The sequence below is a fragment of the Hyla sarda genome, chromosome 1 (genome assembly GCF_029499605.1).
Source record: "Hyla sarda isolate aHylSar1 chromosome 1, aHylSar1.hap1, whole genome shotgun sequence".
NCBI lineage: Eukaryota > Metazoa > Chordata > Amphibia > Anura > Hylidae > Hyla > Hyla sarda.
Genome location: NC_079189.1, coordinates 319,885,533 through 319,957,621, shown reverse-complemented (window position 1 = coordinate 319,957,621; position 72,089 = coordinate 319,885,533). Strand labels below are relative to the sequence as shown.

Below are 72,089 nucleotides of genomic sequence, written 5' to 3'. Positions count from 1 at the left end.
TTTGGTTCACTTTCTTGCTCTTGGGAGACTTGAACTTTTCCACTCTGGTCCACGCAGGCAGCTTCGGTGGTTCCGGCAGGTGTGTAACTAGTTGGACCGGTAGCCAGGAAGGGATTTCAATAGGATCAATGTCCAAAACAGTCCACACTTTAGATGGGTCTTCAGGAGAGCGCACTGCTAGCCGTTTGCCATTCCTGGTTAGTGAGAGACCAAACGGGTATAGCCAAGTGTACAGAATATTCATGGCTCGGAGCTTCTGTAGTAGTGGATTAAGCTTTCTGCGCTTCGCAAGCGTGGATGGTGCTATGTCTTGGTAGAGCTTGATTGCGGTGCCCTCATAGGTTACCATTTCCGTCTCGCGGTTCGCTTTTAGAACAGCTGCGGTATCGAGGAAGCTCAGAAGTCCACATATGATGTCTCTCGGAGGCTCGGAGGGAGGAGGTCGCGGGTGTAGAGCTCTGTGTACCCGCTCTATGACAATGGAGGCCACGCGTTCCTCTCCCAGCAGGGATGAGAAGATCTGCCGCGCCACAGAGGGAAGTGCTTCGTTGGCAAAGGACTCAGGTAAGCCCTCGATTCTTATGTTTTTGCTCCTGCTTCTATTTTCTTGGTCTTCCAGTTGCAGAAAGGCCGTGTTCAGGTGGTGTTCATGCTGGCGCAGTTGGTGCGAGGCTGAGTCACAAAAGGAGACCGTCTCCGTGACGGCGCTTTCTAGCTGCTCCACACGGCCTCCTATGTGGCGAACATCCCCCTTGATTTCTTGTAATTCTTGGAGAACTGGGGCAAAAGCGGCTTGTATAGATTTGGCCACCGCCTGGTGTACAATTTTTCTGATAAAGTTGGGGGAGATGGGTGCCCTGGACTCCTCACCTCCGGAGTCTCGTTGGCTTCCCGCCACGCTGTCCATGTCCGAGTCCTCCTCCCTTTCTCTGTCGCTGTGTAGAGCGGGCGCCATCTTAGATGCTCGCGCCGGGCTTTGGCTGGTCTGTCTTTTCAAGAATGTAGCCATATCTGGCTGGCTTTTCATGCCTTTCATGGGGCCAGGGGTGTCCCCCAGGTGTGCCTTATCCGTCTTGCCTATTTTCTGTAAGATATAGAGCTGTTTGCCACTGGTGAGTTCTTATGCCGTGGAGAGCTGCACTTCTATGCTGCCATCCAGCTCATCGGTCAGGCTCCGCCCCCCCGAATTGTTTGTCTAATTCTTGTAATAAAGTTAAAATTTTTGATCCATATAAACGCATTTGTTTCTTTTACATCCAAAGGATAATAGCATAATCAGTGTAGCATTGCTGTGAATGGGAGTTATATCAACTTGTGTAAACTTAGCCAGCTTCATTTTTCGGCTTCTGTGCACCTCCGGCAGCCACAAGCAGGCAAAAAGGGGCAGGAGAGCCCTTCATATTAAAGGGATACTCCACTGAAAACATCCTATTACCAGCCGTCACGTCCTGTCCATTAATGTCGGCTATGTACTAGCCGTCACGCCCCCCGTGTCCTTGATGCCAGGCAAGAGAATACATAAAAGTGTTCCACTACAGTTGTCCTTTAAGAGAGTTTGGCAGCTCCATGAAAGTTTTTTTTAAACATTGATGACATGAAGGTTTCTGTAAGTCATCAGTATGGGACCCCTAATGATCACAATAACAAAAGGGCCAAATGGTGGCTGTCACCATACATGGCGAGATGTTGGTGAATGCTCTTGGGTTGTTTCAGTAGCTTGTTGTACATTAAGACACTGGATACCTGAGAGAGGCTATGTGCACTATCAGTTTCTTCGGCCATCTTCTGGGACATAAAATTACCAAAAAGCATTGGTTTTATATATCAAACAAGTTGAAAATAATAATTTAATAGTGTGTCTTGGCTCACATTTAGTTTATTTTGTGCCTGTAATTGGTACAGACCATAAAAGCCCATAAAAGCCATATTTGTCACATGGCATTTTTTTTCTTCACATTTTAGTGGCCCTTTTTTAGCCTAATAGGCAGTTATTTGAAATTGCAGCATGCTCTGGATATGGCGTTCTTTTCAAGAAACTCTAGTGTTTTTTCCTCCCATAAACTTTTAGAGGTGGAAAAAACACCATGTGTGCATGTATTGGTTTTCCCCCCAATTCTTCATTAGAAATTCAGGAGTCACATGACTTGTAATCAAAAAAATGCAGGTAATAAAATGCCAGATTTATAAAAATGCTTATACTAACACACTCATCCCTTCCAGATCAGAGGCAGTTTAGGCAATTGGAAGGGATCGCGATGAGTACACCCATGGCCTTGACTTTTACTAAATTTAAACCTCGCAAAATTTGGGGCACATAAAGTTTATACAGTAGAAAATCCATTTCACTGGTACATTAAATTGTACTTTAGGTAGATAGATGATGTATTCATTGTTTGTTATAACTGAGCAGGCTTTCTACGCGTTCGTAAAGTACCTTAATGATAATTCGCTCAACAGGAAGTTTACCAGTATAACAAATAAAGGATACCGCAAAAGTATAGGTGTCAACTCATTACTTAGCTATAGGAGTTACCACCCTGACTATGTGAAACGTTTGTATGCCTGCAACGTATCAATGACAGTCTGTTGTCTTTTTAATTGCAGATAGACAAACTTAAGGCTATGTTATGTGATTGTAATATGCACATGCTTAAGAAGGAAACTGCTACTATTAGAACACAGGTGTTAGGACTTAATGAACGGAGTGATATTAATGTTATTAATGTTTTATAATTAATCAGTCCTTAAACTGTTTGTACATATGGTCCACTTTTTGTGTAAGTACGTTTTAGCATTTTTTTGTATAACTTTTAGTCCTGCAAATATGTTCATACATTTTGTATAATTGTGAAGTGTTTATGCATAGCACTAACATGTGTGAACAGAGGTTGAGTAGCTGTGTTTAACCCCAATTTTCTACAAAGGGTTACTTTCTTAGGGGTTGGAACAAGAAGGTTTGTTGTATTTAAGGGTGGAGACAGGGGGATGACATAGGGACCAGTTGAAGCAGCAGAGGCTGCAAAATGGACACAGTCTTGTTATCTTTCTGTCCTTATTATTGGAATAAAGAATCCAGATTTTTTTTTACCTGCAGAATGTTAGTGCTGTGGTACTTTCTATCTTACTCTAGGATATGCATGGAGGCTTGCTATTTGTTACTACTGAGCACCTAAATAACTGCACATTTACCAGCATAAGTTTGATGGACTTTCTCACATGGTGTATTCAGTGAGCAGTGCCCACTGCATATATTTGGTGAGTGGCTAATACACATTGGCCCTCATTTACTAAGAGTGTTGGGCTTTTACTAGTGTGAAATGTTGTTTCCGACTTGCAGGATTTCACTCTTCTATGGGGATTCACAGATTTACGTTGGAAAAATTTTTGAGTCAAACAGAGCAAATTTTATTAAAACAAAAAGGGAGAATCAGACAATGCAGTTTATCTGGGACGCAGCCCAGAATTCAGAAAGAAGGCATACAAATGTAAAAAAATAACCATAATAGGCATACAGCTGAAATCACTACAGATGGGCAATGGTAGGGCAAACCACCAACAAAAGAAAATAGCATTGCATCTTCAGTACAGTGAAAGGAAATCCCTAATGTCGGGGCAATGGGGAGAGGACAACCCATGGGGTCCAAACCCTCTCAAAGTGGTCTACAACATCATCTCTCATAGCATTTAATTTTTCAGATAGCATAAGATTGACTCTAGCAATAACCCTGTCCAAAGAGAGGGAAGATTGCTTCCAACTGGCAGCAATATGTATGCGAGCAGCTAGCAAAACAATAAAAACTGCACTACATCAAAAAAAAATTAAATCGCAAACATTTTCTGACCAGCTATTTCTAGGTGGAAATTCCCAGTCATTTATTCAAAGGATTTTATGCAAATTCAATAGTAAATAGTTGTGAAACCATGCCCCTTTGTAACACATCTCGCCCCTTTTTCATCTTTTCACAATGCAAAGTCAGGTTTGTCGGATTTTCCTGGTGCAGACATGTTTCGGACACCATGAGCCATAATAACCCAGTTTTAGCTTAGGTAATGAGGGCCATTATCTTTGAAAATAAAAGTTAATAGCCTAAGGGATTTCTTATGGGCAACTTACATGACAATATAGTTTATATGGCAAAAAGCAGTTTTTGGGCTGTAACTATTCATGGTGCTCAAAAAGCCTCTAAAAGGTTAAGGAATACCTCTCATGATCTTTTTTTTAATCCTTCCAGTCCACTGCCCCCATCATGATAAACCACTCCCTGCCTTTATTTTAATAATTTGTTAGCTTTCTAATTTTCAGGGTGGGAACAAGTCCAAGTTTAACCCCCCAAGAACAGGGAGCAGCGTAGACCTGTTCCAAAGAGCAGTTAAACAGGAGGTAAAAGCCTTAATTTACCCCAAAGCTAAACCCAATATCACCATTCAAGAAAAGAATGCCCTCCAATGGTTGTCTGCTCAGAGAGACATTTTAGTCTCAAAAGCAAACAAAGGGGGAGTTGTGGTTGTATGGTCCAAGTTGGACCACGACCGGGAGGTACAGAATCAGCTTGGTAATATAATGGTTTATGAACCGCTTAGAGAAAACCCTATGTATAAAGTTCAGGAAAAGGTACTGGTACTACTCAGGAAATTCACTGACAGAGGTGTCATTTCTGAGGCAACTGCCACTAAATTGTACAACACAGCCCCTTAAAAACCGTATTGGTACATTTTGCCTGAGATTCTTAAGTCGGTGAGCCAGCTCCCTGGACGACCTATTGTCTCGGGGATTGGCTCACCGACTGAATCCTTGTCCAGCTATTTGGATTTGCTTCTTTCTCCCCTGCTTTTACACATGCCAACTTACCAGAAAGACACCGGCGACCTCATCAAAATTCTGAACGATTTTGCATGGCAGGAGACCTTCTCCCTGGCGTCAATTGACATTGAAAGCCTCTATACCCATGATGCGTGTATAGGGGCAATTAAGGAGGGGCTCATGGAATTCGATAAAGGTCCTGACTTCTCAGATTTTGTGACTGAAGCACTTGGGGTCATTCTGGAGAATATTGTGTTCCAACACGAGGGCAGGTGGTACAGGCAACGCCAGGGTACGGCGATGGGTACGCCCATTTCCTGTACCTTTGCGGACCTGTACTTTTCCATGTTCGAGAGGAAACACATATTCTCCACCAAAAATCCATATATTGGATACATCAAGCTCATTCTACGATTCATGGATGATGTATTCATAGTATGGGATGGGGATGAGAAACGGTTTTCTGAATTTGCACAATATCTTAATTGCAATAAGATGAACATGACCTTCACTACATGCTATGGAGGCAACTCTTTGGAATTCCTTGACACGAAGATAGTGATCGTTGATAATCAATTGGTCACTCAGGGTTTCAGGAAAGAGATTTCCAGGAATGCCAGTTCCCACCTTGTGCATGTGAAGAAGAACATTCCATATAGCCAGTTCCTGAGACTCAAACGCATAAATAGTAATCCCGAAATATACACTCAACAGGAGGAAGATCTTAAAACTAGGTTGAGAGACAGGGGGTATCCTATGGATACCATAGAAGAAGCATATACAAAAGCCGAAACTAAATCACGGAACAAATTACTGTATCAGAAAGTAAAAAATACCAATGAGAAAGAGAAATTTTGTTTCTCTTTTGACAATACCCCCCTCAACTCAGTAATTAAACGAGCGATCTCCAAGCACTGGTATATGTTAGAAGAGGACGAACATTTAGCTCAATATGTTAAAGAAGGTCCTTCGATTACTCACCGCCGCAATAGAACAATAGGTAACTTCATTAAAAGTAAGGGTAATACGAACCAAAAAAGAGAAAAGAACTGGTTAGAAAAATTGCAACCAAAAGGTAACTTCAAATGTCATAACTGCAGTATATGTGATCAAAATTTGGCAGTCTCATACATTAACATAGGAGGAAAAGACATCATGGTGAAAGAGTTAATAACTTGCCAAACTAAATACGTTGTGTATTTAATGATTTGTCCATGTGGAATGTTTTATGTGGGGAAGACAGAAAGAAAGTTACATATCCGTAATCAAGGAACATTTTAGATCTTTAAAAACAAAGGTAGGAGCGACTAGATTTATAGTACACATGGAACAGTTCCATGCGAACAACGCGAAATGCGTGAAGTTCGCAGGGATTGAGTGCACAAAATCCCACCCGAGAGGTGGAGACAGAAAAAAAGATCTGCTCTGTTGGGAAGCCAGATGGATCAGCAGACTTGATGCTGTTGGTCCTATGGGCTTCAACGACAGAAACGAACGAAGTGTTTTTCTCTAAGCAACCAGGTGATGTTGATTTTAACAGGATATGTATGTTTTTGTATATTTGGGTTTCCATGGTAACACACCTGTATTTAAGTCACGTACAGTGGGATGAGATCACCGAGTGCGCCTGAAGAAACGTCCATCGGCGTGAAACGGCACCGTTGTGCTTCGGTGAACGTCCCTGCCCACATTCTGCTCTGCACTGTTTGCACGGGGATTGTATCCAGAACCGTTTTCAGCATGTACACCACTGTACCTTGAAATAAAGAAGTTCTGCAGACAGGGTGAGTGCACTGGCTTCGTTTTCTCTTCGTACTTGTTATATATTTGGACTTTGCCATAGCCACTGCTGCACCCCCATTACACCCCGTACCTCCATCTACTGTGTCCTACACACCTTTCATTCAGATTACACCAGCAGTGCCCAAGTTTCCCGCTACCTTTCTCATTTTTGGAGCTTTCTACCTTACTATTGCTCTGTATTTTCTGCTCAGACTCGGTCAGATTCACAGACTGGGAATGGGTGCTCCCCAGCAGGCTGTGACATCATCTGAAGCCATACAGGGGAGAACTTCCTCCCTCACTCTGCTACACACAACCCAGAGCAGTTCAGTGTATGAGACGAGCTCTGAATGGATAAGGCTGCACACAACTCACCCCCCCCCCCCCTCAGCATTTCCGGTTTTTGGACTTCTGCCTGACCAGCAGGAGTCCAAAGTCTGTGAAAAAGATGGGAGAAAATGTGCTCTGGACAAGTAGGGAGACACCTAGTGGCAGCTTTTTTTAAACACAAATAAAACATAGAAAACTTCTTTTTTTTTTAACAAAATACATTATAAAGATTTTTCATTTACCATAAAGGAATGCAATAGCAAAAAATTGTTTTTATGAGAGTGCCCATTTAAACAAAAAATGGCTGAAAAAAATGTCAACAGAAAAAAAAAAAAGATAAAAAGTTCCAAATGGCAGAAAAAAAAAATCTAAAAGTTTCAGACATTTTTGCCTTAAAGAAAAGTGAAATTTTTTTCTGCTTCAAAATATGGACAAAAAGCCAGCTGTTGCATTATTGTTATGTGAAGTTTAAGTGCCTGTATGTCACTGTAGAATGATCAGTTTGTCAGCTGATGAATAACAAAAGAAAGTCCCTGTAACAGCCAAAATGGGCATATATTGTACCACAACACATATAGGGGTGTCTGTCAAAAGGGTCAAGGGTGGATGTTCCACATTTGGAGTTGGGGTGAACTGCATTTGGCCCTCAATGTTTTTTAGGCCCGGTATATGCCCAACAGAGGAGTGTCAATGGGTTGCTTGTTATCCATTTATTGACAAGCAAGGCATGAAGTCACAAATTGCAGATGTCAAGATGAACTAGGAAGTAGTTGCCACCTTAGTATGGTGGGCCCGGATACTCTAGCCACAGAAGTGAGCAGCATAAGACGGTGTGGTTGGCCACACGGTTAGCCTAGGGAGTGATCAATTCTGGGAAGGCTGCTGGAACTGTGAGAAATGCCAGCCGATAATAGAGTAGGGAATGGCAAGATGAGTCGAGCAGATGACAGCGGGAGGGATAAGCAAGGGCGTCGTCCCACCCAAAGCAGATAGTAGTTTTTGAGAAGTAAAAAAAAAAAGAGTTGGGGAGGGTGATAGGCAAGGTGTGGAAGAGATCGAGAAAGCGTGGAAGTAGAAAAATTTTAAATGCAGCCACTCTGCCTACCCATGAAAGCTCTGTTTGTGTTAATCTGTCGGCTTCTTGTGAAATCATACTTATAAGTGGTAGGTAGTTTGTAGCATATAGGGTCTTGTGTGGGTATGACAGATTAATACCTTAATATTGAATATGGGAAGTGCACCAATCAAACAGGTATGAAAGCTGTAGAGAGTCAGTCATAGAAGAGGGTAGATCAATAGGCATCGCTCAGGTCTCGATTTCTTTTAAATGATAGTAGGAAACTGTTCCAAAAAAGGATATGGTATCTATGGCCGCTGGCAGAGAAAGCTCAGGAGCCGTTAGTGACAAAATTACATCGTCGGCATATAGCGAGATAACATGATGCTTGCCACCTATGGTTATTCCTTTTATAGCAGGGTTCATTCTGAGTGCCAGTGCCGGCGGTTCCATGGCCATAACATAAATTAATGGTGAGAGAGGGCAACCCCAGCGAGAGCAGTTTGTAATAGGGAAAGGGTCAGATAGCGATCCATTTGCCAGAACTCTAGCCGACGGACAAGAGTAGAGAGAAGAGAGAGCTGAGAAGATCGGTCCATCAAACCTCATGTGCTTGAGGACGGAGAAGGTGTAAGACCATCGAAGACGGTCGAACGCCTTCTCGGCATCCAGCGCTAAAATTAGAGCCAGGGCTCATGAACGTTCTAGATGGGCAAGTATGTTAAGTAATCGTCTTGTGTTGTCGGAGGCCTGATGGCCTGCCATAAAACCAGCCTGATCAGTGTTTATAATAGAGGGCAAAATTATTAAGATCAGAGTTGCCAGAATTTTGGCATATATTTTTATGTCTTGATTTAATAACTAAATCGGACGGAAGTTTTGAGGACGGTCCGGCGTTTTACCCGGTTTTGGTAAGGCTGTGATAGTGGCTTGTAGATTCTCACCTGGGAGCGATCCAGATGTCATAGCTGACTGACAGAAGGCAGCTAAATGCGGGGATAGAATAGTTTGGAATTTTTTATAGTAGGAATTTATGAAGCCATTGGGGCGGGAGCTTTATCAGGAGGCAAGGCTTTGATAACCTCCCTGACCTCGTCTGAACTGATTTGAGCTTGGACATTTATGTGAGGGTTAAGGAGGGGAGGTTAAGTTTGGAGAGAAATTCCACTGTAAGAGATGCCATATTCACATTGAGAAAGAGGTTGCCACCTCGAAACGCGTTTGTGCTCTTGGCTATTAAAATTACCTCCAAATACCATCTGCTTGGACTAAGTCCTTCTTGAGTGGATCGCGCCAGGTACCCGGATTTTTTTCTACCCACCTACCCATGCTGTAAGAGATGGTAAATCCGTCAGGGAGGGAACAGAAGTATGGAGATTGTAAAGGTTTGTATAAAACGTTTGGAAGCCGTTGGCTATGTTTGAGGGAGTATATAGTTTAGTATTTGTGAGGGGATGTAATAAATATGGGATGCAGGCCTTCAGTCGTCATTGTTTAAGTCTATTTGCAAGGAGTCTACTTGCCTTATTATTCTGCAAATAATAGGTAGTTCGTAGTTGTCTGTAAGATTTTTCATAGGCGCTTAGCAGTAGGCAGTGGAGGTCACGTCTGTGTACAACAACTTGCTCTGCTAAAGCTGGGGAGGGGTTGGTCTGGTTCGCCGAGACATAATTATGCCAATACCTCATTGACTATCTATTCTTTTTGCTTTTTAAGAAGAGAGACATATTTTATACAGTACCCCCGGATAACTGCCTTGTGACAGTTCCATAGTGTTAAGGGATCCACGACAGAGCCACAATTGTTTGCAAAATAATCAGTGATGTCACGATGCAGGTACTCTGCATATTGGCGATGTGACCATAAGAAGGGGTTTCTACGCCATGTGTAGGCTGGGTGAGAAGAAACTCCATCTGTAAGTTGTAATGTGATAGCTGCATGATCAGACCATTTAATGGCCTCTATAGTGGTGTGGTGAGTGGCAGTGAGCAGTGACCGGTCTAGTAGAAATAAGTCAATTCGTGGAGTATGTGTTATGTACTCCTGACAGGAATGTATATTCCATCTAGTTTGTGTGATGAATGCGCCATGCATCATATAGGTCATATTCGTGTAGTAGGGGAGACAGCGTAAAAGAGGAGGAGTGAGTAGAAGAGGAAGAGTCTAGGCCAGGGTCGGGGACAGAGTTGAAATCTCCACATATTATCAATGATCCCGATGGAGATTTCTGCAGTGTTTTCAACAGGCATTTTAAGAATCTAGCTTGGCCTGAATTAGGTGCATACAGAGATAGTACAGTTAAGCAGGGGGGGAGGGGCATTGATGGTGCAACGTAGAATCACATACCTTCCATTCGGGTCTGAGACAGAATCCTGAAGAGTAAAGGTGACAGTATTTTTTATTGCGACCTCTCGGGATTTTGAGCTGTAATGAGAATGGAATAAATGAGAGAAGGCAGGGTGTTTCATTTGGAATGCATCAGTGGATAACAAATGTGTTTCTTGCATGCATAGGACATCACATTTTAATGATTGAGCCTCCTTCCAAAGATGAGATCTCTTGTGCGATGCATTCAACCCATTCGCATTTAAGCTAGCCAATGTGACTACTATATTGACAGTGGAAGATTTTGCAACATATTAGTAGTGTGGGATATAGATGGAATAGACACAGCGCACCTCCCAGCTACCGTGCGCCTGTCAGCGGTTCGTGGTCAGTGCTCAGCGGACATAAGGTCATGTTATCGCCACATGGAAAAAAACAAACTACAGTAACCAAAACAAAAATATACAAAACAGGAAGAAAGAATGGCCCAGGGGTGCCATTCCACAAGGAGTGGGGGTTAGAATCCACTCTGAAGCCGGGCTCACAGACTTCATGCCCGAGCCCGCAATTCAGCCAGTGAAATACAATACCGCTCCCTCAAGCAGTAGACCAGTATGGAGGGACTGGAGCTGGACGTGGACTTCTAGTACGGTCAGTAGATGCTGAAAGGGTGATATTCCAATTCCGGAGTAGTCTTTCTCCCTCAGTCAGGTTTTTGATTACAAAGGATTGCGGCATCCTTCTTAACAAGGAGATGAGTGGGGAATCCCCATCTGTATAATATGTTCGCAGAGCGCAGGGCAGTGGTGATCAGTAGTAAGGCTCGGCGGGCCTGCAGCGTCGCTGCAGATAGATCCGCATAGATAGAAATTTTGTGGTAAGGAGTCGGCAGGCCCCCATTGTGCCTAGACAGTTCCATCAGATGTTCTTTTTCATGGAAAAAGTGCACTCGGGCTAAAATGTCCCTTGGGATTGAGTCCTCCAGGTGTTTTGGGCGAGGGACTCTGTGCACCCTATCTACGGTCAGCTCCTGCTGAGAATAGTCAGGCATAATGGTATGAAGCAGTTCCTTGACATAGTTGGGGATTTCTGCAGGTGCCACTGTTTCTGGACCCCCGCGTATTTTAACATTATTGCGTTGGCTTCTGTCTTTCGGATCAGCTATTTTAGCTTTGAGAGCCGCTATATCATCCTCTGCAGTATAGTGTAAATCAATGAGGTCGTTGTGAGAGGATGCAAACTCTCCAAATTTTCCCTCTATATGATCCACTCTATCCCCCAGGTCTCGGATGGTAGTTTGCAATGGACGCACCATGAGGTGCATTTCTTGTATAAAGGTAGTGCGGAGGAGAAGTAACATGTCTCTCATGGCTGTGTCTGTGAGAGATTGGTTGCTAAATGGCATGTCTGCTAGTGGGTCATTCTCAGGACCGCAGAGATAATTGTGCTCTGTAGGCTGACAGACCTTGTCAGTTGCATCAGGAGCTGTAAGCAGGAGACTGTGTGGTTTTAAGATGGAGGATTGAGGACCCCCCTGCAGATCAGAGCAAGTCCCTGGGGAAGAGCTAGGGCCGTGCAGTGCTGACCGGGGTGTGCAGGAGCTAGCCGGCAGAGAGGTTGGCTTTTCCACTGTCTCCTCTGCTTGCGGAATGGGATCCGACAGGCATCTGCGGTGCAGTGGGCTCTGCGTTGTTTCTTTGCAGCCTGGTGAAGAGAGTGGTGTCTGTGCGGTGGGGGAGTCCGAAGCAGCCACTGCTGCTCGGCCACCTTGCTTCCAGACAGCGTGCGGGGTAATTGTGAATTTAGCCAGCGGCCCGGGATTTTTCGGCTTCTTTCTTGTGACCAGCATGGTCAGATAGCGATGGGTGTCCAGATGTCGGGTGAGGGAGTAGTGAAAAGCTGGGTATTCAGTCACTGTTTCAGGCTAGAGCACGGAGCTCAGTCAGTGTGCGTCTATGTGCCTTGGCAGCCAGGCCACAACCCCCACTATATCTTTCTTGTACACTGGTGCCCAGTCCTGTACAGAGTATTCCATGTGTGGTCTGACTAGTGATTTGTACAGCGGTAGAATTATTTCCTTGTCATGGACATCTATGCCCCTATTGAGGTACCCCATGATTTTATTTGCCTTGGCAGCAACTACCCAACACTGGTCACTACAGCTAAATTTACTGTTAACTAAGAATCCTAAGTCCTTTTCCATGTCAATCATCCCAAGTGTTCTCCCATTTAACACATAATCCCAGTCCGAATTTTTCCTCCCCATGTGCATTACCTTACATTTATCAGTGTTGAACCTCATCTACCACTTCCAAGCCCAAACCTCCAACCTATCCAGATCCATTTGTAACAGTGCACAATCAGGTTAGTTTGACAGGACCGATCTCTCATAAAGCCATGCTGATATGGGGTCATACATTTTTATCAAGATACTCCAAAATAGCTTCTCTTAGAAAACCCTCAAACAATTTACATACAACGGAGGTTAAAGTAACAGGTCTATAATTACTGGGGTCACCTTTTGAAATATTGGCACCACATTTGCTATGCGCCAGTCCTGAGGAACCTTCCCTGTCACTATAGAGTCCTTTAATATTAAAAATAGGGGTCTGTCTATTACATTACTTAATTCCTTTAGAACACGGGGGTGAATGCCATCTGGATCTGGTGATTTGTCTATTTAGATTTTTTGTAGGCGGCACTGTACTTCTTCCTGAGACAGTTTAGACAGGTGACCTGTACTGGGGAGTTTACCTTTTTTCGCTGTATTTCACCTGGCATTTCATTTTCTCGGTGAATACAGTGGAGAAGAATTTGCTTAATATATTAGCTTTTTTTCCCCTCATCCCAGTCTATTATTTCTTCCCCATCATTTTTTTTAAAGGGCCAACACTTAAATTTTTGACCTTTTTTGCTATTTATATAGTTAAAGAACATTTTGGGGTTAGTTTTACTCTCTTTGGCAAGGAGTCTGTCTCTATTTTTGCGGCTTTTATCTGTTTTTTTTACATAATTTACATTTTTCTCTATCGATTTTTAATGCTTCTTCACTGCCATCCTGTTTTAGTAGTTTAAATGCTTTTTTTTTTGTCATTTATTGCCCCCTTAATATTTTTATTCATCCACATTGGTTTTCTTTTATTCTTGACCCTTTTATTCACATAAAAAAGGTATATAGCTTACAGTGAGAATTTAAAATATTCTTAAAAGTCTCCCATATAGTGTCAGTATTCATATTTTTGAGGACATTATCCCATTTTATATTGTTAAGGGCTTCTCTAAAGTTGATCAAACTTTGCCTTCCTAAAGTTCATTGTTTTTCTGGCCCCTCGCGAGGTTCCCTTATTGCAGAACAAGTTATAATGTATTGCATCATGATCACTATTCCCTAGGTACCTGCACATTAGTGACTCTGTCAGGTCTGTTGGTTAATATTAAGTCTAGTAGGACACCCCTCTGGTCAGGCCCTGCACCATTTGGGACAGCTAATTGTCTTTAGCTATAGTCAGAAACCTGTTTACTTTATGAGATTCACAGGACTCAGTCTCCCAGTTTATATCAGGATAGTTAAAGTCCCCCATTATTATCACATCATTTTGATTTGCTGCCTTGTTTATTAGCCTCAGTAATTGATCTTCTGCCTCTTCCATTATATTTGGTGGCTTATAGCAAACCCTATCAGAATTTTTTTTTTTATCTCCATATATTTCTACTCATAATGACTCCACATTATCGTTTCCCTCCCATATATCCTCCCGCAGTGCAGCCTTCAGACTGGATTTTACATGAAGACAAACACCTCCCACTTTCCGTTTTGTCCGATCCTTCCTGAATAGACTATAACCCTGTAGGTTCACCATCCAGTCACCGCTATTGTCCAACCAAGTCTCTGTTATACCAATTATGTCATAATTCTCCTCCAGTTCGTCAGTTTTATTGGTCAGACTTCTGGCATTAGTCAACATGCAATTCAATGGTGTGTTTTTTTTTCCCTATGAAGTCTATCCCTATTAACTATTCTAACCCCTCCCTCCGCTCCACCCCCAGGTACATTAATACAGTGGGGATCAAAAGTTTGGGCACCCCAGGTAAAAAAAAAAAAAAGTATATTAATGTGCATAAAGAAGCCAAGGAAAGATGGCAAAATCTCCAAAAGGCATTAACTTACAGATTAGACATTCTTATATGTCAACAAAAGTTAGATTTTATTTCCATCATTTACACTTTCAAAATAACAGAAAACAAAAAAATGGCATCTGCAAAAGTTTGGGCACCCTGCAGAATTTATAGCATGCGCTGCTCCCTTTGCAAAGCTGAGACCTGCCAGTGTCATGGATTGTTCTCAATCATCATCTGGGAAGACCAGGTGATGTCAATCTCAAAGGTTTTAAATGCCTAGAGTCATTTGACCTTGCCCCAACAATCAGCACCATGGGTTCTTCTAAGCAGTTGTCTAGAAATCTGAAACTGAAAATAGTTGACGCTCACAAAGCTGGAGAAGGCTATAAGAAGATAGCAAAACGTTTTCAGATGTCAATATCCTCTGTTCGGAATGTAATTAAGAAATGGCAGTCATCAGGAACAGTGGAAGTTAAAGCAAGATCTGGAAAACCAAGAAAAATATCAGACATCTCGCAGGATTGTGAGAAAAACAATTCAAAACCCACGTTTGACTACACAATCCCTCCAGAAAGATCTGGCAGACACTGGAGTTGTGGTACACTATTCCACTATAAAGAGATACTTGTACAAATATGGTCTTCATGGAAGAGTCATCAGAAGAAAACCTCTTCTACGTTCTCACCACAAAAATCAGCATTTCAACTTTGCAAATGAACATATAGACAAGCCTGATGCATTTTGGAAACAAGTTCTGTGGACCGATGAGGTTAAAATTGAACTTTTTGGCCGGAATGAGCAAAGGTACGTTTGGAGAAGGGGAACAGAATTTAATGAAAAGAACCTCTGTCCAACTGTTAAGCATGGGGGTAGATCATTCATGCTTTGGGGTTGTATTGCAGCCAGTGGCACAGGTAACATCGCACGAGTAGAAGGAAAAATGGATTCAATAACATTTCTGCAAATTTTGAATGCTAACTTGATGCCATCTGTGAAAAAGCTGAAGTTAAAGAGAGGATGGCTTCTACGAATGGATAATGATCCTAAACACATCTCAAAATCCACGGGGGATTACATTAAGAGGCATAAACTGAAGTTTTGCCATGGCCTTCACAATATCCTGACCTCAACATAATTGAAAATCTATGGATAGACCTTAAAAGAGCAGTGTGTGACAGACAGCCCAGAACTGGAAGACTTATGTAAGGAAGAATGGGCAAAGATACCTCAAATAAGAATTGAAAGACTCGTGGCTGGCTACAAAAAGCGTTTACAAGCTGTGATACTTGCCAAAAGGGGGCAGTACAAGATATTAACTCTGCAGGATGCCCAAACTTTTGCAGACACCATTTTTTTGTTTTCTGTTGAAAGTGTAAATGATGGAAATAAAATCTAACTTTTGTTGACATATTATAAGAATGTCTAATCTGTAATTCGATGCCTTTTGGAGATTTTTCCATCTTTCCTTGGCTTCTTTAAGCACATTAATACAAATTTTTACCTGGGGTGCCCAAACTTTTGATCCCCACTGTCCCCCCCTCTATGTTGTAGGTTCCCTCTGCCCAGTCCCTGGTTTAAACATTCCTCTACCCTTCTAGCCATCTTCTCCCCAAGCACAGCTGCACCCTCCCTATTGAGGTGCAGCCGTCCCTACAGTAGAGCCGGTATCAGACAGCAAAGTCAGCCCAGTTCTCCATGAACCCAAACCCCTCCTTCCTACAGCAGCTTCTGAGCCACTTGCTTACCTCCCTGATATCCCGCTGCCTCTCTGGTGTGGCTCGTGATACAAGTAATATTTCAGAAATTAAATTGGAGGTCCTTGCCTTAAGCTTGTGGCCTAAGTTCCTGAAAACATTTTTAAGGACACTTCACCTACCTCTTACTTTGTCATTGGTGCCGATATGTACCATGACCGCTGGGTCTTCTCCAGCCCCACCCAGCAACCTGTCAACCCGATCCGCGATGTGCTGAACTTGAGCACCAGGTAGACAACACACTGTTCGGCGATCCCGGTCTTTGTGACAGATCGCCCTGTCTGTCCCCCTAATAATAGAGTCCCCCCACTACCAGTACCTGTCTGGCCTGCCCTGCTGGAGCAGAAACCCTCCTGGCCTTCAGAGGCAGTATCTTGCTGTAATACTGCTAGCTCTGAAATGGCATCCCCCTAATCTGCCAACTGGGCTAACTTGTTGGGGTGTGCCAGTTCAGGACTAGCCTCCCTGACACTTTTCCATCTACCCTGTAACCCAGATAGCTGCCGGACTGTCCTGCACCTCCGTCCCACTATCCTCCCCCACCTCTACCCCAGAGAGTACTTGCTCAGTGAGCAGGAGACTCCTCTCCAAGTTGTCAATGTATTTCAATGTTGCCACTTACTCCTCTAGATCCAAGACTGCATTTTCCAATATGGAGGCCATCTAGTTATGGTGATTTCACAGATTTATTTATTTGTTTATTTATATAGCGCCTACAGATTCTGCAGCGCTTAACAGATTAACAGACAAAAACAGACAGTAAATATTACAATTAAATTCTCAGTAAACCTTGTGAGTTTAAAGTCCCTACAGTGTAAGGAAAGTAACACTCACAGCGATCTCAAACTCCTGCTTTCAAACTCCCTGTTTTACAACTCTCGTTCAGCTGCCTCTCTTTGAAAGCAACACTCAGACAAAGCAAGCTCAGAACTGAGTCCCAGACTAAGATTTAAGCACCTGTCACCAATCTACCCCCCCCCCCCCCCCCAGAGTATAGGGAAATTAAAAAAAATAAAAGTGAAAATTCTATCAGTGATCCCTCTATGTGCAAATGTAAGTACTCACACAGGTCACTCCAACTCCACAGATTTACTCTGCACGGTGGATATCTCCTGTGAACATCATAAAAAATGCTGCATGTATCAACAAAAATGCACTACTTATATAAAGTACAATGACTCACAAAATAACTGTCTCAGAATTGCTCCGCCCAGAAAAAGCATTCTAAAGTTATTACCATTTAAAGAAACACATGTCAAATAAAAAAATAAATGATAAAAATAAAAAAAGACCATGGTCATTAAGGTAAAAAATCCTTAAGGGGTGTGAGAAGGTGAAAGGTATTGTGGTGGATGGGCGTTATGTGTCACCAAGGCTCCTGGCTTTGGTGAAGTAAGAGCCGGTATTTATTCAGTGTCTGTGCTGCGATGCAGTCTGACACTGTGGCCGTAGTATGGCTGGAAGGCCAATCCGGGATGGCTCTTACTGGGAATGACCAAGTGCAGGCAACCTGTTTCACTAGCTGGAAGGGGGGGGGGGGGGTTGCTAGTTGCAGCTCACACTGCCAGAGAGAGCAGTATGTGGAGTTCTTCCCTGTGTTTGCTCAAAGGTTGGAAGCTGGTGAACAGTCTGCCTGGAGGCCTGGAAAAGACTTGCTTGATGCCGCATGGCATGGACTCAGGTGTGAACAAACACCTAAGGAATACAGGTGGACTTTTGTTACATATTCCTTGGTTCTGCATTTAAAGACTGTTTGCTTTGTGCCAAGTGTGAATAAAACACTGTACTTTGATTTGAAAAGTACTGTTTCCTTGCCTCTATACTGCAACCCCACCTATTTGCAAGAGCGAGTCATCAGTCATCAGTCAGTCATTACAACTAGTCCTGCAAAAAAACATGCTCTCTTAGTTATGGCTATTAGAAGATGAGAAAAACTAACTACGGAAAAGAAATATCGGGTCCTTCAACCACTGATACGTATACCCTTGGAGATAAATTATAATATATCAATCAACTTAAATCTACCAATGAGGCCACAGATGTATACACAAGTAAGCTAAAATGTTCATTTTTTATTAGAGATTATAATAGAAAGACATTGCCTCACAGTAAAGTGCTCAGAAAAATTGCATCATATATATATTACAGAATGAAAGACAAATGAACCAGGGTGGGGTATAGGATACAGGTGATTAACCTGATCTAACCGACCCTGCCTAGTCTAACCCCTTGCCCTGACTGGAATAAGTGTGGACAGGGACAAGGGATATAAATGATGTACAGAACCAAGAATACCAAACATAGAAAAATAGACAATAAAATGACACAATATGTCTAAACTCTTACTCCTTATAACCTACGCGTTTCACCCTAACTTGTAATTTGGGGTTCATCAGGGCTCGGAGGAGCAGTCAACATACCTTTGTATATATTAATTAATAAACAAAACACCACATATATAATTGTAAAAATACAAAAGATAGTGAGGCACATATAATAGATAAATCACAAGTAATAGCTGCACGATGATGCTGAGTCAAGAATAGATACTGCAGATAAATTAGATGAATTCATCCACATAGGCCACAAATGTAGAAATGAGAATCCTTGATTTTGCTTTCAATAGATGTATCAGTACATCCCTTGCCCAAATAGAAACTTCTCATATAGTTGTATGTACTCAAAATCGCTGAGTGAAGTACTATTAGGATACACAACCCTCAATTACCGGTACTACTGGAGCCCTGGTTCAAATAGTCCACGGGTACCAAATGGGGTTACTAGCTGATATAGGTCAGACGTATCACAAAACACTATAGACTCCTATTGATAATCACGCAAAAGGTGACAGATAAATGGCAGTTCCGCTTCCCTAATATGGAAAATCCCGGGAGATGATACACTCCCAATCTCTGGTGTCCATACAATGGACACCAGAGATTGGGAGTGTATCATCTCCCGGGATTTTCCATATTAGGGAAGCGGAACTGCCATTTATCTGTCACCTTTTGCGTGATTATCAATAGGAGTCTATAGTGTTTTGTGATACGTCTGACCTATATCAGCTAGTAACCCCATTTGGTACCCGTGGACTATTTGAACCAGGGCTCCAGTAGTACCGGTAATTGAGGGTTGTGTATCCTAATAGTACTTCACTCAGCGATTTTGAGTACATACAACTATATGAGAAGTTTCTATTTGGGCAAGGGATGTACTGATACATCTATTGAAAGCAAAATCAAGGATTCTCATTTCTACATTTGTGGCCTATGTGGATGAATTCATCTAATTTATCTGCAGTATCTATTCTTGACTCAGCATCATCGTGCAGCTATTACTTGTGATTTATCTATTATATGTGCCTCACTATCTTTTGTATTTTTACAATTATATATGTGGTGTTTTGTTTATTAATTAATATATACAAAGGTATGTTGACTGCTCCTCCGAGCCCTGATGAACCCCAAATTACAAGTTAGGGTGAAACGCGTAGGTTATAAGGAGTAAGAGTTTAGACATATTGTGTCATTTTATTGTCTATTTTTCTATGTTTGGTATTCTTGGTTCTGTACATCATTTATATCCCTTGTCCCTGTCCACACTTATTCCAGTCAGGGCAAGGGGTTAGACTAGGCAGGGTCGGTTAGATCAGGTTAATCACCTGTATCCTATACCCCACCCTGGTTCATTTGTCTTTCATTCTGTAATATATATATGATGCAATTTTTCTGAGCACTTTACTGTGAGGCAATGTCTTTCTATTATAATCTCTAATAAAAAATGAACATTTTAGCTTACTTGTGTATACATCTGTGGCCTCATTGGTAGATTTAAGTTGATTGATATTAGAAGATGAGGAAGGAGGGAAAAAAAATGCAAAAACTAGAATTTTCTGTGTCTTCAGGGGTTTTTGCACTTTATTTTTGAGGGATTCTACAACTTACAGCTGTCTCTCTCTCTTTCTAGCTGAATGTCAAGCATAATATGTAAACTATCAAGAATCAAAAATGTGACCATCAACACAAATCAATCAAATAATGCCTCTTCACTCTCTCTTTACTAAATGCTTTCCAGCAACAATCTGTCAGAACTTATAATGGCATAAAAGATAAAAAGTTAAAAAGTATAAATAACTTATAATAACTTATACTTTTATACTTTATTTTATTGTAAATTTGCATGTTTAAAAACTATAAGCTGCAGTCCGAGGATTCATGGGAAATGTAGGCAGGATAAGCAAGGGATTTTAGTGATCTGTTTACAGTAGATTCGACATAAAGCACAACTAAAGAAAAAAAAAAAAGTCACCTCTTTTATGCACAAGGCATTCACAAGAACATCTGCTTCATTCTAAAATAATAGCCTATGCTGCACTATAAAAAAAAAAAATGTTTTCCCCATAGTACCTCTTTAATCTTTTGAGTAAAAAAAATTCTTACTTTTTTTTTTTTTATATATACACAAATGTAACAACACCATCATTGCAATTTTGCAATTCACAAAATTTAATTACCTTCCAGTGCGGTCTGCAGTCCATGGTCCAGAGTCTGGTTACTTTAGGCCAGCATACTATGGTTCCTAGGTGTACTGTAAGGCCTTGTTTACACTCCTGTCTGGCTCCATTAGGTGGAGCTCAGTCGGCAGTTCCGTCAAGTTTAGTGGAGAAAAAAAATTGTGCCTGCACAATTTTTTCTCCGCTAAACTCCTGTAAAATTACCGGATCGCCGTCTGATCCCCTGCAATTGAATGGGATCCATCGGGACTCGGAAGTAGCTGTTTGCATCCGACCAATTTTAGGGTCCATTCTGCTCAAGAAAAAAAAAAAACTGATCGGACCCTTAATGGGTCGGATGCACACAGCAATGTGAACCTAGCCTAAACAAGTGCTGATCTGACAGATCAGCACTTGTTTACAGAGCCTATTACACAGCTCAGTGATCATGCAGAGAGTCAGTCGTTGACCGCACATCCCCTATTACATGGAATAAGTGGGGCCAAAAGCCAATGATTTTTTTTTTTTTGACAGGGCAAAACAAAACAATTAGCCAGCAGATTAGACTTTGCTTACTGGCCCTTTTATACAGTTGTTACATCGTTCATAAAAGAGATTAAACAAAGCTTATTGCAGGTTTGTGTCGTAATTTACACACTAAGCTATTTCTAGCAGACTCCCCATATGCATGCATACTCAGTAAGATGAAGTATGCAAGTGATTTCAATGGGGAATAAGATAAGCCGCTCCAAGATGCCTCCCTTGAGAACACAGAATCTAGGATGTTGAAATTCATAGGCCAGATCTTTTATTCCCTCCAATAAATGTTAATGTACTGAGGCAGAACATCTTATTTTTACGTATATTCTATGGATGAGGCCGAATAAAAAAAATAAAAAAAGACACATTTAACTTCATCGCTCTTGCACTGCTGCCTAGATCATGATTCCTGCTGTGCGGCCCTTCCAGGGATATGACATCACATGCCCGCTCAGATAATCAGTTGCCCGTTTTTATTTTATTTTTAACAGACCCCCTCTCCTATAGCATTATATAATTATCCAATATTTTTATTTAAGTCAAATTAATATGGTCACCTTTAGGCTGCCCAGCAGGTTGTATTTTAAGTAATTCTGAAAATTCATCTCCAAACCAGGAGGTGATGTGAATTGTATCAAGATTAAAGTAAAATCGCATGGTCCTATGCACAGAGAGGCAGAGATGGGCTCTGTTCTCTGTCAAGGTACATTCAGCCTGCCTGCCTACATAACAATAGGAGGCAACCATTACAGGACAACATATTGCTGCTCCCTAATATAAATAGAAAGACAGTTGTTATAACCAATAAAAGTACAAATATCCCCTGCATATTTTTTAATAGACCCCCTTGAGCATAATTAAAATAATATAAAAATATCCCAAATTTTCATATTGGTACAATACAAATACCCCCTCCATATTTTTATTACTAGACCCCTCCTTGAGCATATATATAAAAATATCTTTGCTAGGACAACCCATTTAAAGGGGTACTCCACTGGCTAGAGTGGAACTAATTGTTCTGATCGCTGTTTTCACACTGCGGGGGTCAGCCCCGCCCCCTTTTGATGTCACAGCCACGCCCCCTCAATGCAAGTCTATGGGAGAGAGCTTGACAGCAGTCACGCTCCCTCCAATAGACTTGACGTCATGAGAGGGCGTGGCCGAACATTCAGTTCCACGCTGGCCAGTGGAGTACCCCTTTAAGTCTAATTTGTATGGCCACCTTTAGGCTGCCCTGCAACAGGTTGTATTTTAAGTACTTCTGCAAATCCATCTCCAAACCAGGAGGTGATGTGAATTGTATCAATGCTAAAGTAAAAGAGGCGATCCAGACACTGGTTTCTTCTGTAGATTGATCGAGGGTCAGCAGAGAGAACATTAGTTATTGCCAATTGTGCCTCTTCAAAAGACTGAAGAAAACGGAATGATGGTTCTCCTAAAAGAAAAAAGAAAAGAAAAAAATTAATGTAAATTAATGTACTAAGACGTGTCTGTATACGTTCAAAACAGAAAGACAGATGAACTTTGTATAATTTATAAACAACTCTGAATTCTCTATTTTTGTGTATGTATGTGTGTATGTTCCACAAAAACTTCCAAACGGCTAAAGATATTAACATGAAACTTGGCACACATGTTACTTCTATGTCAACAACAAACATAGGATAGGTAATTTAACCCTTACTCACCCCCATTTGCCAGGGGCGGGGCTTATGTTTAAAGTCCCATGCAAGTCAATGGGAAATATATGTTACTGCATAACTTAGTACTTGGTCACATGTTACTTATATGTCCAATTAAAATATAGGATAGTTAATTTAACCCTTAACTACCCCGATTTGTGAGGGTCAGGGTTTTTTTTAAAGTCCCAAGCAAATCAATGAGAAATGTATGTTCCCATATAATTTACGTACGGCTGGAGCTATTTCATTACCTGGTACACATATTACGTGTCAGGATAGGAGGACGGGATGGGAGGTCGGGATAGGAGGTAGAGATAGGTCGGGATAGGAGGACGAGATAGGAGGACGAGATATGAGGTCGAGATAGGAGGTCGGGTAGGAGGTCGGGATAGGAGGACAAGATAGGAGGACGGGATAGGAGGTCTGGATAGGAGGTCGAGATAGGAGGTCAAGATAGGAGGTCGAGATATGAGGACGGGAAACGAGGTCGGGACAGGAGGTCGGGACAGGAGGTCGGGACAGGAGGTCGGGACAGGAGGTCGGGACAGGAGGTCGGGACAGGAGGTCGGGACAGGAGGTCGGGACAGGAGGTCGGGACAGGAGGTCGGGACAGGAGGTCGGGACAGGAGGTCGGGACAGGAGGTCGGGACAGGAGGTCGGGACAGGAGGTCGAGATAGGAGGTCAAGATATGACGACAGGAAAGGAGGACGGGATAGGAGGTCGAGATATGATGATGGGATAGGAGGTCGGGATAGGAGGTCGGGATAGGAGGTCGGGATAGGAGGACGGGATAGGAAGACGGGATAGGTGGACGGGATAGGAGGACGGGAGTAGGGGAGAGTAGAGCCACAACAGAGGAGACCAACAAACGGAGGAGGGCAAAAGAATCCGGTGATCCAAAGTAGACGGCGACTTGTCCCACCTGGCCAAGATGGCAAGCTGGAGAGGGCGATAGCAAAACTGGGCGAAAAGGACCGACTCCATCCGGACTAGTACCTCCATGTAGAAGCGAATCGGAACAAGAGAGAGGCGCTGTAGGCGACGGACACCCTCCTGCAGGGAGCGCCGCTTGTCCAACGGAAGATGAACACGGGTGGCTACAGTGTTGAAAAAGAGACCCAGAAAGACAAGAAACTGGGATGGAGACAGGTTGGACTTTTCCTGGTTGATCACCCAACCGAAGGCAGACAGAATCTGTACCCTGAGATGAAGGCTCTCCAAGTTTTGGGACCAGGACAGTGCTTTGATCAAAAGATCGTCCAGGTAATGGAGGACCAAGATCCCCCATGCCCGAAGGATGGCAATCACTGCCGCCATGACTTTGGTGAAAACCCTGGGAGCCGATGCTAGGCCAAAAAGGAACTGAAAGTGACCCGCAGGGACAGCGTTTCGGAGGAAACGCTGATGGGCGGGGAAAATGGAGATGTGCAGAAAATGGAGATAGGCATCTCGGATATCCACTGAAGAAAAGGAACTCCCCCGGATCCATGGACGCCACCACGAAGTGGTGGAACTCCATGTGAAAATGACGTAGCCGCAAATGGCCGTTGAGTAGCTCGAGGTCCAGAATGGGGACGACAAAGAGATTTACGTAGGACCCCAAAAAACGCTCGACTGGAGGAACTGGCACAATCACTCCCTGAGCAAGGAGGGTACTTAAAGAGACCTGAGAGGCCACCACCAAAGAAGGGGAACGAGGAGGGTGGGATCGGAAGAAACGATCCTGGGGATGGGAAGCGAACTCTATCCGGTAACCATCAGATAGGACGTCCCGGACCCAGGAGTCCTGAACCTGCACTAGCCAAATTTCCCGGAAAAGAGACATATGCCCTCCCACCCGAGAAGAGGACATGGGTGGGGGCGTCCCTTCAGGAGGAGGGAGGCTTACGGTTACCAGACTTGGCCGCGAAACCACCAGAACGGTTGTCTGACTTCCAGGAAGGATGTGCCTTGCAGGAAGGGGCTTTCAGAGATTGGCAGTGCGCCTGGTTGGGAGGGCGACCTGATGCAAAGGACCAAAAGGAAGCCACCTTTCGACGGGGATCAGAGCGGCGAGGTTTGTTCTGCAGAAGCAGAGAACTTTTACCCACAGTAGCTTCCTAAATAATTTCAACTAGGTGTTTCCCTAAGAGCCAAGAACCGGAGAAAGGCAACTCAGAGATTTCTTTGAAGCAGCACCTGCATCCCACGCCTTTAGCCACATGGAGCAACGAATCGCAACCAAATTACCCGAGGCAAAAGCTGTGCAGCGGGCTGACTAGCAGTGTGCTGCACCGAACAGATAACACAGAGCAACAGCCAGCACAGGAGGAGAGGTAAGCCCTCCGACTACCTCTCTCTGTGTTCTGCCCATGTAAGGTGCAGTGGGATAGTCTTTTGAGAGACTCTCTTGCTTGAGTTGCTGTCTGCAGAGATGACTGAAGGAGGTAGGGTGAGGGGGGGTGACGGGTGGCAGAAGGAGTCACAGTAGCTGGAGAAGTCATCTTATTCATTTCAGATGGACTTTGTTCTCTGTCAAAGTACATTCAGCCTGCCAGTCTACATAACAATATGATGCAACAATTACAGGACAACATATTGCTGCTCCCTAATATAGACAGACAGCTGTTATATCCAATCAAGGTACAAATATCCCCTCCATAAGTTAATCTTCTACAGATCAACCCACAACAGTATGTCTCCACAGATTCTCTCTCCATAACAGCGTGTCATCCACAGATACCTCTTAACTGTGTGTCATATGCATATAACTCTAAACAGTGTGTCATCTGCAGCTATCCCCCATAAGTGTGTCATCTGCAAAACACCCCCATAACAGTGTGTCATCCCTAGATACCTCCATATCAGTGTCATCCACAGATCTTCCTAAAATATGTGTCATTCACAGATCCCTTTATAAGAGTTTATCATCCAAAAATACCCCCATAACAGTGGGTAACCAACAGATCCCCACATATGTCTGTCATTCATAGATCCCCCCCCCCATAAATGTGTATCATCCACATTTTCGCAATAACAGTGTGTGATTCATAGATCCCTCTATAATAGTGCCCCATCCTGACACTTATATTGTCCTTTACATTGTTGCAATGGTATTTGCTTACATTTTAACATACTGTTTGGTGTGAATGTTTCTCATCTTTTTTTGCAACTCAAATATGTAATAATGAGGCATCTAATGCCGGTGTAATTGTCAGTGTATCCTCCAAAAAAAAAATGTATATCAAATTAAAAAGAACATAACATACGTGTGCCGCAAGCTGAATGCACTTACTTACATAATTCATCCTATCTGAAGTCCTGTTCTGTGTTATAAAAATAATAAATTTGGAGGTGTGCCCCAAGCTAAAAAGGGTTGAGAAATACTGCTATAGACAGTGCATTTTCTTTTAATATTAGGACCTGTTAGGACGACTATAGTCACGAAGGACTGGGACTCAGAACCTGAGTTCACGGAAGCCCCCTCGGTCCGGCCAGAAGCTCTGTTATCCATGCAGTGACAGATCTTCCTAGTGCAGGGAGGATGACACCATCACCAAGTCAATGTACTACTCCTTCTTCCCTGCAACGAGGTTCCAGCTCATAGGTTAACCACTTCAGGTGCTGTCCCCTCTCTCCCTTTCCCCCGTTAACCCTAACCCTGCATTTTTTGTTTTTATCCGATTAAGCGACCAACTAATGCCTCTTCACAGCTAAAGCTGTAAGCTGGTTTATACTTTTTGTACCAGTGGCGCAAGTTACTGCAGTGTTGTCCCACTCAAACTAACCGTTGTTCAATCTGACTAACCGCATAGTGCTGTAGCCAGATTGAACACATATAATAGTCAATGTCCAACACTAGCTTCCAAGAGTCATACTTTTTTTTTTTCTTTCCAAAAAGTTGTATGAGGGCTTGATTTTTGGTAAGGTAAGTTGTACTTAATATATTGTTGGGTGGAATATGAAATTGAACACTTTTTTTGGGATTGTATTTTAAGTTTTGTTTTTACATTATTTACTGTACGGTAAAAATGATGTTAAATGGACACTGTCAGATACAAAAACTTTTATATGTTGTGCATCTTAGCAAATCATTAACCTTTCTAATACACTTCACAAGAAAAATGTATTTCATTTTTATAGAAATCATGGCTTATACAATCATAGCGTTGTCCAAGATTAAATGTGCACTGTCATGAAGTAAAAAAATTGATATGTTGTAGTACTTAAGTACTACAACATATCTCTAATATACTTTAATTAAAAAAAGTGATTTTAAACAAGTTTAAAATCACTTTTAAATTCGGCCACTAGGGGTCGCCCTCCTAGTGGCCGAATGCATTCAGCAGTGACGTCACTACTGGATTTCGACTCATTTCAGCCTGGCAATGAGTCAAAATCCAGGCACTGCTGTGCTCGCTCCCGCCTGTCAATCAAACAGGCGAGAGCAAGCACACTGATAACTGGGGCTACGCGCATTGGCCAGCAACACTGGCCTCGCGCGCGGCCCCGCCCGCCCCCGTTACCCTGTCCGCAGGCAGCGCTCGCACTCATTGCTGCGCTGATCCTCCGGATGGGTAAGTTATTTAGAATAGCTACCATTATTGTAATCGGTCCCGGGTCTCGGCGGTATTATCGTGCACGGCAGGCCGGCGATGCTCCTCTACTCCTCCTCCCTGGATAGCACATGCACAGGTAAACAGGGAGGAGGAGACCCCGGAGCTGCCTGCCGTGCTATTGGCAGATCATCTATGCGCGCTCCCGACAGGAGCGCTGCATAGACGATCTGAGGGCGGAAGCAAGCGCCCAGCAAGGCATCAGTGACGTTGCGCTTGCTGGGACGCGCTGCTTCCTGCCCTGCTTTATAGAGCAGATTTAGAAGCACTAAATCTGCTCTATTAAAGCGATTTATTTTTTTTTAAAGCCAGGTAGGGGGTTAGGGCTAGATTACTAATAGGTAGGGACAGATTATATTATATATTACTTGGTGGGAGCTACACTTTAAGCACAGGTGAGGGTGGGCTAGCACTCCTCTGTGCTCTCTCCTGTCTGACAGGACTCCTCTGTGCTCTCTCCTGTCTGACAGGACTCCTCTGTGCTCTCTCCTGTCTGACAGGACTCCTCTGTGCTCTCTCCTGTCTGACAGGACTCCTCTGTGCTCTCTCCTGTCTGACAGGACTCCTCTGTGCTCTCTCCTGTCTGACAGGACTCCTCTGTGCTCTCTCCTGTCTGACAGGACTCCTCTGTGCTCTCTCCTGTCTGACAGGACTCCCCTGTGCTCTCTCCTGTCTGACAGGACTCCCCTGTGCTCTCTCCTGTCTGACAGGACTCCCCTGTGCTCTCTCCTGTCTGACAGGACTCCCCCTGTGCTCTCTCCTGTCTGACAGGACTCCCCTGTGCTCTCTCAGGTCTGATAGGACTCCCCTGTGCTCTCTCAGGTCTGATAGTACTCCTCTGTGCTCTCTCCTGTCTGACAGGACTCCTCTGTGCTCTCTCCTGTCTGATAGGACTCCCCTGTGCTATCTCCTGTCTGATAGGACTCCCCTGTGCTCTCTCCTGTCTGATAGGACTCCCCTGTGCTCTCTCAGGTCTAATAGTTCTCCTCTGTGCTCTCTCAGGTCTGATAGTGCTCCTCTGTCCTCTCTCCTGTCTTACAGCATTCTTCTGTGCTCTCTACTGTCCTATCAGGCAGTGCTAGCCCACCCTCACTTACTGGACTTTGCCCATGCCTGTGCTTCAATTTTGACAAAGTCATGATTTTATAAGCCATGATTTCTATAAAAAGGAAATAACATTTTCTTATGAAGTATATTAGAAAGGTGAAGGTTTTGCCAAGATGTACAACATATAAAACGTTTATGAATCTGACAGTACCAATTTAACTTTATTTTGTGGGGCAGTGTTATAACAGTGACCTAACAGATAGTAAAACACAACAAAAACTACTTTCACAGAATTAAATAGGGTTATAGGGATTATACAAAAATAGCAAAAAATAGCAATTTTTTCCCCCCAAAAGCAGCACTACCTTTGCCCTCAGGTTGTGTGTGGTACTACAACATAGCTCCATTCACCTCAAAGGAAAAAAGCTGCAATACCACAAACAACCTGAGTCGTACAAACACCTCCTGGAAGACAGGATCAAGCAGGGCGCATGGACCTCAGGTGAGACAGGAAAGGCTTATTACCCAGAATGCAACGCGTTTTGCGGTAAACCGCTTCATCAGGCCTGATGAATCGGTTTACCACGAAATGAGTTGCATTCTAGGTAATAGACATTTCCTGTCTCACCTGAGGTCCATGCGCCCTGCTTGATCCTGTGTTTTCCTGGAGGTGTTTGTACATTTGCTGTTTTTCTCAGGAGCGGCTGCTGGATCCATGATCTTTTGATCTTATAGACGCTTTTCCATTGTTGTACTTGGCTCAGTACAAGCATCGAGGGTGAGCACCTTTCCAGTGTGTTCATCTTCCATATGCATCTACGTTATCACACTATGGAGCACTTTCCTCTGTTTTAGTTTACAAACAACCTGAGGACAGGTGTGTTTTTTTTTTTTTTTTTTTTTTTTTTTTTAACAGTGTGTGGATATGGCCTAACAGTGCACTAAAAGCTGTGCCTCATACCTGATTCACATGGTGATTTGAACTGCCGCAATTCTCTTTCTGAGTGAGGTGTAAATCTTACTGTTAAACTGGGCACAGGTGAGTCGGATACCCATTTAGGAACAAAACTGTCAGTGATACTGGGTTTGTCTTGAACAGCACTTAAGTTTGCAGATCCATCACAAGGTAAGGCTTTACTTTGTTTCTGTGTTATAATGTCCTCTACAAGTTCATTGGATAAAAACTCTGGCAGAGAGCAAGTGTCTTCCATAAGAGATGGTTCATCTGAAGTCTCCAAGGCTACTTTTTGTTTCACGTTGTCTAGAATTTTGCAGTTTATGTCAGATATTTCACATTTATCTGTGTCCAAGGAAGGCCCACTATCATCCTGGGCAGATCTTTCTTGGTGTTGTTCAGAAAGATCTGTCTTTACCACAGCATTGGAAGCATCACCACCTTCACCTTCTTGTACAAACTCTTTTAAAGAAACTGTAGGTCGTGGTGAATCATACTCAGCAATGTACGGCTTTATGTCAATAACTGGTGTTCCTTGTATCATATCAATCCCAGACAAATGCACAGTGTCACCTGAGGAAAAGAATGTATGTATACTTAAAAAGATAAGTAAAATAATATTCCTCATGCAATATTAGCTCATCATTTACCTGTATAGCCATTTTGAATTTCAAGTAATAAAAAAAAAATAAAAAATAAAAAACCACTTTAAAAAAACTTGAATACAGGAGAAAAAGGAATCTGGAGCACTCACCCAATTCTTGATAATCGGTACTTTATTGATGAAAATCTACAGAGATAAAACCTGTTTAAAAGTACACGCTGGGGAGTGGAGGTAGTAGCGTGCACCGGGTGACTGAGTCTTGTCATCAGGCCCATCAGTGACGTCAGTCCGCAGGTATTCAGGCTTTAAATACATGAGCAGGTATGTACTAACAAATAATGACAGGTACAAAAAAAAAACATAGAAACAACATGAAGGCACACATTAAAAACACACCACCTGGTGTGAGACCGAAGAACTGCAAGTATTTTACAAATATTTATAGAAAGACATTCAATTCGTTCCGTTCATTCAATCCTAAGGGACCTGTCGCATCGGTGCGCATAATCCACCATGCTTCTTTTTGCATTCGTTTCAGGTGCCGATCACCTCCATCTTTCAATGGTGGCACCCGTGTGACGTCACGCCTCCGCCCCTCAATGCAAGCCTACGGGAGGGGGCGTGATAGCTGTCACGCCCCCTCCCGCAGGTTTGCATTGAGGGGCGGAGCGTGCCGTCACACGGGGGCGGAGGCGTGACGTCACACGCCGCCGGCTCGGTGGTCGCCTGTAATCAGTCCCGGAGCGAACACGCTCCGGGGACTGATTACAAACTGGGTGCCGCGTGCATGATCCCGGGGGTCCCCAGCGGCGGGACTCCCACGATCAGGCATCTTATCCCCTATCCTTTGGATAGGGGAAAAGATGTGTAAGCACCGGAGAACCCCTTTAAATTGGGCACTAAATTATTTCAATGAATGAATTAAATTACCTGTAAAACTGATTTCGTTGTCTACTATTTGATTTTCCAGTGTGGGCTTTTTTGCATAGGCAAAACTAAGAAGACTTTTCGAACGAATCAGAGAACACATCAGGTCTATTAAAAATATGACAGGAGCGACTAGATTCATTAAACATATAGTGGATGTTCATAATAGTGATATCAGAAGTATTAAGTTTGCTGACATAGAAAAGGTGCCACCATTGAAAGATGGAGGTGATCGGCACCTGAAACTAATGCAAAAAGAAGCATGGTGGATTATTTGCACCGATGCGACAGGTCCCCTAGGATTGAATGAACGGAACGAATTGAATGTCTTTCTATAATTATTTGTAAAATACTTGCAGTTCTTTGGTCTCACACTAGGTGGTGTGTTTTTTAATATATGTGCCTTTATGTTGTTTCTATGTTTTTTTGTACCTGTCATTGTTATTTGTTAGTACATACCTGATCATGTATTTAAAGCCTGAATACCTGCGGACTGATGTCACCGATGGGCCTGACGACACGCCTCTGTGCGTGAAACAGACTCAGTCGCCCGGTGCACGCTACTACCTCCACTCCCCAGTGTGTACTTTTAAACAGGTTTTATCTCTGTGGATTTTCATCAATAAAGTACAAATTATCAAGAATTGGGTGAGTGCTCCAGATTCCTTTTTCTCCTGTATTCACATTTTGTGCCAGAACTTATATTTTCTATCTGTGAAGCACAACACATTCTCACATACCGCTTTGCTTGGTTATCCACCTGCAATTGATTGATAGCCTACTACACTACCAGTGCAAGGTAGCTTTTTCTTTATGGACATTTCTTTAAACAACGTAATTTACTGGCTAAACACTTGTTTTAAGCCACAATTATAACTCTGTAGTTATGGGTAAAGGATAATATCCCTCTACACATCTGCTACAATAAAAGTTGTAAACGACTAATGCTTTGCAGCAAGGCACCAAATTCAAACAACATTTCCCCCCCCCCCCCCCCTTGGTACTATTGTGTCAGAGAAGACACAGGTAATTCCCTTATGTAGGAGTCCCCTAGCCAAAAGGCTGAGCATCAATAGACAAATGCATAACGGTACAAGCTGCATTTATGCAAAGTTCATACATACAGTGGGGCAAAAAAGTATTTAGTCAGCCACCAATTGTGCAAGTTCTCCCTCTTAAAAAGATGAGAGAAGTCTGTAATTTGTATCATAGATAACTCTCAACTATGAGAGACATAATGAGAAAACAAATCCATAAAATCACATTGTCTGCTTTTTAAAGAATTTATTTGCTAATTATGGTGGAAAATAAGCATTTGGTCACCTACAAACAAGCAAGATTTCTGGCTCTCACAGACCTGTAATTTCTTCTTTAAGAGTCTCATCTGTCCTCCACTTGTTACCTGTATTAATGGCACCTGTTTAAACTTGTTATCAGTATAAAAGACACCTGTCAACAACCTCAAACAGTCACACTCCAAACTCCACTATGGCCCAGACCAAAGAGCTGTCGAAGGACACCAGAAACAAAATTGTAGCCCTGCACCAGGCTGGGAAGACTGAATCTGCAATAGGCAAGTAGCTTGGTGTGAACAAATCAACTGTGGGAGCAATTAGAAAATGGAAGACATACAAGATCACTGATAATCTCTCACGATCTGGGGCTACACGCAAGATCTCACCCTGTGGTGTTAAATGATCACAAGAACAGTGAGCAAAAATCCCAGAACCACATGAGGGGACCTAGTGAATGACCTGCAGAGGGCTGGGACCAAAGTAACAAAAGCTACAATCAGTAACACACTACACCGCCAGGTACTCAAATAATGCAGTGCCAGACATGTCCCTCGGCTTAAGCCAGTACATGTCTGGGCCCGTCTGAAGTTTGCTAGAGAGTATTTGGATGATCCAGAAGAGGATTGGGAGAATGTCATATGGTCAGATGAAACAAAAGTAGAACTTTTTGGTAAAAACTCAACTTGTCGTGTTTGGAGGAGAAAGAATGCAGAGTTGCATCCAAAGAACACCATACCTACTGTGAAGCCTGGGGGTGGAAACATGCTTTGGGGCTGTTTTTCAGCAAAGGGACCAGGACGACTGATCCGTGTAAAGGAAAGAATGAATGGGGCCATGTATCGTGAGATCCAGCATGACAATGATCCCAAACACACCACCTGGGCAACAAAGGAGTGGCTTCGTAAGAAGCATTTCAAGGTCCTGGAGTTGCCTAGCCAGTCTCCAGATCTCAACCCCATAGAAAACCTTTGGAGGGAGTTGAAAGTCCATGTTCTCCAGCTACAGCCCCAAAACATCACTGCTCTAGAGGAGATCTGCATGGAGGAATGGGCCAAAATACCAGCAACAGTGTGTGAAAACCTTGTGAAGACTTACAGAAAATGTTTGACCTCTGTCATTGCCAACAAAGGGTATATAACAAAGTATTGAGATAAACTTTTGTTATTGACCAAATACAAAGACAATGTGATTTTATGGATTTTTTTTTCTCATTATGTCTCTCATAGTTGAGGTATACCTATGATGAAAATTACAGACCTCTCATCTTTTTAAGTGGGAGAACTTGCACAATTGGTGGCTGACTAAATACTTTTGTGCCCCACTGTAGTATACAATGCAGGATATGGAGCTAGCCTGTCCGCAAGAGATAGGACATCCTGCAGATTTGAATATCAGCAGAACACTTAGAATCTAATACACATTCTTTATGCTGTTTGTGAATAGGGATTGTTCATTAGATTCTCAATTCAATAAAAAAAAAAATTAGATAAACAAATTAGATGCCGGTACACACCAGCATTCTATCTAAATACATTCATTATTCATGCAGATAAATCTCAAAACTTGTCTCCATACACAATGCAGGTTTATTCAAATTATAAAAGCATACTAAAATTTTAATCGTATACATAAGAGCTTTTCTAGGACTTTAATATTGATATTCTTAGCGGTTCTGACTCCAGAACCCCCACAGATCAGATAACTTAAGGGGTCACACTGCTTCCTATTCCAGGCACAGGTCTGTATAAATTTATTTTAAGGACCAAGATCATTTTGGCCTTAAAGGGGTACTCCGGTGAAAACCTTTTTTTTTTTTTTTAAAAACAACTGGTGCCAGAAAGTTAAAAAGATTTGTAAATTACTTCTGTAAAAAAATCTTAATCCTTCCTGTACTTATTAGCTGCTGAATACTACAGCGGAAATTCTTTTCTTTTTGAAACACAGAGCTGTCTGCTGACATCATGAGCACAGTGCTCTCTGCTGACATCTCTGTCCATTTTAGGAACTGTCCAGAACAGCATATGTTTGCTATGGGTATTTCCTTTTACTCTAGCAGTTCCTAAAATGGACAGAGATGTCAGCAGAGAGTATTCAGCAGCTACTAAGTACAGGATGGATTAAGATTTTTTAATAGAAGTAATTTACAAATCTGTTTAACTTTCTGGCACCAGTTGTTTAAAAAAAAAAAATAAATAAAAAAAAATTCACCTAAGTACCCCTTTAACGACGCAGGAAGTAAATGTACGTCCTGGTGATGTGGTACTTAACGCACCAGAATGTACACTTACGTCCTGAGCATAACCCGGGGGGGGGGCTCTTGTCGTGTAAAAATAAAAGTAAAAAAATTAAGTTTAAAAAAAAATGTGAAAAACCCCCTCCCCCACTAAAAACGTAAATTGGCCCATTTTCCCTATTTTACCCCCAAAAAGTGTAAAAAAAAATTATTTTATAAACATATTTGGTATCGCTGCGTGCGTAAATATCCGAACTGTTAAAATAAAATGTAAATGATCCCGTACGGTGAACGGCGTGAACGTAAAAAAAAAAAAAAAAAAAAAAAAAGTCCAAAATAGCTGCTTTTTTATAACATTTTATTCCAAAAAAAATAAAAAATGTAATAAAAGTTTTGTATAAGCAAATATGGTATTAAAAAAAAGTACAGATCACGGCGCAAAAAATTTGCCCTCATACCACCGCTTATATGGAAAAATGAAAAAGTTATAGGTCTTCAAAATAGGGGGATTTTAAACGTACTAATTTGGCTAAAAAGTTTGCGATTTTTTTTAAGCGCAACAGTAATAGAAAAGTGTATAATCATGGGTATCATTTTAATCATATTGACCCAGAGAATAAAAAACACATGTCATTTTTACCATAAATTGTACGGCGTGAAAATAAAACCTTCCAAAATTTGCAAAATTGCGGTTTTCTTTTTAATTTCCCCACACAAATAGTATTTTTTTGGTTGCGCCATACATTTTATGGTAAAGTGAGTGATGGCATTACAACGGACAACTGGTCGTGCAAAAAACTAGCCCTCATACTAGTCTGTTGATGAAAATATAAAAGAGTTATGATTTTTTGAAGGGGAGGAGGAAAAAACAAAAATGTAAAAATAAAATTGTCTTAGTCCTTAAGGTCCAAATAGGCTGAGTCCTTAAGGGGTTAAGGACCAGAGCATTTTTTGCACATCTGACCACTGTCACTTTAAGCATTAATAATTCTGGGATGTTTTTACTTATGAATTTGATTCAGAGAATGTTTTTTCGTGACATATTCTACTTTATGTTAGTGGTAAATTTCCATCATTTCTTGGTGAAAAATTCAAAAATTTCATGAAAAATTTGAAAATTTTGCATTTTTCTAACTTTGAAGCTCTCTGCTTGTAAGGAAAATAGACACCCCAAATAAGTTATACATTGATTCACATATACAATATGTCTACTTTATGTTTGCATCATAAAGTTGACATGTTTTTACTTATGGAAGACATCAGAGGGCTTCAAAGTTCAGCAGCAATTTTCCAATTTTTCATAAAATTTTCAAAATATGAATTTTTCAGGGACCAAATCAGTTTTGAAGCGGATTTGAGGGGGTCTTCATATTAGAAATACCCCATAAATTACTCCATAATAAAACTGCACCCCTCAAAGTATACAAAATGATATTCAGAATGTTTGTTAACCCTTTAGGTGTTTCACAGGAACAGCAGCTAAGTGAAGGAGAAAATTCTAAATCTCATTTTTTTAAACTAACACGTTCTTATAGACCCAGTTTTTGAATTTTTGCAAGGGGTAAAAGGAGAAATGCTGCCCAAAATGTGTAACACAATTTCTCTCGAGTAAGGAAATACCTCATATGTGAACATTTAGTTCTCTGTGGGTGCACTAGAGGGCTCAGAAGCAAAAATGGGATTTTGGAGAGTGAATTTTCCTGAAATGGTTTTTAAAGGGGAATGTTGCATTTAGGAAGCCCCTATGGTTCCATAACAGGAAAAAACAAAACAAAAAACAAAAAACACATGGCATACTATTTTGGAAACTACACCCCTCAAGGCACGTAACAAGGGGTACAGTGAGCCTTAACACACCAACAGGTATTTGACAACTTTTCTTTAAATTCAGATGTGTAAATGAAATTTTTTCTGTTTCACTAAAATGCATTTTTCCCCCCAAATTTTCCATTTTTTTTTTTTTTTTTTTTTTTTTTTTTTTACAAGAGGTAATAGGAGAAAATGCCCCCCAAAATTTGTAAACCCATTTCTTCTGAGTATGGAAAAACCCCATGTGTGAATATAATGTGCTCTGCGAGCAAACTACTATGCTCAGAAGAGAAGGATCTTTTGGAGAGAGAATTTGTGTGGAATGGAAGTCGGGGCCATGTGTGTTCACAAATCCCCCATGTTACCAGAACAGTGGACACACACACACACACACACACACACACACGTGACCCCATTTTGGAAAAAGTTTTCATTTTCACGGACCACTGTTCCGAAAATCTGTCAGACACCTGTGGGGTGTAAATGCTCACTGCACCTCTTATTACATTCTGTGAGGGGTGTAGCCCTGTAGTGTGCCTGCAGAGCACTTTACATCCACACATGGGGTATTTATATACTCAGACGAAATGGTGTTACAAATTTTGGGGGGGCTATTTTCCTATTACCCCTTGTGAAAATGAAAAATTTGGGATAACACCAGCATTTTAGTGAAAAAAGAAAAAAAAAATATTTTCAAAGAAAATTCTTCTAACACCTGTGGGTAGTTAAGGCTGACTATACCCCTTGTTACGTTCCTTAAAGGGTTTAGTTTCCAAAATGGGGTCACATGTGCGTGTTTTTTTTTTTTTTTTGTGTGTGTGTGTGTGTTTACGTCAGAACCGCTGTAATGATCAGCCATCCCTGTGCAAATCACCTCAAATGTACATGGCGCTCTCACTCCTGAGCCATGTTGTGCTTTGTGTGTTTTGTTTTTATGCCAGCCCGAACCCAACACTAAAATGTTTGGGGCAGAACAAACCCTTTTACTATTACCTTCTACTTTATCCAATTTGGCCAGTGTAAGGCCAATTGCATTGGGACGATGAGGACTTCTTGTAGAGAATACTCCAGTCTTTGCTCCATTCAGCCTTGGTGGCTGGACTTTTGCCTTGCATTTTAAATGTCCATTTTTATGAAAAATAAACAAAATCCTAAGAATAAAAAATAAAAAAAATACACATGTTTTACATAGATAAACAGATGACTGATAGAAAGTAGACAGATAAAACAGCATTTTGTCTACTGATTTAACAAATAATAATTAAGGAAGGAAAATATATTGTTTTATCAATAACAAACCGTATCGTTGACAGAACAATAATAAAATACAGAGGTGTGGAAAGTTAAAATAAAACTACTTGTCCAAGGGACTAAAACTGGAGGACAATCTAGACAATGTCCCTCCTGACAATCCACTTGTCCGGGCTAAGGGTGGGTTCACACGTTTGTAGTGCACGGGTGCCGGATTGGGAGGAGCGAAAACCTGCCACTCCCATATCCTGGCCATACACGGTTTTCTGACCGGACCAAAAACCCTGGTATACCATGGTCTTAGGTCCGGTTAGAGAACCGTATATAGGGGAAAAATGAGCCGAGCGGAGTCAGCGTTTCAATCCGGTCGGCTCATTGAAATGAATGGGGTTCCGGCCGGATCACAGGAGTGGACGGTTTTTGCTCCTCCCAACTGGATCCGGCACCCGTACACTACAAATGTAGTGTCAACCCACCCTAATTTCGGTTTTTGTACTCTTGTTTTTTCTTCCTCACCCTATAATAGTCATAACTCTTATTTTTCCATCTACAGACCAATATATGAGCTTGTTTTTTTGTGGGATCCATTGTACTTTGTAATGACACCTGTTATTTTTCATCAATAATATTGGTGAGGTGAAATAAAAAAATTAGCAAATTTGGTGGTTTTCTTTTTTACGCTATTTACCTTGTGGTCAAACTAACATATTATTTTGATACTTTGGGTTGCCATTATTACAGCATTACCAAATTTGTATAGTTTCCGTCACATTTTACTAATTAAACAAAAAAAAAATGTAAACTTCATTTTTCGTATACCAGGCCGTATGATGGCTTATTTTTTGCATTGTAATCTGTTTGTATCAGTATCATTATGGTATTGATTGCCTTTTACTTTATTTCTGGGATATGATGTTCTAAAAAAATAAAAATAAAATGCAATTCTTGGGTTTTCTTTTTTTATACATTTACCGTACGGGATATATATAAAAATATATTTTAAATATTTCGGACACAGTGATACCAAATATGTTTATTTTTATTATGTTTACATGCTTGTTTGTTTTTTTATTAATGTGTGTCTTTTAAAAAATTTTAGCACATTTTTATTAGATTTTTTCAACACCTTATTAGTCTCCCTAAGGGAACTTCTAGGAGAAGTTATTAGATTCCTCATACAGTTCAATGCAGTTCTATTGAACTCTATCGATCTATGTTCCCCGCGCTCGATTGATAAAGCCTGGTCCAGCCAGCCTCTATCAATGAAAGAGCCATGGTCCCTAGAGGAGCAGAGGTAAGCCTCCGGCTACCTCTAAAGTGGACCCCCCTCCCTCCCCTTTTTTTTGGGGGGGGGTCCACCCCACTAGCCCAGCAGCTGTCAGTTTTGACAGTGGATATCTTAAGAGTTAATACTGAAATCAGCTGGGGGCCGCCAGATATGGGGCTCGCTCGAGTCAGGAGCCTGCCATCCACCCTTAGCTTGCCCAAAGCAGGGCTAAAAGGCCTGAAAATTCACTTGCCCGCCGCTCAGAACTGCATGTCCCGGGTGTCAGGCGATAGGATTTTCACATCCCTAAAATACATACTGATAATCTGCTAGTAAAACATTACAAATAATTTCACTTAGACTGCAATCACGCACAGCAGTTTTTGGTTTTGAGCCAGAACTTACAGAGGATTAAAAAAAAAAAAAAGTACTTATACTTCTCCCTCCTGTTGGCTTTGGCTCAAAAGCTGCAGTGGCAGTTTAAAAAACAAAATGTATTTCTAACATGTTCATTCTTGTAGCGGAATATGCCAGGAAAAGTCTATTTCCAATATTTTTTTCGAAAGTAAAATTCTGAGCAGTGCCGATTCCATGAGGAAATTCAGCAATGGAAATTGCTCACTGAATTCTTTCAGTTTGCATGAGCCCTTTAAGGGATACTCCGGTGGAAAACTTTTTATTTTTATTTTTTTTTAAATCAACTGTTTGCTATGGGGATTTTCTCCTACTCTGGACAGTTTCTGACATGGAAAGAGGTGTCAGCAGAGAGCATAATTTCCTCTGTAGTATACATCCGCTAATAATTGCTGGAAGGATTAAGATTTTTTAATAGAAGTAATTTACAAATCTGTTTAACTCTCTGTCATCAGTTGATAGTAAAAAAAAAAAAAAAGAAAAAAGAAAAATAAAGAAGTTTTCCACCGGAGTACCCCTTTAAAGGTTTTTTTTCCTATTCACAAGATAGACTGTTAAAGGGGTTATCCAGGAAAAAACTTTTTTTTATATATCAACTGGCTCCAGAAAGTTAAACAGATTTGTAAATTACTTCTATTAAAAAAATCTTAATCCTTTCAGTACTTCTGAGCTTCTGAAGTTAAGGTTTTCTTTTCTCTCTGATGACACGTGTCTCGGGAACTGCCCAGTTTAGAAGAGGTTTGCTATGGAAATTTGCTTCTAAACTGGGCGGTTCCCGAGACACGTGTCATCAGAGCGCAGTAAGACAGAAAAGAACAACCTTAACTTCAGAAGCTCATAAGTACTGAAAGGATTAAGATTTTTTAATAGAAGTAATTAACAAATCTGTTTAACTTTCTGGAGCCAGTTGATATATAAAAAAAAGATTTTTCCTGGATAACCCCTTTACTATCACATCAGTGGAGTGTCAACACCCGGCAACCCCACCTGAACAGCTACTAGCAATGCATTCTGCTTAATATTCCACCAAAAGAATAGACATGTTTATTCTCTTGGCAGCTAAAAGATAATGAAAAAGAGCGATCACTTGTGCAGAACAATCTGAATACTGCAAGAACAACAATTGGGGCAGGTAAGTACAGGTGAAACTTGAAAAATTTGAATATTGTGCAAGATTCATTACATGCAAAGCAAGATAGTTCAAGTTGTGATTTGTCATAAGGGTGATGATTATGTCTTACAGCTCATGAAAACCCAAAATCCCCAATATATTATGAAAGAGATTTATCAAGCTCCATAGTAGATTTTTTTTGTGTAAAAAAAAGTTGCACGTACTTGCACACGTGCGACTTTTCTATACATGCTGCGACATTGATTTTTGCTTATTCCAAAGCACATTTCGGAAATCTGCTTACATAGTAATTTTTTTTTTTTTTTACTTTGCAGTGGTCATGTATTTATCAAATGCGATAGTCGCTATTTATGAAGAAAAAAAGTTGCATCTCCATTTAAAATGTATTCTAGGTCCAACCTGGCTTACAGAAAGTGCATATGTCTGCAGAAAAGGAAATTACCAGCCACTTTAACAACTGTTCTTGTTCTGCAGGAGGGTGGATGGGTTGTTGCGGGATAGTTGGAGTGCAGCTATTTAATGCCAGGCCGGTCAGTCAGGGGGTCACCCGTTGCGGTACGTCCCCCCCCCTCCCAGTCACTCTCTAGCAACACTACTGGAAATAAAGGGTAGATAAAGAACTTCGGCTATTAACATTAGGGAAAACTTTTTTGCTTTAAAAAATGCTTTTGTAAGCAGGTTTTGCTTACGTGTGATTTATTTATCAAGGTCGTGCGACTATTTGATAAATAGGTCGCATGTAAGCAAAAGTAAGTAAAAAAAAAATAGTCAAATAAAAGCCATACGTTTGAAAAGAATGATAAATCTCCTTTTATATGAGCCATGTCATGTCATCTGCTGGTGTTGGTCCACTGTGCTTCATTAAGTACAGGGTCAACACATCCGTCTACCAGGAGAATTTGGAGCACTTCATGCTTCCTTTCCTTTTAAATGTGCACTGTCAGATACAAAAACCTTTGATATGTTGTAAAGCATGTATAACCAATAGGTTTTGCAATTGCTTTCATTAGAAAATTTTCAGTATTTCATATTGAAAAAGCCAGTCAAACAACTGCCCCTCCCCTGCCTGCTTGGACACATACTAGTCCTGCTGTGTCCATGCATCATCACCTATGTCATGGACACACTTCCTTGATTGACAGCTGTGAGTGCAGGGCTCACACCTGTAGGAAAAATCCTCCCACTGTCAGCTTGTGTTCCACTACTGTCAGTGAGGACAAGCTGGGAGTTGTAGTTTTGCTAATGCTAGGGGAGTTGTGAGCAGACAGCATACTGAGGGAGGGGGCGGAGATCTGCACAGTGAGGCCACACACCCTCCCTTAGAGAGGAATTCAGACTAGTGAGCTAAATTAAAAGCGTAATAAAAAAATAAATTAAGGTGCTAGACATAAAAATTAGATGTACATGGTCAGGATTGGGTACTGAGTGATATATTTAAAAAAAAATGTTTTTGTTGGATCTGACGGATACGCTTTAAGTTACATTAATGAAATACAATGGACTTTTGCACGATATTCTAATTTTTCAAGTTTCACCTGTATATCACTCATTTACTAATGTTGTTCGAGTGGGAGGCGCAACACACAGGCAGCATGTAATCCAAAATCAAAGGGTAACTGGTTGCAGCGGCTTCCCATGCAGAATCCAGGCATGCCAGAATTCAGAGGAAAGCAGCACACTTGAGAGGTAGAAGCCTAGTTTCGTGCCACCAGTATTTTAAATACCAGGACCACTATATAAGTCAAACATTTCACTTTATTAATAACACGCAATGCATTTCTGGATGAATATCCTTTCATCAGGCGTGAAACGCGTTGCTTGTAATCAATCAAGTGAAATTATTGACTTTTATAAAATACTGGTGGCGCTAAACAAAGCTTCTACCTCTCGAGTTTGCTGCTCTTCTCTGAATTCTCTTGGCAGTGGAATACCAGCAGCATAAAGCTCTGCCACCGAAATGCTGTAGTAAGTACTATGCAGCGGAATCCCATTCTGCCACCAGAATTTCCAAACGGAATTCTGGTCCGACAAATCTGTAGTGTACGTGGACAGAGTATTTAATCTGCCAGGTGATTAATGCCAAAAGAAAAGTTGTTGAAACACCATTTATTTTCAGTACTAGTTTATGTAATAACTTACCATATGTGGGAAAATTGTTGCAGACCTATGAGTGAATGCTCAGGGTTATTAAAAACCTTTTTGCTAATTCTTAAACAGGCCCGAGACAAACTGCAGATAGAAGGCTGCCTTGGAGTACCATTTTTCCCAGTAAAACAGGATTCAATGTATCCAATTGGCTGGGTTAACACCTGACCTGATAAAAAAAAAAATAAATACAAAAATTGTGTAAATAAATAGAAATCACTTGTTGAAGCTCATGATCACAATTTAAACCATTTTTTAGTCCTGTCTCGTAACAGTCAGATTTGGAAACGGTCAACAAAAAGCATGCATAAGAACTGCACAAAAAATGTTATCTGTATGTATCTGCCCCTAGAAATCAATGGTAATACCTCTCGTCTACAGGGGATGAATACCCACAATCTGATAACAGTTTTGTTCCATTAGAGTGAACAGGAAAATGTTGTAATACAGTGATCCCCCGACTTACAATGGCCGCGACATACGCTAATTTCAACATACGATGGCCAATCAGAGGCCATCGCATGTTTAAGGCAGCATCAACATACGATGCTTTTGTATGTCGGGGTCATCGCATAAACGGCTATCCGGCCGTCCCCGACTGCTTCAGCTGCTGCCGGATAGCCGATTAATGTGCCCTGTGTGGTCCGGTGAGTGTTACTCACCTGTCCCTGATGTTCCGCAGGGGGTCACCTCGGGGATGTGATGGCGGCGATGGAGAGCGACGATCCAGGGCAGCGGTGACGTCCAGAGCAGCGGGGACACGTGAGTATATTCTATATTCTTATTGCACGGATCCCTCAACATACAATGGATTTAAGTAACGATGGTTGATTTTGAACAAATTACCATCTTTTGTTGAGGGATCACTGTACTTTGCTAAGCTGCTACTGACAGTATGACAACTGCAGATAGGAACAGAGGTAGACACTAAAGTGGAGATTTATCAAGACCTGTGCAGGAAAAAAAGTTAACCAGTTGCCCATAGAGACCAATCAGATTGCTTCTTTTATTTGAGAGACCTTTTTGAAAATGAAAGAAGCAATCTGATTGGTGGTCAACTGGTCAACTTTTCCTTTAACCCTTTAACCCCTTAAGGACCCAGGGTTTTTCAGTTTTTTGCATTTTCGTTTTTTTCTCCTTACCTTTAAAAAAATCATAACTCTTTCAATTTTTCACCTAAAAATCCATATGATGGCTTATTTTTTGAGCCACCAATTCTACTTTGTAATGACGTCAGTCATTTTACCCAAAAATAGACGGCGAAACTGAAAAAAAAAATCAATGTGAGACAAAATGGGAAAAAAAAAACGCCATTTTGTAAATTTTGGGTGCTTCCGTTTCTACACAGTACATTTTTCGGTAAAGATGACACCTTATCTTTATTCTGTAGGTCCATACGGTTAAAATGATACCCTACTTATGTAGGTTTGATTTTGTCGTACTTCTGGAAAAAAATCATAACTACATGCAGGAAAATTTATATGTTTAAAATTGTTATCTTCTGACCCCTATAACTTTTCTATTTTTCCGCGTATGGGGCGGTATGAGGGCTCATTTTTTGCGACGTGATCTGAAGTTTTTAGCGGTACCATTTGCATTGATAGGACTTCTTGATTGCTTTTTATTAAATATTTATAAATTTTTTCATGAAATAAAAAAAGTGATCAAAAATGCACTATTTAGGACATTGGAATTTTTTTGCGCGTACGCCATTGACCGTGCCGTTTAATTAACAATATATTTTTATAATTCGGACATTTCCGTACGCGGCGATACCACATATGTATATATATTTTTTTTATTAGGGGAGGGGTTAAATGATCTTTAACCACTTTTCTTTTTTCACTTTTTTTTTTTGCAGTGTTATAGCTCCCATAGGGACCTATAACACTGCACACACTGATCTTTTACACTGATCACTGATTTCTCATAAGAAACCAGTGATCGATGATTCTGCCGCTTGAATGCTCATGCCTGGATCTCAGGCACTGAGCAGTCATTCGGCGATCGGACAGCGAGGAGGCAGGAAGGGACCCTCCGGCTGTCCTGTAAGCTGTTCGGGATGCCACGATTTCGCCACGGCTATCCCGAACAGCTCCATGAGCTAACCGGCATGGTTTCACTTTCATTTTAGACGCGGCATTCAACTTTGAACGCCACGTCTAAAGGGTTAATAGTGCGCTGCACCGCGATCAATGCCACGCACTATTAGCCACAGGTCCCGGCCGTTGTTAGAGGCCGGGCCTGACCCGCTATGACACGGGGCCACGCCGTGGCCCCGCGTTATAGATCGGGAGCAGACTCAGGGCGTACAGGTACGCCCTGGGTCCTTAACAGGTTAAGGGCCAATCCCATTTTCACCTTAACCCCTTAACTCCTTCAGGACGAAGGGTGTACCTGTACACCCCTCGCCCGGTCACGGTGTTTAAAACGGGGTCACGCCGTGGCCCCGCATCACACCGGGTTGGTCCCGGCTGCTAACAATAGCCGTACCCTGGGCTAATAGCGTGGGGCACGGATCGTTGCGCCGCACGCTATTAACCCTTCAGACGTAGCGATCAAAGTTGACCGCTGCGTCTGAAAGTGAAAGTAAATGCTTCCCGGCAGCTCAGTCGGGCTGATCGGGAAATCGCGATAAAATCAGCTAGGATGCGAGCGGAGACCCCCTTACCTTGCTCCATCGCGTCCGATCGGTGTTTGATTGCTCCAAGCCTGAGCTACAGGCTTGAGCAATCGAGCCTCTATCTCGCTGATCCATGCAAAGCTATGGCTTTGCAGGGATCAGTGTAAAAGATCAGCATGTGCAGTGTTATAGCCCCCTATGGGAGCTATAGCTCTGCAAAAAAAAAAAAAAGTGAAAAAAAAAAAGTGAACAAAGGTCATTTAACCCCTTCCCTAATAAAAGTTTGAATCACCGCCCTTTTCCCATAAAAAACAAACTGTGTAAATAAAAATAAACATGTGGTATCGCCGCGTGCGGAAATGTCCGAACTATAAAAATATATTGTTAATTAAACCGCACGGTCATTGGCATACGCGCAAAAAATTTCCGCACATTTCCGCACGTGGCAATACCACATGTTTATTTTTATTTACATTTTATTTTTATATTTTTTAAATGGGAAAAGGGGGGGGGGGGTGATTCAAACTTTTATTAGGGAAGGGGTTAAATGATCTTTGTTCACTTTTTTTTTTTTTTTTTTTGTTGCTTTTTTAAAGCTCTCAGCTTGTAAGGAAAATGAATATTCCAAATAAATTATATATTGATTCACATATACAATATGTCTACTTTATGTTGGCATCATAAAGATGACATGTTTTTTACTTTTGGAAGACATCAGAGGGCTTCAATCTTCCAATTTTCCCAAGAATTTTCAAAATTGGAATTTTTCAGGGACCAGTTCAGTTTTGAAGTGGATTTGAGGGGCCCTCATATTAGAAATACCCAGTAAATGACACCATTATAAAAACTGCACCCCTTAAAGTATTCAGAGTGACATTCAGAAATGTGTTAACCCTTTAGGTGTTTCACAGGAATAGCAGCTAAGTGAAGGAAAAAATTCAAAATCTCAATTTTTCACACTCGCATGTTCTTGTAGACCCAGGTTTTGAATTTTTACAAATGTGGATGTGAAGTGCTCTGTGGGCACAGTAGAGGGCCCAGAAGCGAAAGAGCGACAATAATATTTTGGGAAGTGAATTTTGCTGACATGTTTTTTTTTTTTTGAAATTGTTCCGCACAAAGAAAGAACATGTTCATTCTTTGTGCGGAAGTCCGCGAGCACTGCATAGCTGTCAATGGTGACAGTTCAGCGCCGCGCGGTCCTACCGCTGCCGGCTGCCAGTCTGAATCTCCGCTCGCTGAATTCAGCGAGCGGAGATTCCGTTCACACACTGTAGTGTGAACATACACTAAAAGCCCATTCTCTAGCATTGTATTCCGCCCGCAGAGCACTTTACATCCACATATGGGGTATTTCCAATGGGGTTACAAATTTGGGGGGGCTTTTTTTCTTATCACCCCTTGTAAAAATAAAAAAATTGGGATAACACCAGCATCTTAGTGAAAAAATAAAATTTTTCATTTTCATGTCCAACTTTGGGGTGTTAAAGCTCACTATACCCCTTGTTACATTCTGTTCTGTGAGGGGAGTAATTTCCAAAATGGGGTCACATGTGTTTTTTTTTTGTGTGTGTCATAACCGCTGTAACGATCAGCTACCCCTGTGCAAATCTCAAATGTACATGATGCGCTCTCACTCCTGAGCCTTGTTATGTGCCCGCAGATCATTTTATGTCCACATATGGGGTATTTCCGTACTCAGAAGAAATTGTGTTACAAATTTTGGGGGTCTTTTTTCCCCTTTTACCTCTTGTGAAAATGAAAATATGGGGGCAACACCAGCATGTTAATGAAAAAAAAAAAAAATTTTCACATTAACATGCTGGAGTAAACCCCAACTTTACCTTTTCATAAAGGGTAAAAGGAGAAAAAGCCCCCCAAATTTGTTGCGCAATTTCTCCCGAGTACAGAAATACCCCATACGACAGGGCTCCGAAGTGAGAGAGCGCCATGCGCTTTTGAGGCCTAAATTTGGGATTTGCATAGGGACAGACCCGGATGCAAGAATTACACTTGCCTCCAAAATTACCCTACGGCAGTGTTTCCCAAACAGGGTGCCTCCAGCTTTTGCAAAACTCCCAGCATGCCTGGACAGTCAATGGCTGTCCAGAAATACTGGGAGTTGTTTTGCAACACATGGAGGCTACGTTTTGGAACTGTGTAGGGGAGTGTGTATATGAAGTGTTTTACCCTTTATTTTGTGTAGTGTAGTGTTTTTAGGGTACAATCGCACGGGCGGGGGGTTTACAGCGAGTTTCCCGCTGGGAGTTTGAGCTGCAGCGGAAAATTTGCTGCATCACAAACTTGCAGCGAGAAACTTGCTTTAAACCCCCTCCTGTCTGAATGTATCCTGTACATTCACATGGGGAGGGGGCAAACCTCCAGCTGTTGCTAAACTACAACTCCCAGCATGTATGATCTATCAGTGAATGCTGGGAGTTGTAGTTGGCAACAACTGGAGGCACACTGGTTGCAAAAAACTGAGTTAGGTAACAAACTCTCAGTGTTTCGCAACCGGCGTGCCTTCAGCTGTTGCAAAAACTACAACTCACTGACAGCTGAAGGGCATGCTGGGACTTGTAGTTATCCAACAGCTGGAGGCATACTACTAACACTCCCAGCATGCCCTTTGGCTATCCGTGCATGCTGGGGGTTGTAGTTTTTCAACAGCTGGAGGCACACTGGTTGCAAAAACAGTTTGTTACTTAACTCAGTGTTTCCCGACCAGTGTGCCTCCAGTTGTTGCAAAACTACAACTCCCAGCATGCCCAGACAGCCGAAGGACATGTTGGGAGTTGTAGTTTTGCAACTTTTGAAGGGCTACAGTTTGGACACCGACCAGACCCGATCAGCCCGTAATCGCCGCAAATCGCTGTTCTGAATTGATCAGCGATTTCCGGCGACACATGGGTGGGGGGGGGGGGGTTTAGGGGTTTGCACGGGGTGCTTGCTAAATGATTTCAACAAGCATCCCGGTCTGGCCCCCACCTGGTGAGCGGCAGGGACCGGAATTCCCACGGGAGTACAGGTACGCCCTTGGTCCTTAAGTACCAAGGCATCAGGGCGTACCCGTATGCCCATGGTCCTTAAGGGGTTAAACAGGTTGTTGTAAAACTCCCCCTGAGAACCTGTAGCACATGCATGAGAGTAGTGGCCCCCCTTTAACCCTTTAAGGCCAATTTTAGTTTTTGCACTTTAGTTTTTACCTCCTCCCCTTCTAAAAATCATAACGCTTTCAATTTTGCACCTACAGACCCATATAAGGGCTTGTTTTTTGCAGCACCAATTGTACTTTGTAATGACATCACTTATTTTATAAACATAATTTGCAGTGAAACAAAATATATATTTGGGGGGTGAAATAAGAAACAAACAAAAATGCCATTTTGTAACTTTTGGGGGCTTCGGTGCACTTTTCGGTAAAAATGACACCTTCTCTTAAGGTTTTATTTTATTTTGTTACTTTAAAAAAATCCTAACCACATGCACCAAAATTTGTATGTTAAACCCCTTAAGGACGCAGCCCATTTTGACCTTAAAGGACATCTGTACTGCCGTCATAACCGTCATAAGTTACAAAAAATACCGTCCAGCTCTAGCACCAGTGCCACCTCACTCCTGCTACCAAGGGATGATAGGTGCTATCATCCTCTTTTTCCGGGTCACCGGGACCCAATTGACCCGGAATTGCCGCAAATCGCTGATGTGAATTGATCGGCGATTTGCGGCGATCGCCGACATGGGGGGGGGGGGGTCGATGGGAGGGCGTCTCAGGACCGCTCCCCCCCAGGCGTTGTCACGGGATGCCTGCTGAATGATTTCAGCAGGCATCCTGGTTCGGTCCCCACCCGGTGAGCGACGGGGTCCGGAAAGGCTCAGAGCGTACAGGTATGCCCTGAGTCCTTAAGGATTGGGGATGCAGGGCGTATGCATACACCCTGCGTCCCCAGGAGGTTAACCACCTGTATAGTCAAGCTAGTGGGATTGCTCCCTCTGTCAGTTTCCCTTTAGCACTTTCACAAAATTAAAAGAGTTTTAGGCTAGGTTCACCGACACGGTAATGTGAAAAATTCAGTGCCTTGAAAAGAACTGTGTACAGGGCAGGTTTGTGCGTCTCAGCCAAACTCTGCATTTCCATCAGCTGTTCGGGACACAGTTCTCTTCAAGGCACAGAATTTTTCACATCAATGAAGACGTGTATAATGTGCATGTCCATGACAAACTACAACAGTGGCCTCCAAACTGTGGACCTCCAGTTGTTGCAAAACTACAATTCCCAGCATGCCCAGACAGCCGTTGGCTGTCTGGGCATGCTGGGAGTTGTAGTTTTCAAACAGCTGGAGGTTCTTAGTTTGGAGATAACTACTCTACAATAGCTGACTTCCTATGTCTGTGTACAGAGCTTAGTGCAGCACAATGGGAGGAATTTTTGAAGCATTTTACGCGTCTTTGTGCCTTTTGCAACTTTTTGTCCTGAATGGATTTTTGCTTACTTGATCAATTCTGTCCTTTGACTTTGCAAGGACACATGCGACTTTTCTCCGAATTGTCGCAGAGGGCTCAAAATGTCACAAACCAATACCAGCAATGATTTTACTCACAAGATTAAAGGGGTACTCCGGTGAAAACCTTTTTTCTTTTAAATCAACTGGTGCCAGAAAGTTAAACAGATTTGTAAATTACTTCTATTAAAACATTTTAATCCTTCCTGTACTTATTAGCTGCTGAATACTACAGAGGAAATCCTTTTCTTTTTGGAATTCTCTCTGATGACAACACGAGCACAGTGCACTTTGCTGACGTCATTATAATAATAATAATGATTCTTTATTTAATGATGTCCTTAGTGGGATTTGAACCCAAGGCCCCAGCACTGTAAGGCAGCAGTGCTAACCACTGAGCCACCATGCTGCCCTCAGCATACATCTGCTGTGCATGGCTGCTAAAATGGACAGAGATGTCAGCAGAGACACCACTGTGTTCGTGATGTCATCAGTGTTCCAAAAAGAAAGGAATTTCCTCTGTAGCATTTAGCAGCTAATAAGTACTGGAAGGATTAAGATTTTTTAATAGAAGTAATTTACAAATATGTTTAACTTTCTGGCACCAGTTGATTTAAAAGAAAAAAGGTTTCCACCGGAGTACCCCTTTAACCCCTTAAGGACACATGACGTACTGGAACGTCATGTGTCCACTCCCGATCTATAACGCGGGGCCACGGCATAGCGTCATAGCGGGTCGGCCGGGACCCGTGGCTAATAGCGCGCGGCATTGATCGCTGTGCCGCGCGCTATTAACCCTTTAGTTGGATGCCGCGATTTCGCCGCGGCTATCCCGAACATCCCACTGAGCTAGCCGGCATACTTTCGGTTTCACTTTAGACGCGGCGTTCAACTTTGAACGCCGCGTCTAAAGTGAAACCGAAAGTATGCCGGCTAGCTCAGTGGGCTGTTCGGGATAGCCGCGGCGAAATCGCGGCATCCCGAACAGCTTACAGGACAGCCGGAGGGTCCCTACCTGCTCAGTGTCTGAGATCCAGGCATTAACAGTCATGCGGCAGAATCATCGCTCACTGGTTTCCTATGAGAAACCAGTGATCAATGATAAAGATCAGTGTGTGCAGTGTTATAGGTCCCTATGGGAGCTATAACACTGCAAAAAAAAAGTGAAAAAAAAAAAGTGAACAAACATCATTTAACCCCTTCCCTATTAAAAGTTTGAATCACCCGCCTTTTCCCATAAAAAAAAACAGTGTAAATAAAAATAAACACATATGGTATCGCCGCGTGCGGAAATGTCCGAATTATAAAAATATATCGTTAATTAAACCGCACGGTCAATGGCGTGCGCGCAAAAAAATTCCAAAGTCCAAAATAGTGCATTTTTGGTCACTTTTTATATCATGAAAAAATGAATAAAAAAGCGATCAATAAAGTCCTATCAAAGCAAAAATGGTACTGCTAAAAACTTCAGATCATGGCGCAAAAAATGAGCCCTCATACCGCCCCATACAATAAAAAAGTTATAGGGGGTCAGAAGATGACAATTTTAAACTTATTAATTTTCCTGCATGTCGTTATGATTTTTTTCCAGAAGTACGACAAAATCAAACCTATATAAGTAGGGTATCATTTTAACCGTATGAACCTACAGAATAAAGATAAGGTGTCATTTTTACCGAAAAATGTACTACGTAGAAACGGAAGCCCCCAAAAGTTACAAAATGGCGTTTTTTTTTCAATTTTGTCTCACAATGATTTTTTTTTCCGTTTCACCGCAGATTTTTGGGCAAAATGACCGACGTAATTACAAAGTAGAATTGGTGGCGCAAAAAAAAAGCCATCATATGGATTTTTAGGTGCAAAATTGAAAGAGTTATGATTTTTTAAAGGCAAGGAGCAAAAAACGAAAATGCAAAAACGGAAAAAACCCCGGTCCTTAAGGGGTTAAGTAACAACTTTACAGAATCAAAAATCTCACATACGTGTGAATGCACCAAATTCATCACGCCACACGCAACTTTTGACAAATGGGGCACATGTACACATAACTTGAGTCTGGTTTGAAAAACACCATAGCTAAACACACTTTGATAAATCACCCCCAATGACTTAACACAACTTCTCATATTATTCTATAACATTCCTAAGTAAATATCGGGGTCAACCATTGAAGGCATGATGGATATCAGAAAGCCGTGCACCGGCTGAACACACTAAAATCATTAAAGCAATTATCCAGGAAAAAACTTTTTCTTATTTATAGATCACCTGGCTCCAGAAAGTTAAAAAGATTTGTAAATTACTTCTATAAAAAAAAAAATCTTAATCCTTTCAGTACTTATGAGCTGCTGAAGTTGAGTTGCTCTTTTCTGTCTACATGTTCTCTGATGACACCTGTCTCAGGAACTGTCCAGAGAAGAAGCAAATCCCCATAACAAACCTCTTCTACTCTGTGCAGTTCCCGAGACAAACAGAGGTGTCAGCAGAGAGCACTGTCGCCAGACAGAAAAGAACAACTCAACTTCAGCAGCTGATAAGTACTGGAAGGATTAAGATTTTTTAATAGAAGTCATTTGCAAATCTGTTAAACTTTCTGGAGCCAGTTGATATATAAAAACATTTTTTTTCCTGGAATACCCCTTTAAGTAGCTTGAAATCGTTACTGAGCGCAGCAGAGCCACGACAGCCCGCACTAAAGTTGGCCGTCACTGCTTGACAGTCACATGTTAGGGAAGACAGCCTGTGATTGGTTACCTATCTCTAGCGAAGAGACTCCAGGCTCTGTACTTTTCAGAAGGTTTCCCGCATGTGGTGTGGGAAGCATCTTCTGGTCGCTGCGCTGTGTGGATGACTCTTGGAGACAGAGCAGCTTTGATTAGGCAGCAGCGCGTACGTCTTTACAGTGAAGCTGCTGCTGGTAGAGCCAATGGCGTAACAGTCACGTGGTCTATATGTCAGGAGCTGGTGTGAGGTACAAACTTGCTTCTGCCTCTCCCCTCAGCTCTCCGAAGATTACCGAAGCTAGAGCTGGGGGGAGGAGCTGGGGGGAGGGCGGAGCGGGACATGTGACTCCCTCCTCATCTCCCCTCCCTCTGCTCCGCCTGCGTTCTCTGAACACACGGGAAAAGAAGACATAGCAGGGGAGGGAGAGGAGGTACACTCATCCATTTCCCCTCCTTGAGCTCTTCCTGTGTTCTCTGCAGCTTTACGGAGGATGACACAGTGCACGGGCTGGGGATGAATAAACTGCAGGGGCTTGGGATTAAATATATATGTGAAGGGGGAGGACATACTGCACAGACTGGGGATGATTTCTATATGTGTGAAGGGGGGAGGACATACTGCACGGACTGACTGGGGATCATTTCTATATATGTGAAGGGGGAGGACATACTGTACGGACTGGGGATGATTTCTATATATGTGAAGGGGGAGGACATACTGCACGGACTGGGGATGATTTCTATATATGTGAAGGGGGAGGACATACTGCACAGATTGGGGATGATCTCTATATATGTGAAGGGGGAGGACATACTGCACAGAGTGAAGGGGGAGGACATACTGCACAGACTGGGGATGATCTCTATATATGTGAAGGGGGAGGACATACTGCACGGACTGGGGATGATTCCTATATATGTGAAGGGGAGGACATACTGCACAGACTGGGGATGATTTCTATATATGTGAAGGGGGAGGACATACTGCACGGACTGGGGATGATCTCTATATATGTGAAGGGGGAGTACATACTGCACGGACTGGGGATGATTTCTATATATGTGAAGGGGGAGGACATACTGCACGGATTGGGGATGATCTCTATATATGAGAAGGGGGAGGACATACTGCATGGACTGGGGATGATTTCTATATATGTGAAGGGGGAGGACATACTGCACGGATTGGGGATGATTTCTATATATGTGAAGGGGGAGGACATACTGCACGGATTGGGGATGATCTCTATATATGTGAAGGGGGAGTACATACTGCACGGACTGGGGATGATTTCTATATATGTGAAGGGGGAGGACATACTGCACGGATTGGGGATGATCTCTATATATGAGAAGGGGGAGGACATACTGCATGGACTGGGGATGATTTCTATATATGTGAAGGGGGAGGACATACTGCACGGATTGGGGATGATTTCTATATATGTGAAGGGGGAGGACATACTGCACGGACTGACTGGGGATCATTTCTATATATGTGAAGGGGGAGGACATACTGTACGGACTGGGGATGATTTCTATATATGTGAAGGGGGAGGACATACTGCACGGACTGGGGATGATTTCTATATATGTGAAGGGGGAGGACATACTGCACAGATTGGGGATGATCTCTATATATGTGAAGGGGGAGGACATACTGCACAGAGTGAAGGGGGAGGACATACTGCATGGACTGGGGATGATCTCTATATGTGTGAAGGGGGAGGACATACTGCATGGACTGGGGATGATCTCTATATGTGTGAAGGGGGAGGACATACTGCACGGACGGGGGATGATCTCTATATGTGTGAAGGGGGAGGACATACTGCACAGACTGGGGATGATCTCTATATATGTGAAGGGGGAGGACATACTGCACGGACTGGGGATGATTCCTATATATGTGAAGGGGAGGACATACTGCACAGACTGGGGATGATTTCTATATATGTGAAGGGGGAGGACATACTGCACGGACTGGGGATGATCTCTATATATGTGAAGGGGGAGTACATACTGCACGGACTGGGGATGATTTCTATATATGTGAAGGGGGAGGACATACTGCACGGATTGGGGATGATCTCTATATATGAGAAGGGGGAGGACATACTGCATGGACTGGGGATGATTTCTATATATGTGAAGGGGGAGGACATACTGCACGGATTGGGGATGATTTCTATATATGTGAAGGGGGAGGACATACTGCATGGACTGGGGATGATTTCTATATATGTGAAGGGGGAGGACATACTGCACGGATTGGGGATGATTTCTATGTATGTGAAGGGGGAGGACATACTGCACGGACTGGGGATCATTTCTATATATGTGAAGGGGAGGACATACTGCATGGACTGGGGATGATATCTATATATGTGAAGGGGGAGGACATACTGCACGGACTGGGGATGATATCTATATATGTGAAGGGGGAGGACATACTGCACGGACTGGGGATGATCTCTATATATGTGAAGGGGGAGGACATACTGCACAGACTGGGGATGATATCTATATATGTGAAGGGGGAGGACATACTGCACGGACTGGGGATGATCTCTATATATGTGAAGGGGGAGGACATACTGCACAGACTGGGGATGATTTCTATATATGTGAAGGGGGAGGACATACTGCACGGACTGGGGATGATTTCTATATATGTGAAGGGGGAGGACATACTGCACAGACTGGGGATGATTTCTATATATGTGAAGGGGGAGGACACACTGCACGGACTGGGGATGATTTCTATATATGTGAAGGGGGAGGACATACTGCACAGACTGGGGATGATTTCTATATTTGTGCTCAGGGCTTACATTCGGGCTTGTAGAGGCAAGCACTGAAAACACAACTATGCAAAACCATACATTGACTTACCAAGCGGCTTGCGTTGTTCCGTACTTGCGATTGCACCTTACATACAAACCTATGTACTTATATAAATGAAATGACTGGCGAAGCGGTTGAGTTGTGCCCGTAACCGCGTATGAGGGCACGCCTATAGAGGGCATACCCTATGGTGGATTGATAGAATAAGGGAGAGTTGGGAGGGTGCCTGTAAACCACGTACGCCCCGCCTGTGTGTTGCGGGGGCGTTTAATAGTGGTGCCTCCAGCAAGACCCCGCCTCTAGGTGCAGGGGGGCGTGGGAATTCACGCCCCCTCGCACAAATTTAGCCAAATAGGCTTCCTCAAACCTATGTACTTATATAAATAAAATGACTGGCGAAGCGGTTGAGTTGTGCCTGTAACCGCGTATGAGGGCACGCCTATAGAGGGCAAAAAATGAAGAAGTAGAGTTGATAACATCCCTAACCATAATAACCAACACCAAAATTAGTCATGTCTATCTTCCCCTAAAATGTTCATGCTAGACTCAAGGAACCAAGAGAGTTGTGCCTGCCGGCTGGCGACCACCTGAGGCAGTATCTGACACGGAGAGAATATCTTGGTGACGCCTACTGCATCCGGCCCAGCCCTGGAACGGGGCCTGACTACGTGCTAGCTGATTCGTTCATATTGGCATGCTCACTGTGGTAATTGCCGAAAAGGGGAACCGATAGAGCTTGTCGGGCATCACATGTCCTCCTGTCCCTGCTAAAGAGTGGCAAAAACTTCATTATGTAGTGATATGAAGAGTTGGCTGGACTGTACCGTGAGCCATATCCTGCCCTACCAACATACCGTCCCGAATATAGTCTCCGAAGTAATGACCAGTAGCGAACGACGGGCCTCCTTGCCCTGATCATGCCTGCAGACTCGACAGATACCAGTAACAAATTAAGGCTAAGGACCGCCATGCCTGCAGACAGGCATCAACAGAACCACTGTGTCCGCAGACATGACCGACCTCTCCACGACTATCGAGCCTGCAGATTCTGACAGGTCTTGCATGCCCTCATGCCTGTGGATGTGGAAGGCCTCTATGTGACTGTCGTACCTGTAACCTGACAGGTCTCGCATACCCTCGTGCCTGTGGATGTGACAGGTCTCTGCATAACTGCTGTGCCTGGAAAGGCAGTCTGACTCGAACCTCGTGCCTGTAGGCGTGACAGGTCTTAGAGTAACCCTCGTGTCTGTGGAAGAGATAGCTGTTAATGTGATGCTGACATGCACGGACAAGACAGATTGATGCGTGAAATAACCGCCTATGAGTCAGGACATTGTAACTCTATGACCTGTGTCTAGGGAAATACTGACGAAGCCGTGAATCTCCCTGCAGGCGTGGCAGGTGGAGATGGTATGCAACCCCGGGGTTCATATTTATTTTTTATTTACATTTTTATTTTTTCGTAATGCGGGAGTGAATGGCAGCTGCGTGCCTGACATGATGTATGCGTGGTGACGCAAGATGAGACTAAGTGTATGCTGTGGCGCTGAAGAAGAGTCAGAACAGCCTACGCAGGGGCCCCCACTGAAGACGTGTCAGACAGCCGGTTGACCCACTGCCTAAGTGTATCGAGTCATGTTGCACTGAAGCAGAGTCAGGAACAACAGACTTCACCAGGACCCCGACTGAAGCGAGTCCGACCTGAGGAACTTGTTGGGTGAGAGGACGCGCGAGGCTCTGACGACGTGTCAGTAGCAGCGTCAGTGTGTGTTGCGAGTAACTGTGGTAAGCAACAAAGAGGTGAAAGTAAACATGGATCATCGGGTACGTGTTGAGACGTACATATATAAGAGTGTGCATACTTCCCTTATTTAAAAATTTATTTTTTATTTTTTTATAGCGGGAGTGAAAGACAGCTGAGTGCCTGACCTGATGTGCATGGTGTCGTGAAATGAGACTAGGTGTATGCTGTTGCGCTGAAGAAGAGTCAGAACAGCATACGCAGGGGCCCCCACTGAAGACGTGTCAGCCAAACGGTTGACCCACTGCCTATGTGTGTCGAGTCACATTGCACTGAAGCAGAGTCAGGAACAACAGACTTCACCAGGACCCCGACTGGAGCGAGTCGGACCTGGGAACTTGGTGGGTGAGAGGACGCGCGAGGCTCTGAAGACGTGTCAGTAGCAGCGTCGGTGTGTGGAACTGTGGTAAGCAAACAAGAGTGATGAAAGTGACATGGAACAGTGGGTACGTGTTGTGAAGTACATGCGTGAGAGTGTACATGTATCCCATTATTTATTCTTTTTTTTTTTTTTTATGTGTGTGTGATCTGACGGAGTCTATAACACGGCTGCTCGGCGCAACCCCCTGTGGGCATGAGGGCCACCATCCGTGTTTCGTGGTGTCGTAGCTCTGAAGGAGTGTCAGTAGCAGCCACCACGCAGTGCTGCCCCCTGCAGGCGTGGCAGGTGTGATGCGGAAACAACCACCTACGTGTCGTGATGTTGAATTCAGAAGACATGACAGTAACAAGGAATGTGAAGCGGCTCTCCCTGCAGGACGTGGCAGGTGGAGTGGGTGTACACCACTTGTGTCGTGGCATGCAATGTGCAGAATGACGTGTCCGCAACAACAATATAAAGAAAGCTGTTAGGACAAGCTAGGTAATTGGTGAGCGTGGCAAGATGCGGATGCTTGACTGAGACTGAGCAGTTACTATGGTAACGTGAGTGTGGTATGTCAACTACAGGGACCAACCGCCGGTACCGACGTGTGCAGGGTAACTATATGTGACTGTACAGTGCCACCTGAGAATATCTGTACCATGAGATGTTACGAGCGTGAGTATGGTGTGCCGAGTGAGGTTGTGCGTATGAACAGTAGTAGCTATGAGCAAAAGTGCGGCAACACAGTGAGGAGCTAGACACTATGATGGTTGTGAGCGTACATTCCGTGCGAGCCGTGAGCGCATATGAATTGATGCCGCGGCACATGTGAGTGCGATATGACCATGATGGGCACGGTGCGGTGCTGCAATTGTGAACGCTTGGCACTATGACTGTACTCACAGTATGTGGCGTGATGCACATATGTACTGTGTGTAAAATGTAACTGTACCCACTGCATGGAACTATCATATGAACTGTAACAGTGCTATGGCTGCACTCGCAGCATATAACATTATGAGCGTGTGCTATATGCGACAATGTGACTGTACTCCCTGTATGTAACAGAGTGAGCGTGTGTACTTGTGTGTGATACAACTGTACCCACTATGTGTGACTGGGCGTGTGAATTGGATGCAACAACAACTGTACTCACTGTAAGTGACACCAAGAGCGTACATACCGTACACGATACCCCGACTGTACCCACTGTATGTGACACTGTGAGCGTGTATTTGTACAATGACGTGACTGTACTTGCTGCATGTGACCCTGAACTTGCGTAAACTGTAAATGACGTGCTGTACCCACTGCATGAAGCACTATGACGTGTGTGCTCTATACCACACTGTAACTGTATGCCCTGCGTGTGCCACTAAGAGTGCCTGTTGTGCAGGATGAAATTTCTGAATGTTTATACGTGGTGTGAAATGCATGCGCGTAAGTGCAGTATGAGCGGCGAGCGGTGTAGTACTGACATTACGTAAGAGTGGTGAATGTTGTGAGTGTATGAACCGTATACGTGTTGTGTGTGGTGTGAAAGCCATGAGTATATGTATCGTGAGAAGCTACGTGTGGAAACAGTCTATGAGTAACTGCATGGTATGAGTGCTGAGAGTAGGTGCATGGTGTAAATGCTGAGGAGATTGCACAGTAATGAGATGGTAAGGGTGACTGCATGGTACGAGTGCCTAGCGACAGTGCAATATCAATGATATGAGTGACTGCGCAGTAAGACGCTATGAGTGAGCGGACTGCAAGAAGCTGTGGGCGACTGCCTGTATGACGCTTATGAGCGGCTGCATGGTGAAAACTATGAGTGACTGCACGGTGTGAATGCTACGAGTGACTGCCCGGCAAGAACGCTGTACGTGAACTGTGACGGAATAATGCTAAGAGTGCCTATACGGTATGAAGCTAGGAGTGGCTGCACAGTGAGGGACGTAGTGAGTGACTGTATGGCATGAAAGCTGAGAGTGACTGCATGGTGTGGAAGCTGTGAGTGACTGCGCAGTATGGAAAGAAGCTATGAGTGACTGCACAGTATGAAATGAAGCTATGAGTGACTGCCCGGTGTGAAAGCTATGAAATGACTGCATGGTGTGGATGCTATGAGTGACTGGACAATGTAAGAGCCGGGTGACTGCCAGGTAAGAAAGCTGAGTGACTGTACGGAAAGAAATCTAAGGGCGACTGTGCGGAAAGAATGTTATGAGTGACTGAACGGCACAACACTTGTGAGCGGCTGCGTGGCATGGCCGCTACTTGAAGCGTCGACCCCCACTAACCTGGGCCGTGGTGGCCCTGGTACCGGAAGGAAAGCCTGGGTGTGAAAGTGGAGGAGGGGAATTGCATTGGAGACTCCCCCTAAGGCATCCAGCTGCCCGATGGCCGCGGGGAGCCGAGCCCTTGGATGGTACAGGGGTGCCGCCAGTCCGCCTTGTTATTTGTTTATTCATTTACTTATTTGTTTTAACTTTTTTTTTTTTTTTTCTCTTTACGTTTGGCTCCGCCCCCTCGCACACCACGAGGCCCGGCGCCGCCGCCCCCGGCAACCGGGGAGAACGCCGCATCCTGCCGACCGGAGCCACGGGGAGCGAGGAGGAGGAGAGCCCAGCGTGAGGACCAGACCGGGCACCGTGCTGGACGTGGGCTCCGCCCCCCCGCACCACGCTGTCGAGCAGCCGCGAGTCGGAGAGCGAGGAGGAGGAGATCCGGCTCGGAACCCAGGTGAGGGGCCGGCGAGCACTGAGACGGCAGTGGGCCCCGCACAGACTGGGGATGATCTCTATATATGTGAAGGGGGAGGACATACTGCACGGACTGGGGATGATTTCTATATGTGAAGGGGGAGGACATACTGCACGGACTGGGGATGATCTCTATATATGTGAAGGGGGAGGACATACTGCACGGACTGGGGATGATCTCTATATATGTGAAGGGGGAGGACATACTGCACAGACTGGGGATGATCTCTATATATGTGAAGGGGGAGGACATACTGCACAGACTCGGGATAATTTCTATATGTGTGAAGGGGGAGGACATACTGCACGGACTGGGGATAATTTCTATATGTGAAGGGGGAGGACATACTGCACGGATTGGGGATAATTTCTATATGTGAAGGGGGAGGACATACTGCAGGGACTGGGGATAATTTCTATATGTGTGAAGGGGGAAGACATACTGCACGGACTGGGGATAATTTCTATATGTGTGAAGGGGGAGTACATACTGCACGGACTGGGGATGATTTCTATATGTGTGAAGGGGAGTAAATACTGCACGGACTGGGGATGATTTCTATATAAGTGAGGGGGGAAGACATACTGCACGGACTGGGGATGATTTCTATGTGTGAAGGTGGAGGACATACTGCACAGACTGGGGATAATTTCTATATGTGTGAAGGGGGAGTACATACTGCACGGACTGGGGATGATTTCTATATGAGTGAAGGGGGAAGACTTTTCTATGTGTGAAGGTGGAGGACATACTGCACGTGCTGGTTTCTGTTTTTTCATGGGGTGTTTATTATTAGCCCCATAAAGAGGACATAGAAATGAACAGGGTTCATACAGTGAAGCAGAAATGCACTGGGTCCATACAGGGCAGCAGAAATGCACATGGTTCAAACGGAAGCAGAAATGCATGGGGTTCATACGGGAAGCAGAAATGCACAGGGTTCATACAGGGACGTATAAATGCACAGGGATCATACAGGGAAGTAGAAATGCACGGGGTTCATACAGGGAAGCAGAAATGCACGGGGTCCATACAGGGAAGCAGAAATGCACGGGATCCATACAGGGAAGCAGAAAATCACGGGGTTCCTACAGGGAAGCAGGAATTCATGGGGTTCCTACTGGGAAGCAGAAATGCACGGGGTTCCTACAGGGAAGCAGGAATTCATGGGGTTCCTACTGGGAAGTAGAAATGCACGGGGTTCCTACAGGGAAGCAGAAATTCACAGGGTTCATATGGGAAGCAGAAATGCACAGGGTTCATACGGGGACGTAGAAATGCACGGAGTTCATGCAGGGAAGCAGAAATGCATCGGTTTCATATAGGAAGCAGAAATGCACAGGGTTCATACAGGGACGTAGAAATGCAAGGGGTTCCTACAGGGAAGCAGAAATGCACGTGATTCCTACAGGGAGGCAGAAATGCACAGGGTTCCTACAGGGAAGCAGAAATACACCAAGTTCATACAGGGATGTCGAAATGGATGAGGTTCATACAGGGAGGTAGAATTGCACGGGGTTCATACAGGGAAGCAGAAATGCACAGGGTTCATACAGGGATGTAGAAATGCACGGGGTTCATAAAGGGACAGAAATGCACGGGGTTCCTACAGGGAAGCAGAAATGCAAGGGGTTCCTACAGGGAAGCAGAAATGCATGGGATTCATACAGGGAAGCAGAAATGCATGGGGTTCATACAGGGAAGCAGAAATGCACGGGTTCCATACAGGGAAGTAGAAATGCACGGGGTTCCTACAGGGAAGCAGAAATGCACGGGTTTCATACAGGGAATAGAAGTACACGGGGTTCATACAGGAAAGCAGAAATGCACAGAGTTCATACAGTGAAGCAGAAATGGACAGGTCCATACAGGGAAGCAGAAATGTACAGGGTTCATACAGGAAGCAGAAATGCACATAGTTCATACAGGGACGTAGAAATGCATGGGGTTCATAAAGGGAAAGCAGAAATGCATGGGGTTCATACAGGGAAGCAGAAATGCACAGGGTCCATACAGGGAAGCAGAAATTCATGAGGTCCATACAGGGAAGCAGAAATGCATGGGGTTCATACAGGGAGGTAGAAATGCACGGGGTTCATACAGGGAAGCAGAAATGCACAGGGTCCATACAGGGAAGCAGAAATGCATGGGGTCCATACAGGGAAGCAGCAATGCACAGGGTTCCTACAGGGAAGCAGAAATGCACAGGGTTGCTAGAGGGAAGAAGAAATGCACGGGGTTCCTACAGGGAAGCAGAAATGCACGGGGTTCCTACAGGAAAGCAGAAATACACAGGGTACATACGGGAAGCAGAAATGCACAAGGTTAATACAGGGATGTAGAAATGCACGGGGTTCATACAGGGAAGTAGAAATGCACAGGGTTCAAACAGGGAAGCAGAAATGCACCGGGTTCATACAGGGAAGCAGAAATGCACGGGGTTCATAAAGGGAAGCAGAAATGCACAGGGTTCATACAGGGAATAGAAATACACGGGGTCCATACAGAGAAGCAGAAATGTATGGGGTCCATACAGGGATGCAGAAATGCACAGGGTCCATACAGGGATGCAGAAATGCATGGGGTTCCTACAAAGAAGCAGAAATGCAAGGGGTTCCTACATGGAAGCAGAAATGCAAGAGGTTCCTACAGGCAAGCAGAAATGCAAGAGGTTCCTACAGGCAAGCAGAAATGCACGGGGTTCCTTCAGGAAAGAAGAAAATCACAGGGCTCATACGGGAAGCAGAAATGCACAGGGTTCATACAGGAACGTAGAAATGCACGGGTTCATACAGGGAAGCAGAAATGCACAGGGTTTCATAAGGGAATCAGAAATGCACAGGGTTCATACAGGGAAGCAGAAATGCACGGGGCTCATACAGGGACTTGGAAATGCACGGGGTCCATACAGGGAATAGAAATGCACGGGGTTCATACAGTTAAGTAGAAATGCACGGGGTTCATACAGGGAATAGAAATGCACGGGGTTCATACAGGGAGGTAGAAATGCACGGGGTTCATAAAGGGAAGCAGAAATTCACAGGGTTCATACAGGGATGTAGAAATGCACGGGGTTCATACAAGGAAGCAGAAATGCACAGGGTTAATACAGGGAAGTAGAAATGCACAGGGTCCATACAGGGAAGCAGAACTGGACAGGGTCCATACAGGGAAGCAGAAATGCACGTGGTTGCTGCAGGGAAGCAGAAATGCACGGGATTTATACAGGGAATAGAAATACACGAGGTTCATACAGGAAAGCAGAAATGCACGGAGATCATACAGGGAAGCGGAAATGCACGGGGTTCATATAGGGATGTAGAAATACACGGGGTTCATACAGGGATGTAGAAATGCACGGGGTTCATACAGGGAGGCAGAAATGCATGCGGTTCATACAGGGATGTAGAAATGCACTGGTTCATACAGGAAAGCAGAAATGCACGGGGTTCAAACGGAAGCAGAAATGCAGGGGGTTCATACAGGGAAGCAGAAATGCATGGGGTTGATACAGGGAAGCAGAAATGCACGAGGTTCATACAGGGAAGCAGAAATGCATGAGGTTCATACAGGGAAGCAGAAATGCATGGGGTTCATACAGGGAAGTAGAAATGCACTGGGTTCATACAGGGAACAGAAATGCACGGGGTTCATACATAGACGTAGAAATGCACGGGGTTCATACAGGGACATAGAAATGCACAGGATTTATACAGGGACGTAGAAATGCACGGGGTTCATACAAGGATGTAGAAATGCACGGGGTTCCTACAGGGAAGCAGAAATGCACGGGGTTCATACAGGAAAGCAGAAATGCACGGGGTTCAAACAGGGAAATAGAAATGCAGGGGGTTTATACTGGGAAGCAGAAATGCACAGGGTTCATACAGGGAAGTAGAAATGCACGGGGTCCATACAGGGAAGTAGAAATGCACGGGGTTCATACAGGGAAGTACAAATGCACGAGGTTCATACAGGGAAGCAGAAATGCACGGGGTTCATACAGGGAAGTAGAACTGCATGGGGTCCATACAGGGAAGTAGAAATGCACGGGGTTCATACAAGGAAGTAGAAATGCATGGGGTTCATACAGGGAAGCAGAAATGCACGGGGTTCATACAGGGAAGCAGAGATGCACAGGGTTCATACAGGGAAGCAGAAATGCACGGGGTTCATACAGGGAAGCAGAAATGCACGGGGTTCATACAGGGAAGCAGAAGTGCATGGGGTCCATACAGGGAAGTAGAAATGCACGGGGTTTATACAGGGAAGCAGAAATGCACGGGTTTATACATAGGCGTAGAAATGCACGGGGTTCATACAGGAATGTAGAAATGCACGGGTTCATACAAGGATGTTGAAATGCACGGGGTTCCTACAGGAAAGCAGAAATGCACGGGGTTCAAACGGAAGCAGAAATTCAGGGGGTTTATACAGGGAAGCAGAAATGCACGGGGTTCATACAGGGAAGCAGAAATTCAGGGGGTTTATACAGGGAAGCAGAAATGCACGGGGTTCATACAGGGAAGCAGAAATTCAGGGGGTTTATACAGGGAAGCAGAAATGCACGGGGTTCATACAGGGAAGCAGACGTGCACAGGGTTCATACAGGGAAGTAGAAATGCACGGGGTTCATACAGGGAAGCAGAAATGCACAGGGTTCATACAGGGAGTTAGAATTTCTCGGGGTCAATACAGGGAAGCAGAAATGCACGGGGTTCATACAGGGATGTAGAAATGCACGGGTTCATACAAGGATGTTGAAATGCACGGGGTTCCTACAGGAAAGCAGAAATGCACGGGGTTCAAACGGAAGCAGAAATTCAGGGGGTTTATACAGGGAAGCAGAAATGCACGGGGTTCATACAGGGAAGCAGAAATTCAGGGGGTTTATACAGGGAAGCAGAAATGCACGGGGTTCATACAGGGAAGCAGAAATTCAGGGGGTTTATACAGGGAAGCAGAAATGCACGGGGTTCATACAGGGAAGCAGACGTGCACAGGGTTCATACAGGGAAGTAGAAATGCACGGGGTTCATACAGGGAAGCAGAAATGCACAGGGTTCATACAGGGAGTTAGAATTTCTCGGGGTCAATACAGGGAAGCAGAAATGCACGGGGTTCATACAGGGAGGTAGAAATGCACAGGGTTCATACAGGGAGGTAGAAATGCACGGGGTTCATACAGGGAGGTAGAAATGCACGGGGTTCATACAGGGAGGTAGAAATGCACGGGGTTCCTACAGGGAGGTAGAAATGCACGGGGTTCATACAGGGAGGTAGAAATGCACGGGGTTCCTACAGGGAGGTAGAAATGCACGGGGTCCATACAGGGAAGCAGAAATGCACGGGGTTCATAAAGGGACATAGAAATGCACGGGGTTCCTACAGGGAAACAGAAATGCAAGGGGTTCCTACAGGGAAGCAGAAATGCATGGGATTCATTCAGGGAAGCAGAAATGCATGGGGTTCATACAGGGAAGCAGAAATGCACGGGGTTCATACAGGGAAGCAGAAATGCACGGGGTTCATACAGGGAAGCAGAGATGCACGGGGTTCATACAGGGAAGCAGAAATGCACGGGGTTCATACAGGGAAGCAGAAGTGCATGGGGTCCATACAGGGAAGTAGAAATGCACGGGGTTTATACAGGGAAGCAGAAATGCACGGGTTTATACATAGGCGTAGAAATGCACGGGGTTCATACAGGAATGTAGAAATGCACGGGTTCATACAGGGACGTAGAAATGCACAGGGTTCATACAGGGACGTAGAAATGCACGGGGTTCATACAGGGATGTAGAAATGCATGGGATTCATACAAGGATGTAGAAATGTACGGGGTTCCTACAGGAAAGCAGAAATGCATGGGGTTCATACAGGGATGTAGAAATGCACGGGTTCATACAAGGATGTTGAAATGCACGGGGTTCCTACAGGAAAGCAGAAATGCACGGGGTTCAAACGGAAGCAGAAATTCAGGGGGTTTATACAGGGAAGCAGAAATGCACGGGGTTCATACAGGGAAGCAGAAATTCAGGGGGTTTATACAGGGAAGCAGAAATGCACGGGGTTCATACAGGGAAGCAGAAATTCAGGGGGTTTATACAGGGAAGCAGAAATGCACGGGGTTCATACAGGGAAGCAGAAGTGCACAGGGTTCATACAGGGAAGTAGAAATGCACGGGGTTCATACAGGGAGGTAGAAATGCACGGGGTTCATACAGGGAGGTAGAAATGCACGGGGTTCATACAGGGAGGTAGAAATGCACGGGATTCATACAGGGAGGTAGAAATGCACGGGGTTCCTACAGGGAGGTAGAAATGCACGGGGTTCATACAGGGAGGTAGAAATGCACGGGGTTCCTACAGGGAGGTAGAAATGCACGGGGTCCATACAGGGAAGCAGAAATGCACGGGGTTCATACAGGGAGGTAGAAATGCACGGGGTTCATACAGGGAGGTAGAAATGCACGGGGTTCATACAGTGAGGTAGAAACGCACGGGGGTTCATACAGGGAAGTAGAAATGCACGGAGGTTCATACAGGGAAGTAGAAATGCACGGGGTTCATACAGGGAGGTAGAAATGCATGGGGTTCATACCGGGAGGTAGAAATGCACGGGGTTCATACAGGAAGGTAGAAATGCACGGGGTTCATACAGGAAGGTAGAAATGCACGGGGTTCATACCGGGAGGTAGAAATGCACGGGGTTCATACAGGAAGGTAGAAATGCACGGGGTTCATACAGGAAGGTAGAAATGCACGGGGTTCATACCGGGAGGTAGAAATGCACGGGGTTCATACAGGAAGGTAGAAATGCACGGGGTTCATACAGGAAGGTAGAAATGCACGGGGTTCATACAGGAAGGTAGAGATGCACAGGGTTCATACAGGGAAACAGAAATGTACATGGTTCGTACAGGGAAGCAAATGGCGGACTGCCTGGGACTTCAGTAGACTGCGGGAATCTGCATAACATGCAGACGCTAGGACCACACGGGAATGTGATAGACGGTAATGCATTATGTGCGTATTCCGCAGAAAAAAATTAAAAGGTTCATTCTTTCTGCGGACATGGAAATTCCTCCATGTGCACAGCGCAGCGGAATGCCGCATGAAAATCCGGACGTCTGAGCATGGCCTGATTCCTAACATATTTGGAAATTACTTCATTGACAACAAAAGAGCTCTGAATTATTGGCTACTAGGTGTCTCACTTCTCTGCAACTTGCTATCTACAAGTGGGGTAGCATTAGAGGGCCTGGACCGCCTAAGGCCGCGTTCACACGGCAGAATTTCTGCACTGAATTCTGCATGAATATATAGCCAGTACACTTCAATGGGATTCCGCTGTCCCATTCATACAGCAGAATTTCCGCTGCAGGAATTCCATTAAAGTGAGTTGGTGATAAATTCATGCAGAATTCAGTCCAGAAATTCTGCTGTGTGAACCTGGCCTAAGCGTATGTTCACATGACAGAACTTTACATGGAAATTCAGCAGAAGAGTCCCATTGATTTCAATTGGATTCTGCTGCACTGTACAGATGGGTGAATTTACACACCAAATGTTCATGTTCAATGTTTTTGAGGATTCCACAAGGAAAGGCATTGCCTTCCATGAGACGGCGCATTTGCGTGCGGTCCTAGCACTGGCATGTTCTGCCGCCGCTCCGCTGTCGGTGGAATGTTTGCACAGAGATTTTCCGTGCGGACATTCTACCTTGTGAACATAGCCTAAGAGTATTTTCACACAGCGAAATTTACGCAATTCTGCTGAATTTCTGCAGAATTGCGGTAATTTCTCCGCAATTGCGAGGGAATTTCTGTGTTCTGAGAACACAGAAGTCTGCAGAAATTCAAGCCCCATTGATATCAATGGTATTCTGCTGCGGAAGTCTGCAAAATATAAGACTGGTCTTTTCTTTTTTTTATATAAATTTTATTCCCAATATGCATTGTACAATAATAAGGAGCATGACAGAGAGATATGCCCAAGTATTCATAATAAACATTTCCTTATCAATATGAATCCTTAAAGGGGTACCTTAAAGGTGGAAAACTTTTTTATTTTTTTTTAAATCAACTTGTGCCAGAAAGTTAAACAGAATTGTAAATTACTTCTATTAAAAAATCTTAATCCTTCTAGTACTTATCAGCTGCTGAATACTACAGAGGAAATACTTTTCTTTTTGGAACACAGAGCTCTCTGCTGAGATCACGAGCACAGTGCTCTCTTCTGACATCTCTGTCCATTTTAAGAACTGTCCAGAGTAAAGAAAATCCCCATAGCAAACATATGCTGCTCTGGACAGTTCCTAAAATGGATAGAGATGTCAGCAGAGAGCACTATGCTCGTGATTCAGCAGAGAGCACTGTGTTCCAAAAAGAAAATAATTTCCTCTGTAGTATTCAGCAGCTAATAAGTACTAGAAGGATTAAGATTTTTTAATAGAAGTAATTTACAAATCTGTTTAACTTTCTGGCACCAGTTGATTTAAAAAAAAAAAAAAAAAAGTTTTCCACCGGAGTACCCCTTTAACCCCTTAAATGGGCACTGTCATGAAATAAAAAAATTGATATGTTGTAGTACTTAAGTACTACAACATATCTCTAATATAGTTTAATTTAAAAAAGTGATTTTAAACCAGTTTAAAAATCACTTTTAAATTCGGCCACTAGGGGGTCGCCCTCCTAGTGGCCGAATGCATTCGGCAGTGACGTCACTACAGAATTTCGTCTCATTTGAGCCTGGCAAATGAGTCGAAATTCCAGTCACTGCGGTGCTCGCTCCCGCCTGTCAATCAAACAGGCGAGAGCGAGCACAGTGAAATCCAGGGCTGCGCATTGGCTCCCTGGACTCTCACACTGGCCGTCTCCCTGCTGCATATTCTCCCTGCAGCAGGGAGGCACATGGCTCTTACCTCTCCTTACAGCCCCGGCTCCTGTGGGGATACGCCGCCTCCTCACTGCTGTGTCCTGTCATTACCGGGAGCGCGTTATACGGAGAGGGGGGCGCCATTTACAGGAAGGCCCATCCTACACTGAGCAACAAGTGTATGCCTGGCTTCCTGTCATGCTCCTACACTCTGGTAACTCTCTCTATGGTTCTGGAGGACTTTCAATCCTCCAGAAACATAGAGACAGTTTCCAGAGTGTACGGGCATGACAGGAAGCCGGGCACACGCTTGTTGCTTGCTACGGACCCCCGCTCATGGTCCGGCACAGGTGAGGGAGGCGATATTGGTCGGGGCTGGGTGTCTTCCAACACAGGGTGCCTCCAGTTGTTTCACCACTACAACTCCCAGCATGCCCTGACAGCAAATAGATGTCAGGGCATGCTGGGAGTTGTAGTGGTGAAACAGCTGGAGGCACCCTGTCAGGAGAACTAAGGGGGGAAGTCCCCCCCAGCAGGCATCAGTGACGTGGTGCCTGCTGGGGAAGTCTGCCTTGTAGTGAGCACACTACCAGGCAGACAAAATGCCATTTTTAAGATAATAAAAAAAAAATAAAGGCAGGGAGGGGGTTAGGGATAGATGGGCAATAGGCAGGGACAGAAAAAAAAAAAAGAGGATGGTGGGAGCTACCCTTTAAGGACACATGACGTTCTCATACGTCTCCATTTCCGAGTCCTTAAGGACACATGACGTATGAGAACGTCATGTGTTTTACCGGCCCCCCGCAACCATCTGGAGCAGAGCCGGTGCCCGATGCCTGCTGAAATCGTTCAGCAGGCATCGGGGCATATCGCCCAGGGGGGTCATGATGCCCCCCCATGTCGACAATTCAGTCCAGCGATCTGCGGCGGATTCCGAGTCAATCGGATCTCCAGTGACCCGGTGACCCGGAATTATTGGCTGATCAGAGACGGCCCCGAACAGCCATAGCCAGCAGGGGTGAGGTGGCACTGGTGCCACCTCACGATCGCCCTGCTTCGTCGGCCGGGACGTGCACCCCAGGTGCTGGGTAGCCCGATCCCCGGCGTTAATGTTGGGATCGGGGCCCCAGGAGCAGCGGCGGTGGCGACGACGAGGGACTGACCTGATGCGGCTGGATCGTTGGAGGTGAGTGACAGCCTACTGCTGTTGCTTAGCAACAGCTCCCAGCATGCAAAAAGGGCATGCTGGGAGCTGTAGTTATGCAACAGCAGGAGACAGACCACCACAACTCCCAGCATTCCCTTATGGGCATGCTGGGACTTGTAGTTTTGCAACAGCTAGAGGCACATTCTTTCTATGGAAAAGTGTACCTTCAGCTGTTGTATAACTACAACTCCCAGCTTGCACAATCAGCTAAAGTGCATGCTGGGAGTTGTAGTGGTGCATCTGGTGGTTGCATAACTACAACTCCCAGCATGCCCGTTGGCTGTCTGACTGCTGAGAGTTGTAGTTTTGCAACAGCTGAAGACACACTGAGTTAAGTAGCAAACCAGTGTGTCTCCAGCTGTTGCATAACTACAATCCCCAGCATCCCCAGCCAAAGTAGTATGCCTCCAGCTGTTGCATAACTACAAGACCCAGCATGCCCTTCCGCTGTCCGTACATGCTGGGGGTTGTAGCTTTTGCAACAGCTGAAGGCACACTGGTTGCAAAACACTGAGTTTGTTACCAAACTCGGTGTTTCACAACCAGTGTGCCTCCAGCTGTTGCAAAACTACAACTCCCAGCATGGACTGATAGACCGTACATGCTGGGAGTTGTAGTTTTGCAACAGCTGGATGTCCCCCCCCCCCCCCCCCCCCAATGTGAATGTACAGGGTACACTCACATGGGCGGAGATTTACAGTAAGTATCCGACTGCAAGTTTGAGCTGCGGCAAATTTTCTGCCGCAGCTCAAACTGCCAGCGAGAAACTACTGTGAACCCCCGCCCGTGCGACTGTACCCTAAAAACACTACACTAACACACAATAAAATAAAAAGTAAAAAACACTACGTATACACATACCCCTACACAGCCCCCCTCCCCTCCCCAATATAAATGAAAAACGTCTGGTACGCCACTGTTTCCAAAACGGAGCCTCCAGCGGTTGCAAAACTACAACTCCCAGCATGCACTGATAGACCGTACATGCTGGGAGTTGTAGTTTTGCAACAGCTGGATGTCCCCCCCCCCCCCCCCCCAATGTGAACATACAGGGTACACTCACATGGGCGGAGGATTACAGTAAGTATCCGGCTGCAAGTTTGAGCTGCGTCAAATTTTCTGCCGCAGCTCAAACTGCCAGCGAGAAACTACTATGAACCCCCGCCCGTGTGACTGTACCCTAAAAACACTACACTACACTAACACAAAATAAAAAGTAAAAAACACTACATATACACATACCCCTATACAACCCCCCTCCCCAATAAAAATGAAAAACGTCTGGTACGCCACTGTTTCCAAAACGGAGCCTCCAGCTGTTGCAAAACAACTACTCCCAGTATTGCCAGATAGCCGTTGACTGTCTAGGCATGCTGGGAGTTTTACAACAGCTGGAGGCACCCTGTTTGGGAATCACTGGCGTAGAATACCCCTATGTCCACCCCTATGCAAGTCCCTAATTTAGGCCTCAAATGCGCATGGTGCTCTCACTTTGGAGCCCTGTCGTATTTCAAGGCAACAGTTTAGGGTCACATATGGGGTATCGCCGTACTCGGGAGAAATTGTGTTACAAATTTTGAGGGGTATTTTCTGCTATTACCCTTTTTAAAAATGTAAAATTTTTGGGAAAACAAGCATTTTAGGTAAAAAAAAATATAGATTCTTTTACATATGCAAAAGTCGTGAAACACCTGTAGGGTATTAAGGTTCAAATTACCCCTTGTTATGTTCCCCGAGCGGTCTAGTTTCCAAAATGGTATGCCATGTGGTTTTTTTTTTTGCTGTTCTGGCACCATAGGGGCTTCCTAAATGCGGCATGCCCCCAGAGCAA

General features: G+C 43.8%; 1 protein-coding gene across 2 annotated transcripts; it reads right to left on the bottom strand.

Moving 5' to 3' along the window:
• Positions 1–20,017: 20,017 nt before the first annotated feature.
• TRMO (tRNA methyltransferase O) lies at positions 20,018–52,700 on the bottom strand. Of its 2 annotated transcripts, none has more exons than XM_056552111.1 (5): positions 52,440–52,700; positions 42,555–42,729; positions 37,345–37,502; positions 29,490–30,056; positions 20,018–22,638 (listed from the first exon to the last, which is right to left on the bottom strand). In XM_056552111.1, the coding sequence occupies exons 1-5, from the start codon at positions 52,507–52,509 to the stop codon at positions 22,409–22,411; spliced, it is 1,200 nt and encodes a 399-aa protein (XP_056408086.1). In that variant the 5' UTR covers positions 52,510–52,700; the 3' UTR covers positions 20,018–22,408. The 2 variants fall into 2 exon arrangements, with proteins under 2 accessions (XP_056408086.1, XP_056408087.1); XM_056552112.1 differs by having other exon boundaries at positions 20,018–22,635.
• Between the last annotated feature and the right edge of the window lie 19,389 nt (positions 52,701–72,089).

Bases quoted from the DNA above. Each gene is read 5' to 3' on its own strand.
- TRMO (XM_056552111.1), bottom strand. From the start codon at position 52,509: ATGCTTCCCACACCACATGCGGGAAACCTTCTGAAAAGTACAGAGCCT. The intron at 42,730-52,439 runs GTAACCAATCAC...TTTTTTTATCAG, and splicing joins AGTCTCTTCGCTAGAGATAG to GTCAGGTGTTAACCCAGCCA. The intron at 22,639-29,489 runs GTATGAGGCACA...TTTTTCTTTTAG, and splicing joins CAAATCACCATGTGAATCAG to GAGAACCATCATTCCGTTTT.